The sequence below is a fragment of the Glycine soja genome, chromosome 9 (genome assembly GCF_004193775.1).
Source record: "Glycine soja cultivar W05 chromosome 9, ASM419377v2, whole genome shotgun sequence".
Lineage (NCBI taxonomy): Eukaryota > Viridiplantae > Streptophyta > Magnoliopsida > Fabales > Fabaceae > Glycine > Glycine soja.
The window spans coordinates 10,742,082-10,814,170 of NC_041010.1; the positions used below are offsets into that span (position 1 = coordinate 10,742,082).

A 72,089-nucleotide genomic window follows, 5' to 3' on the forward strand; every position below is an offset into this window, starting at 1 on the left:
TTTTGGGAGAAGGTCCTTCAGGAATTTGGTATATAAAGGCATCTGCTGTAGGGCCTCTCCAAAGGGAATTGTGATCTCTAGCTTCTTGAAGATGTCAAGAAAACGAGCAAAGTATCATTCTTTCTCTTTCTTTGATGGCACCAAGAGATATGAGACTTTTTTCACCGGGACTGATGGTATCTCCTTTTTAGCCTCCCGAGATAACCGACTCTTGGTCTTAGTGATTAAGACACCACTCTCCTTACTTTCATTTTTTTCTTTTTCAATTTTTCATTTTTTTCTTATACACCTTTTTTACAATGGAATGATACGTTTTTGTTGAATTTTAGTAAGAATGTTTCAAGATAACAACAAAAATGCTCACGATTTTTTAAAGGATGTTTAATCGATTTTGAGTTTAAATTAATCCACAATTTTGAATAAGCAGAGATGTTTTTCATAGAAAGAAGGGTGTTACACATTTTCTAAGATAAAATGTTTCACAACAACAATCATTTATATATTAGTACAAAACAAAACAAGTTTTACCTAACTATATTACCAAAGGGCATAACATATAACACTATACTACTTGTTAGTACCCTTATCTATTTAAATTTTATACATAAAATAGTTGTTTCTTATATAATTAACTATTATGTTTAGTTCATAAAAACTTGTTTGATCAAATCCTTCAGTTCATCCATGGTACATCCGGTGGGAATGTCAAAGTTTTTGGGATTTTTTCCTGTGAACGAGTAACCAACAAACTCATTTTGGCGTGACATGTTCCATCTCGCATTGTAATATAGCAGGGCATCATGAGTAGGGGTCATAGTAGTTTCAAGTAAGTTAAAAATACCATCTGGGGTTCTAGCAATGCTACATAATAACTCAATCGGACCAACAAACGAAAATTCATGATTACACATTAACATTGTGTTAACATCAGCATCATCTTTCAGTTGCATACATTGAAACCGAAATTGATTACCTGCATACGTGAAAGGCTGCCGGTAGTAAATTTCATCCAAAAATTGCTTGTCGGTTAGCTTAAGGGTATTGTGTATTCTGGTTTTTAACGTTTGAAAATCACACCCGTTAGGTACTCGAATGGGAACTGGAGTGGAAGCTTGGAAGGAAACACCACTGTCGTTGTGAACAATGGATCCATTTGGAAAAATAAAACCTAATGTGGAGTTCACAACTGTCTGACTGCTTGTCTCTCCCAAGAATGCCATAGTTTTTTGTAAGACTTGGGTTGATACTGAAACTTGTGCTTTCTAACAAGGTTAGGTTGTGCCATATATATAGATGAGTTTTAATATCAGTGTTGCATTTTTTAAAGATTGAAAATACACTTGCACATGCTTTCTGTATGTGTTGTCAGCTACACGAATGACATGACATGCTTTAGCTTGCATCAGATCTGCATGTGTAGTCATGTTGTGCAGGGTCCTTTCACGTGCTTTATGTTATTGCAGACAACAATTTATCATACACGGTTTTCCACAATGTGTAGTCAAGTCAGACAACGATATATCATATATACTTTTTTAGAATTAAGCAATAATTTTGTTGTGGACGTAACAAATAAATTACATGTTCAAAACGATCAGGCATTTATAAATTACATGTTCAATCATAATTTATGTCAACATAGTCTCTCTTGAACATCACGAAGCTCTTGTAATGCTGCATTCTGCTAATATATGGATTTGGCCACGACTTCGCCTCCGGATGACAATTGCTAGACCATAACAATGATAGAGGCGGTAAGGGACAACGTTCTTTTAAATAAACCTGTTGTGTATGCGAAAACAATGTTAACTCAATCCTACAAAACTCATTGCATAATCATAAAAAAAACACTTCATATCTACAATGTACCTCAACAAAATGATTGTCATACACATGACCGAACAAATTATACGATGCAATGAAGAATTTGTCAGCGGTTGACTTCTAAGGGGAAAGAATGTCATGCTTTGTTGTTTAGACAAGGATACAACGATTACGTTATACCTTGATGCAATGACATGTCCCATGTCCATTATATCCATCCACTTATCCGTTGTCACCTGAATAAAACAAATATACACGTCAAACTTAATTTCAAACTAAAGTCTTAAAAATCAAATTCATAAATTACATACCTTGGTTAACCCATCTACAAGTAGTGACATCCTTAATTCCTCAAATCTCTCCGTGCCACCAAAGAGCTTGATATAGTCTTCTGAGAAATTGGCAAGTTCTTTAAGCAGATGGTTGCGGACCACCGACCAAGAGTCTTGACCCATACCTAATAAACCGGTAACCGACCGATATCCACAGTTACCATCACCTTTGACATCAACAATCTTATCAATGAAGTCGTGCATAAATGGCTGAAACTGGTCCAACATGGGCATCATCGTTCTTCGATTCGGTTGCTCAGAGGATGATGCAGTACGTCTCACCGGCGAATTGCTATTTTGTTGTGATTCAAAGGCATCTACATACTCCCAGTAAGATGGATCGCGCTTTGTTGACCTTGGGTTCCTACTCGTAGTTTTCTTCGGTGCCCCCTTTGTGTTAACCATTGCTGGAGGAGGACACATCGAATTTTGATCAGGGTGTGCAATTTCCCAAAGTTTACTTCTTAGAGTAAACTTGCCACAAACGTCAAGTTCTTCGAATTTTTGGTATATTGTTTCCATTACGTCCTTGATGCCCACCTCGGGCTCAGATAACCCTTGGTCTGAAAAACTGAGTCTCCTCCAGAACATATGAATTGAATCAAGTGGGATGCAACCACCAACATATTTGGATAGCTCACAAGCACAAGGAAGACCAAGCGTGGTTCTCACCACGCAACCACAACTTGAGGGATTCTTGCTAGCATAGTGAACACACTGTAATTCAGCAGCAATCTGATTTAAAGCATACCTTGAAACCATTCCAAGCAGCCTCCTGTATAAGGTTTTTTGGAACACATGTCCAATGACATGTGTACTTGTTTCAAATGATGCTTTAATCTGTGTGTGCTGCAATGTAATCATGTTATTCACGGCATCCCACACACTGCATAAGTCTCCAATGCTATTTTGTAACAGTCTTTTTAAAGACGAGTGAGCAGATTCAACCCTACATTTCAAATACACAAATAAAAATAAACATATACAATAATACAATTCCATAAATTTTTCAACGTTAATAGAAATAGTTGAATAGTTTCATACCTGTTTGTTGTTGTGTTTCCTAAGTGCATCACCTTATTAGTCCAGGCGGAAACAAATTTTTCCTTGTGTGGTATTATCCATGTTTCCTTGACATAGTCAACAAATATTGGCCAAGGTGCGCAAGCTACTTTGAACTTCTTCAGGCATTCATCAAACTGTTGTTCTGAAGGACAATCAGTCAGAGATCCCCAGCAATCCATGACATAATCCCAAGCATTTTTTTGCGCAATTAGTGATTTACATTTAGCCTTCACATTCTTGTTTATGTGAAAGATGCACAACAAATTTGTGCATTCAGGGAATACATCTTTCACTGCATTCATCAATGCTTGGTCTCTGTCAGTGACAATAACTCCAGGGAGGGCATCACGCTTTAAAAAAAGGCCTTGGAAGCGTTGAAAAGACCATACCAAATTATTAACGCGTTCATCCTCCACATATGCAAAACCGGCAGAGAATGTCATCCCAGTCGGTGTCACCCCAACAAAATCGAGCAATGGGAGTCTATACCGGGTTGTTTTGTAGGTGCTGTCTATCAAAAACACCAAATTGCATGCGTTGACTAACTTCACTGAATCAGGGTGACACCAAAAGATATCATGAACCACGTCTTCATCCTTTATTCTGTGTCAATAAATATATTGATCACGTTCAAGAAGCTTCATCAGATGTTGCATTTCAAGATCGCTTCCTCTTATGGAAGAACAGAATGCACTTCTTGCATTGTATATCTGTTTAATAGTCGTACAGCTATTGGCATTGTGTTCCTTCAGAGATAGCAGAATGTTTCTTGGCTTCACCATAGACTTCATCATATCAGCAATAAGTGTTTTTTCAGCTTTAGTCAATCGCTCTGCATATGGATGTCCAACTAATGACTTGACCAATTCATGATTATGCACTCCACAAATCAACTTCACCATCCAGCCTTCTCCTCCAACCACTGGCTTGCAATAAAGCTTGAAGGGACACCCACATTTCCTAGTCTCAGTGTCTCTTCTGATAAATTCTTTTTCCTACACTTATACTCGCCACTCCTTTCACAACCAATTAACACAAACGTACTCCTTCCTCTACTACCTGTGTTTGTGTCCGACCTTAAAATCACTACCACAAATCTATTTTCATGAGCCACGGATCGAGCCCACCGCAAAACATCCTCTCGGCACTCAAACATCTACAAAATCCACATAATTTAAGTTTTCTACCAGTATTCATTTTATTAAATATGTGACAAACATTAACATTATAACCTGAGAAGTCTTGAACGCATCCGAACAATCAACATGTGGTTCATTCGCGCCACATGATTCTGCATTTTCATAATCCATATCCGCTCGTTCAGACATTATTTCATACATCCACTCATCTTCATCCATCTAACCAAATCAAACAAAAAATGGCCATACAAAAAAATTAGTAATTTAAAAGAAAAAAGGAAAATAAATGGAAAAATAGATGCAAAAATGCAAAAATAGATGCAAAAACAGCAAATACCAAAAATAATACACTTACGGATCAAGTTGATCCGGAACTTATGGATCAACTTGATCCAGAAGGATGTTACGGATAAACTTGATCCGTAAGATACAGATCAAGTTTATCCGTAACATCCTTCCGGATCAAGTTGATCCGTAAAAAGCTTACGGATCAACTTGATCCGGAAGTCATCCGTATGTCCGCGACGAACAAACACCATCTGCGTACCTCGTTTGCCGCCACCGACCACCGCAAAGCTTGACGCCGGAAACTTCACCTTCACCGCTGCGCTCAACGTTGCTACCCCCACGAACCAGAGGCAATGCTGCACGAAAAAGAGAAAACGAGAAGCAAAACTTTTTGAAAATGGAGGTAAAAAGCTTTTCTGGAAAAAAATGGCATTTTTAAGGAAGAAAGGTGATAGGGACAATTTTGGCATTTCAAAGGTTTGCTGGGTGCACCAGCAAAAATGCTGGGTGCACCTAGTAACACTCTGATTATATATAGGTTGGATAACAAATTTTGTTTTTTTTTCAACCCAATCCAACTAAACTCAACCCAAATCACATAATTAAATTTATTTATCAATTTTTAGCTTCCGTAGTTTATTAAATTAAATCACCCATGAGTATATTTAGTCTTTATATACTTACAAAACTTTAGACAAAAACAAATTATTATTCTAATTTTTTTTAAAATATAAAATCATTTAAAAATATTGAAACCTAATTAACCCAATCCGTTTATGATCAGGTTGGATTGGGTTAGGTATGTAAAAAAAAATAACACAAATTCGACCCAACTCAACCCATCAAATTTTAATCGCGTTGGATAATGAGTTTAGCCAAACCTGACCCAACCCAACCCATAAATATTGTTAATCTGTATGAATCTTTCTTAGATTATCACAATTTTAAATTAATTCAATTCACTTTCTTAACTTAATAGATTGTGCATTTGATTTTAACTAAATTTATTTATATATTTATTTATTTTTATTTTATACAAAGTTTACTATTTATTTATATATTTATTTATTTTTATTTTATACAAAATTTACTATGTTGGATTGTGTTATGATTGATAATACACATTTAATTACACAATTCTTCTTTAAATATTTAATGCATGCAGATATTTTATTATGTTAAAAAATTGAATTGCATTGATGTAAGATTGTAATAATATAAGGAAGATTCATACTGGTTATATTGGTCAGATTATTATAAGATTGTAAAACAAATGTAATAATATCGACATGCATTAAATAGTTAAAGAAGAATTTATTGTTATAATAATAATAATAATAATAATAATAATAATAATAATAATAATAATAATAATAAATAGAAATATTTCATATTCTAAATACTCAAATAAAATGTTATAATTTTAATTATGTTTGAGAAGACATTTTAGTTATTTTTAACTGTTTTTACTAGTTAAAAAACTTGTTTGACTTTATGGTAAATAAGTTTTTTAGTAGTTTATAACATTTTTTAAAATACTACTTGAAGACATTTATTAAAACGCTAGTTTCTAACTTTTGGTTTTTTATATTTTTTCTTTTTATTTTTAATATATTTATCAAATTTCTTGATTACTCATTTTAAATAAATCATAGTTTTATTGCTTCTATCATTTTACATTTTTCAGTCACTTCAACAGCTAGTTTTATCAAACACTTACAATATAATAAGTTAACTTTTCAGCTTTTAGCTATTAATTTTTAGCTTTAAGTGATCAACTAATTTTTCAGCTTTCAATTAATTTTTTAGTTAATTTTGTTGAATATAATCAAAACTTTATATCTTAAATATTGATATAATGATTTTTTATTGCAAGATTGTATCTGATAATATGATGATATTTATAAGTAGCATGAATCATAGAATGTGTTTCACAAAATTTACTTTCTTACAACTTTTAATACTAATGATATTTTCCCCTCCTATGTTTGCAAATAATGACGATTTGCAACAAGGCTCAACATATGATATCAACTTGAAACAACGTTGTCAACAAGTAAAATATTTCTTAATTTTATCCAACACCAATTTCTCTATGAAATTAACATATTTGTTACCCTCGTGATAAGTATATTTTGCTTAATAATATATCTTCTACACCAGATGAAAATATTGTAAGAATTATACTAAATAATATTCCAAAAATTTTAATTTTTTTAATGAGAAATTAGTTACTTTATTTTATTAGGTTACATTTTTTATTATTTTCCTACCTCTAACATAATCAATAACTTATTTAATTTTAATTCTTTTAATGAGAATCTAGTTACTTTATTTTGTTAGATTATATCATTATTATTTTCCTACTTCTAATATAATTAGTAATTAATGTTCTTTTAAATTTTTAATATATGAGAATCTTCTACATCAGATGAAAATGCTGTAACAATTTTACTAAACAATATTCTAAGAATTTTAATTTTTTAACGAGAATTTAGTTACTTTATTTTATTAGATTACATTTTTTTTAAAATTTTTCTACTTCTAACAAATAAAATATATCATACTAGAAAGAGGTTGAATAGTGTGTTAGATAAATATATAATTTTTTTCACAAGAAGATATGCAAAAACAAAGATACTGAGTATGTCATCCACTGAGTGAAAAACAATTTTGATGCAAACAACAAACTATCATTCAATGCTAGATAAAACAAAGTTTCAACAAAGGTTTTCAAAAAAACACTTGTGTTAAAATAAACTTAAGAGAATACTAAATAGCTTAAGAGAAAAGAAGAAACACTTAATGTTTATGTTGGTTCACTCAATCAGTGTTATGTCCAATTCTCTTTCACAAACCTGTAAAAGGTTCCACTAATGAAAACTTAATTACAAACAAGTATTTTGTCATGTCATTCTTGACTACAACAATATTCTCTATACCAATTTTGGTACACCCTTAGATTCTCTTGAATCTACGACACTCAATTATTGTTTAACACCAGGTCGCTTTTGGCTTTTAGAGACAAAGATGTTTGAATGAATACACAAATTCAAATCACTCAATAGGGTGGATAAACACTTAAGGTCAAATATAGTGAATAAATTTGCTAGGAAAAGGTTAAACTAATTAAACATAATTTTGTATCATCCAGTGACTTGACAAATTCTCACTTCAAGTGCTCTTGCTTGTTTTTTTCTTCGTATTTTTTGCTATTTCAATAGAAGAGCTTAATCACCTTTTAAAGACTTTTAAGAAGAGGTCCATTATGAGATTTGCGCTTGCCTTGATATGATCGTTGTCTCATAGCTAGAGGCAATGCAACGTGTTGCATTCTTGTGGAGAGAGAAGGAATAAAGTTAAAAAAGCAGCATGTGCTCCTTCCTCTTCAGCGAACACGACTTCTAAGGAATATTCTTGTGAATTATTTTATTCCCTTCTATTATTTCATTATATACTTGGAAATTCAAAATATGAATTCAATACAATGTTGGATGCCACTTATACTTAATATAAAACAATTTGTGTAAATGAATGAGTCCATTGGACGCGAGTAAAAAGAACACAATGTATAAATACTAGTTTTTAGAAAGAGTGGACGCTAGTCTGTAATAGCGCGTTGGATGCTCAATATTACTCTTTAATAAAACAAGATTCACTTGTGAATGAGTGGGTAAAATAAGAGCTATATGATATGAAATAATTACTATGTGTACTCATATGTAGTTAGTTATGCTCACTTAAAAATAACTCATAGACCATCAATAATTTATATCTTTATAATCATCAAAATCACGGTCAAAATTGGATCGTCTAATTGTGAGAATGGATCGTTCAGACTTAATACTAACATATTTATGTACTTTTAATTCTATTAATGAGAATCTAATTACTTTATTTTGCTAGATTATATTTTTATTATTTTCCAACTTCTAATATAATTAGTGTTTTATGTTTTTCTAATTTTTTTTTAATGAGAATCTAGTTACTTTTTCTTTGGTCAGATTATAATTTTTTATATTTCTAATATAATCAGTATGAATCATTATTAGATTATTACAATTTTATATTAATGCAACTCATTTTATTAACTTAATAAAGTATCTACATGCATTAAATATCTAAAGAAGAATTGTTTAATTAAACGTGCATTATCAATCATAACACGAATTAAAATAAATAAATTTAGAAAAAGTCAAATAATCTATTAAGTTAAGACACTATTAGAAAATACACTTTCAACATCGGTTATTTATAACATTCTACATCGATTCTAAAACCGATGTTGAAAGTGCCGATGTTGAATGTATGAATGTTAACATCGGTTTTGTAAAACCGATGTTAACATATATATGACAACATCGGTTCTCTAAATACCCGATGTTAAACACAATGAACAACAGCAAAAAAAGTGTACGCATGATGAACGTTGACATCGATTTTGCAGTAAAACCGATGTTAATATGTTTAGAAAAACCGATGTTAATACATTAACATCGGTTTCCTACGATAATCGATGTTAATATATTCCATTAACATCGGTTTTGCTAGAAAACCGATGTCAACGTTGATGATGCATACACTTATTTGGTGTAGTTCTTTGTGTATAACATCGGTTATGTGTACATAACCGATGTTAATTTTCAAATGTTCACATCGGTTATTTATAACTAACTGATGTTAATGTACAAGAGTTGACATCGGTTATCTACAAATGACCGATGTTAAAATACAAACGCTGACATCGGTTATACACAAATAACCGATGTTAATATACAATCGTTAACATCAGTTTTCTATTACAACCGATGTTAAGGTTCATATCAACCGATGTTATCAGTTTTTGTAAATAACCGATGTTGTTTATGATATTAACATCGGTTTTTGTAAATAACCGATGTTGTTTATGATATTAACATCGGTTTTTGTTAATAACCGATGTTGTTTTGAAGTATTTTTTTTATATATACTTTCTGTTTTTACAGTAAACCCAAAATTGTACCTGTCAAATGCAATTTCAGGCCCAATTCACAGCAAATAAACATTTTATTCTGCTTTCAAGCAGTTTTAATGATAATAAACATCAAATAATTGATTTATCATAAAGAACAATCATCAAATAAATTCAATGTTTATGTTACATAGAAAATGTCAAAAATGTTAAACCAAAGTAAACTAAAGCTAAAGATAATGTCCCTAAATCCTAGGCCTGATCTCTAACTCGGAGATAAAACTGTGCCCACTGGATCCATAATGCTTTTAATCTCTCTGGCACCAATGGTCTAAGATCATTAAAATACTGCATGATGAAATAAATCATAATAAGTTAATAATGTAATACAAATTATAAATAAATCGATTTTGTTTGAAATAAACTTACCGCTTCCCAATTATTCCTAAAAGTTCCTAAAATGATGGTGGACATCCAGTGCATCCCATAGTAGCCGCACTCAGTACTTCCTTTTTGTCTATTACACTAAATACATAATGAAATTTGGATATTAATTAAACAACTAGTGTACAGACACATAAAGAAATATATATAAGTGGAAGTTTTATGTAAATGACGTACCTTGACTACAATCCACCTAGCAGAAGCCATTGATTTAGGCTGTGAAGCAACATCAAGACCTTTGATAGCACTGTTCCATATGAGTAACAATTAAAAACTGGTGTTGTACGTTGAGGTATTACAATGCAAATGTATTGAAAAGAACACTAACCTATTAATAATCCCCTTAAGGTAGTTGTCTGGCCAATTATGCAATGAACAAAACCAGACAACTGGGTGTTCCTTGGGCAGGATGACCACCATTTGCCAGTGTCCGCTGCAGTGGAACCTAAAATGGGTTAGTACATTAGTAAACATTAATTAAATTTAGTTATTTTGTGATTACCCATTTAGGTAGGCTCCAAGATAGACATCGCGTTGTGAACTCTGCATCCAACTCTTTATGTAACTTTAAGACTCAAACTGTGATTGCCCAGACCTCTGAATGGACTGTGGCTCGAGGAATCCATAGATATTAGAATTCCTCACTCTCATACATGTTTCAGTGAGATGCCTGTTTATGTTAAGTCAAAGTTAAATATTTATGAATTGAAAGCCATAACTTAGGTAATTAAAAGCCTTTTATATAAAGACTTACAGAATCCACAACTGTAACACTGATATGCTGAGACATTGACCACCGTGTGCGATTTCGAAGAGGTCTTCGTGCTTTATGTTGAGGGGGAAATCTGGATTAAAGACCCCGAACACGGTGGCATCCCATCTAACCTGATAAGGCCTCAAGAAAAGCTCTGGGATGGTCAATGTCATCAGATAAAGCGGATCATCGACCTCCGGATCAGGCTTCGGAGGTGGTTTTGCCGGAGACACAACTACCTGTTCATGAAACAAAGTTAAATAGCCTAATTTGAGGCACGCTTAATGAATTAATTTAAAAAGAAGAAACATATAGTAAGGACAATAAGTACCTGTTAGAGTCACCCGTCTTAGGATCGTTTCCTGAGGGATCAACCCAACTCCCATTTGTGCTCACTCGAGGACCGGAGGGACCAACCAGAGGCTCAAGAGGCACTGCAAGTCCCTGAGATTGCATCTGCGACTGAAGCTGGGACTGCATGTGGCTGAAGGATGCCATGACCTGCCTCGTCACTTTCTCTGTGATGGACTCCTTTAGCCGGTCCCTGATCTGTTGGGTCAACTGCTGTAATTCATTAGGAGGCAGGGAGGAAGCGCTGCGGGACGTCCGTGGGGCCGATCCAAAGTATTGTTTGATGGTGACACTGGCTCCAGCAGCATGGACACGTCCAGGGTGCTCTGGACGTCCAATAGCAGCAGCGAGAACATCCTGACGTCCATGGGGGACGAACGATTCCTGTGTGGCCTGCTCCTCAAACGAATCCTGCACAGAAAACACACAGTGGTACATGGCATTCTCAAAATATTGAAACATAATTGTAATGGTTAGTTGAAAATGACTTACAATCTTCTCAGCGATTTCCTTTGCGGCCTTAGTCGTCATCTCCCCTGTCTTCTTCGTGCGGGCCATCTTCCACTTCACGTGGCGTCTGACCGGGGATGGAGGGTCGATGACGCCATCAACGCTTCCTGACTATGCAGCTTCCTCCAGCTTCTTCTTTGTCTTCTCATCCAGGAGCTTCTGCTCCAAATAATCATAACCCCCACGAGACAAAACATGGGGGGCAGTATTCTGCTTCTGGATGACCTGTGCCTTCTTGCGCACATCCTGAAAAAATTAAACAATAATGTTTGAAATGGGTAGAATGAAGTATAACAACATCATGTTTAATATGAAAAACAACTTAAATGGCAAGGAACATACCTCCCAAGAAGGGTCTCTGCGAGTCTGGCAAAACTGGGCCCACTTTTCCTTGCTGATGCCGTATTTCTCACAGATAGTGTCCTCGACACCGTCCTGATCGGCTGCAAGGGCCCATTTCCTCGTGAGGTCTGATTTAAACTGCCTCCATCTCTCCCCCACGGTCTGTAGTAACTTCCTTTTCATCCTACTGTCAAAAGCCTCTGGGATATCAAATTCCGCCTGACAAAATCAAATAAAGTTTATTTGTTACAATAATGTATTTTTTGGCTATTAATTAAACAAAATCAAATAAGAAAAGAGAAATACCTGAATATCCTCCCAAATCAGGTCCTTCTGAGCAGTAGGGACCTCCTTCCAGTTCTCGTAGGTGACGTCCACCTTATCACGCGCCACAATCCCCAAATATGTTCTTAATTTCTTCCTGTGGGGACTGTCGGCCTTCCCGGTAGCAGGATCAACATGCACCACTGGTCTCTCAGTACCAGGTGGTCTAGTGGACAACGATCGTAGACGTGAGGCTTTGCATGTCTGCTTCACGGCAGACGGCGAAGCCGATGCATCCGAAGGAGGAGGAGGAGGAGGAGGAGGAGGAGGAGGAGGAGAAGGAGAAGGAGGAGGAGGAGGAGGAGTGGAGGCAGGTGGAGAACCCATGATCTTTTATACAATAACATACAAAATAGGATTAATGAAAAGAGGATCAGTCATAAGTTTTTTTGGGAAGGCAAAAGTATAATATTATTAAACAAAACCCCACCACAGAAGGAGACAAGACAAATTAACCAAAGGACTCCGAAAGATTGGTAGTTGTGCTTTTTAATTGTGATTTGGGGTAACCATGTTATAAAAAGTCTATTACATGTAATCAACAGTCAATGTATGCTTGATGGAATATAAATACTATATCTTCAGAAATACACATGTACATGGCATCCTTAGGACTTCATCCAACTGATGTTTGTCGCCAGTTTCATCATCCACCACCATTTTCTTCTCTGCCTTCTCACGTCTGTTGTTGTTAAACCCATATTTATGCCTTCTTCCCTTCATGTCTTGTTTTATCACAACTTTACCCAAATTTCCTATCTTCAGCATAGTTGAATCTCCTGTCTTATTCTCCAATGACACACTTTGATGGCCTATATCTCTTTTCTTCATATGTTCTAGTGGTTCAGCTTCAGAATGCATAGAGAAATCAGAATTTTCCAGTGATCACCAAAGGCTTCTGCATCAGCCTTGACACTCTCCTCCCTCTTTGGTTTATGCTTCTGTGCTGCATTCCGTGCTTCCTCCTTATAAATCTCAGATTTATTGGAGGTCTCACTAGAAGGATCAACACCAATCCGTGCCTGTTCCTCCTCTACCAGCTCAATATCTTTCGTTTCACCTTTGCTTTTGTAAACTACACTGTAATTTACAAAACAAAAGTTGAAAGGAAAGGTATTGAGCTGGTAGACGAGGAAGAAGCACAGATTGGTGCTGATCGTGCTAGTGCAACCTCTAATAAATCTGAGATTTATAAGGAGGAAGCACAGAATGCAGCACAGAAGCATAAACCAAAGAGGGTGGAGAGTGTCAATGCTGATGCATAAGCCTTTGGTGATCACTGGAAAATTCAGATTGCTTTATGCATTCTGAAGCTGAAGCACTAGAACATACGAAGAAAAGAGATACAGGCCATCAAAGTGTGTCATTGGAGAATAAGACAGGAGATTCAAGTGTGTTGAAGATAGGAGATTCGGTTAAAGTTGTGATAAAACAAGACATGAAGGGAAGAAATCATAAATATGGGTTTAACAACAATAAACGTGAGAAGATAAAGAACAAAAGGGTGGTGGATGATGAAACTGGCAACAAACATCAGCTGTATGAAGTCATAAGGATACCATCTAAAAGAAAATACCGATGCCTCAATTATAGAAAAATGTAGCTGTCACTTACTTGCTTTGGTGACCTCTGTCTCTGCAGAAAATTACATTACACGATGTTAATGAATTCTCCTTCATCATGATCATTTCGATTAGCATGAACGTCGTCAGCTTCTTCTTCTCTGACAACGTTAGGAGTGATTTGAGCGGTCAAAGGACTAACATAGGTGTCCATGTATGAATCATCATCTTCTACATTAACACCAATTGTTTTGCCCTATAGAACCACCCACCACCTTTCATCACAAGGGTCTTGCACGTAAAATACTTGTCTAGCTTGTTCTGCCATGATGAAAGGGTCATTGTGGTAACCAAGTTTCTTTAGGTCTTCCATCGTAAATCCTATATCATCGGTGCACACACCGGTGTTGCTGTCAACCCATTTACATTTGAAAACATATACCATAAATTTCACATAGTTAAGCTCCCAAATTTCATCAATGAACCCAAAGTAAGGGATGGAAGCTACACAGGGATTGGCGTCATTGACACTTGCAAAGTGTTGAGATTCAGCCCTTAGGGTGACCCCGCTGTTCTGCATTGTACTTTTGTCATCTATTGCTTTTGTGTAAAATGAATACCTGTTTATGTTGTATCCTTGCCAGGTTATAACATTTCTTTTAGGCCCATCTGCTAGCATTCTTAATGTTTCTGAAGCATTCTCATCTGCAAAGATTGTATCTTTAAACAAATCACAGAAAGTCTTGTTATGCTTTTTCAACACCAAATTCTTTGACATTTTCGGATTATTCTGTTTGACTAAAGCTTCATGCTTAACTATGTATGGAAAAACTTCATTACTGTTGTTCAAGACATACAAGTGAGCTTGTAACAAATCTTCTACACTTGGAGTGATGACATGCAGTCCTCTTGAACCCTTACCACCCACTCTGTCATCATGCCGAGATTCAGGAAGCCCAACAGGTTTAGCCTACTATAGACTGTTTTTCTCCCATGTTTAAGTTGTATGTAACTTGTGTTTTCTTCACAGATGGGGCATGCATGATGACCCTTAACACTGTAACCACTGAGATTCCCATATGCTGGAAAGTCATTAATGGTACAAAAAAGCATTGCACGCATTTCAAACATCTCCTTGCGAAACGCATCAAACACTACAACCCCCTCGTCCCACAACTTTCTCAGATCTTCAACCAACGGACTTAGATAAACATCAATGTCATTTCCTGGCTGTCTTGGGGCCGATATCATCATAGACAACATCATGTATTTTCGCTTCATGCACAACCAAGGAGGCAAATTGTAAATTACTAGCAGAACTGGCCATGAACTGTGTTGAGTGCTTAAGGTGCCATATGGATTCATTCCATCACTGGCTAGTCCAAGTCGAAGATTTCTTGGGTCTTTCCCGAAATCTGGATACAAACCATCAATCTTCTTCCACTGCGAGCAATCAGCCAGATGACAGACCATTCCATCAGAAATCCTTCCATTTGCATGCCATGTATGGTCTTTTGCGTCATCCTCATTAGAAAAAAGACGCTTAAACCTTAGAATGATTGGAAGATACCACAAAACCTTCGCTGGGGGGCCCTTGTTGGAGTTTTCATCAGAACTGCGTTCCTCTTCATCCTTCACTTTGTACCGTGAAGTCCCACAGATAGGGCATTTTGACATTTCTTTGAATTCATGCCTGTACAGGACGCAATCATTGGGGCAAGCATGAATCTTCTGACATTCCATACCCATCGGACACAATATCTTTTTCGCCTTATAGTAACTTTTAGGCAATGTGTTGTCCTCTGGAAGCAGATTGTGCACTACCTCAAGCAGTGAGGTGAAACTTTTGTCACTCCACCCATACCTGGCCTTCACATTAACCAGACTTAACACAGCAGACAACAAGGTTAAGGAATTCTTGCACCCTTCGTACAAAGGCTTCTTTGAATCACTCTGCAATCCTTCATACACAGGGGCTTGTGCTTGCTGGAAAGACTCTTGTCCAAGGTCACGAATCATGTCTTCCAACCAATCTCCCATTTCTACATCAAACGGTTCAGATTGGGACCCACTCTGCATGTCTGTGACTTCACCATGCGATATCCACGTTGTGTAATTCTTCTTAATCCCATCACACAATAGATGGTCCCGTATGTCATCCAGTACTTGTCATCTTCCATTCAAACAGTTGGTGCAAGGACAATAATATTTTCCTTCTTCATTCGGTCGACCTCTTTCTGAAGCAAATTGCAAGAACTGTTCGACGCCATCCTCATATTATGGGCTCATACGACTTTCATTCATCCAACTTCGATCCATCTAAGCAATTCCATGCATGAAATTCTCACTTTTTTATTTATAGGTGTGGCCCTATCCCATTTAGGAAAATTGTCTTTTATGTTAGCTTCAAACGTCAGGGTTACAATTATTTACAAAAATTTGACTAAATTTCGGCAGCATTTCGCATTGGTCTCCAAGTACAGGACATGACATCGGTCAAATGAATTTCCCGATAATCAAGTATGCACTCAGAGAACAATTTGAAATGCATTGAACCAAAATTAATCAAATTAATGAAAATAATAATAACCTTCACGAATGAATCTAACATAAAAATACCAGTCTCCCCAAACTGTCCAAACGGACAATTCAAGACTAAATACAATGACTAATGCAAACTGTCCGCAAGAGTCATTGCATTCAGTCTCAAACAGGAATCTAAGGTTCACTCAGCATGAACAACAGTTGTTTATATAGCAAATTACGCTGATCACATACAAGAACATACAAAAGGTAAAATTCAATTACAGGCAAATATAGACATCAGCAGTTGTTTATGTATCTAATTTAAAATGCTGGGTTTGAAGGGTGCTTATGCTTTATTATTGTCGTTGGGTATATGTCTGTGTGTGGGTGTGTCTGTGTTTCCTTCAGGTTTGACACTGCACAAACTCTTGTGTCAAGGTTCCTTCAGGTTTCTTCTTTTTTCGAGGATGAGGGTGAGAGCCCCGTCGAGTCTGATGAAACAAAAGTCCAAAGTTGGAGCTGTGTGTGTGTGTGTGTCTGTTTGTGGTTGTGTGTGTGTGTGTGTGTGTGTGTGGTTACGTATGTGTATGTGTCTGTGGCTGTGTGTGTGTGTGTGTGGTTATGTATGCTGATCGTGTCTGTGGGTGTGTGTGTGTGTGTGTAGCTGTGTGTGGGTCTGTGGGTGGGTGTGTGTGTGTGTGTGTGTGTGTGTGTGTGTGTGGGTTTGTAGGTGTGTGTGGGTGTGTGTGTGTGTGTGTGTGTGTCTGTTTGTGGTTGTGTGTGTGGCTGCGTGTGTGTGTCTTATTTCTGTAATTAGGATTTCTTAATTATCTGCTAATTAGGATTTCTTAATTATCATTTCTTGTTTTTATTAGATTAGGATTTCTTAATTTTTCTGCTATTTTTTTCTTGTCTTATTTTTGTAATTATCCATAGGGATTTGTGAAACCCCTACACTATGTATTGTACCTTTTACATGATTGCAAATTATCCATTTAGGAAAAGAAGTGGATAATTTTGATGTAGAAGAAAACAAATTACTTCAACTTCCCTTCACCATTTGGATAAGCCTTTCTCTGCAGTTTTAGTTTTCCTCCTCGATTGATCTTTATTATTATTTAGCCCCAATGCCTGGATAGGACTAGTAAGCAAGGCAAGGCAAATAATGTGAGTAACAGAGGGAGGTAGAATATAATTGGAAAGGGGGGGAGACAAACAACAAAACCATCATAAAGATGGTTGAATATTCTAAGGTGCAGATAGCTGAACAATACAGAGTAGGATCAGAAACATATTATGCACCCTGTCTTGGGAGTTTTTTTTGTCTCCAATCAAGATGGTCAAGCTGTTTTAGGGCCAAAACTGATTTCAATCGAGTGATCAATTGTTGAATTAAAATAGGAGAGTTCCCTGTAAAAATAATATCATCAAAGTAGACCAAAATACTGTGCAGTAACAATGATTGCTATAATTATTAATAGTGTTTCTAATATTGTCACTTGCAGTTTATTTTGAACTTGTCAACAAGGGTCCACTTGCAGCCCAGATTCATTTTCTCAAGATCATTTGGTCCAGATTCTTGATACCATACGAAAACTACAGTTCAGACTTTAGAGAAATTTGAAAGTGTATTTTAATTTATGATAAGCCAATACAGAGAGGTATAGGAAGACAAAATGATTGGATCACAACCATACTGTTACAATATCAAAGCCTAAAAGTAGGTGCTGTGAAAGAAGGTGGGTGGGAATGACATTTTAAGTGGAGGAGACAAATTGCCTTTCTGCAGGCTGATTCAAGACAAATTGCCAAAATGCAATTCTGAAGGCTGATTCAAGACTAAATGCAGTGTTTATTTAATGGTCATGGCTCAGATGTTTGGAAAAAAAAATTCTCTTTACATTTCAATCAATGGTCCTCAAATCTCAAAGATGTTTTTCTTAGGACAGCAACTTAGGAATAGAATATGCTCCAGGTCTTATTTCACTAGTTTGGGTTATTTTAGCTTCTGTATCATTGCTTGTCCCGAACTACTTGTAATATGGCTCTAAATTTGTATTATCTAGTACCTCTGGTACTCACCTATAATATAATATATTATTTTTGCTGAGCAAAAAAAAAAATCAAACTAGTAATATGGCTCTAAATTCCCTACGTTGTATCAAATCTCTAACCAACAACAGCAACCTATCAAATTTGTATCGGACCACTATCCTATTCTGTTCAAAGCCACAAACGTTGATTGGGGACCCAAACCATTTAGGGTCTTAGATTGTTGGCTGACAGAGAAGTCATTTCAAGACCTAGTTAAAGGGACTTGGAGGAATACAATTATAAGGGGGTGTAGGGGATACTCTCTGAAAGAAAAGATTAAGACACTGAAGGTGACAATGAAGCAATGGAATAAGCAGCAATTTGGAAATACTGCCAACAGGGTACAGCAGCTGGAGTCTGGACTCAACTCATTGGAGATTATTAGCAATGACAGGCAGCTAACTTCATCTGAATTGGAAGCCCACAAAAAGTTGCAGGAGGACTTGTGGATAGCAGCACAAGCTCATGAATCACTGTTGTGGCAAAAGGAAAGATCCAAATGGCTAAGAGAAGGTCACTGTAACTCATGATACTTTCATTTGATCATGAATTCTAATCGAAGGAGTACTGCAGTAAAAGGTGTGTCTATCAATGGCTTATGGGTGGATGACCCAATCAGAGTAAAAGAAGAAGTCCGTAAATTATTCTTGGCCAGATTTTCTGAACCTAATCCCATCAGACCCGAGTTGACAGGAATCAAACTAAAGGGCATCAGTCTGCAGCAAAATGAATTGTTGGTGAGAGCTTTTCAAGAGGAAGAAATAAAAGCAGCTGTTTGGGAATGTGGGAATGATAAAAGCCCCGGACCGGACGGATTAAATTTCAAGTTTATCAAACATTTTTGGGAGACATTAAAACCTGACTTCCTAAGGTTTTTTGATGAATTTAAGAGGAAGACAAGTGGAGATAGCTGATCCATTGTGCCCGTTCTGTAACAATTTGGATGAAGATGCAACGTACCTTTTCTTCAACTGCAGCAAGGTACTTCCCTTGTGGTGGGAGACAGTCTCATGGGTCAAATCAGTGGGTGCTTTCCCAAAAGAACCGAAAGACCACTTCATGCATCATAGCAGATCGAATGCTACACGAACAAGGCTTTTTGTATCTCTAGAGGGTAGATTTTTATTGGGGCTTTAGCAGATGTATTAGCCATAATATGGTTCCTAATTAAACTGTATTAGTTTTTTCTAAGGAACCATATCTATGGGATCCTATCTATGCACAAAGTTCCTCAGGTACTTCATCACTATTTACATAATGAAATATTTATATATTTTTGCCGATAAAAAAAAAACCATGCAGATCATAGCAACACACTAACAGCAGTACCAGATATCATACAGATAATAGCATCAGACAATAATTCCAACCAAGAGGAAATCATGACTACAAATAGCAGAGGCAATAACAGACCAAAACGCAACACACACAAGCCCAAGTACCTTAGTGACTTCGTATAAGGACCAGGGGAGCTGTAAGCCCGATAGCAGATTCTAGAATTCCTTCTACTTCACGCTTAAAGCTTTTTCCACGTTTTACTTGATATCTGTGTGGTTATGCAATTTCAAAATTCTGTTATAACAACTTAGCAAAATATCTTGTATGAAATGGATATAAAAAGGGGTAATGATGAAATAAAAAGATATGAGAATTATTCCCTGCAATTTAGCTTTTCTTTTATTCCAGTTAGCTATCAACTGATCTGACCTTAGCTTTTCTTTTATTCCATTTAGCTATCAACAGACTAATAGGAAAGAACAAAATACTAAACATTTATTTAATTAAATCTAATAAAAAATTTACTTCAATCACATTATTTAACAAAATACTTGCAAGGTAGGGGTGTCTTCTAAGAGCTGGAGTGTTTGGCAGCCTATTATAAGGAAGTTTGAAGCCAAGCTTGCAAAATGGAAGCAAAGAAGTCTATCTATGGGGTGCAGAATCACTCTCATTAATTTAGTTTTATCAACAAAGTGTACCATAATTCTATTTAATGGATATCCATGTAGGGAGTGTTTGTAGCCTATAGGGTGTCTATACAGGGTATGTCTATATAGGATATGAAGCATAAGGTGGACCTTGTGTGTATTCAAGAAATAAAAAAGGAGTCTTTTGATAAGCTCATCTGCCAATCTATGTGGGGAGATTCCTATGTGTCTTGGGATTTTGTTCCTTCAATTCAAGCATCAGGTGGATTGTGGTGCTTGTGGAATAACTCAGATTTTCAGGTGGAGAGGAGGGTTAAGGGTAGAAATTTTCTAATGCTGGAAGGGAAGTGGGTAAAAGAGAATCAGTGGATTCGAATTTTTAATGTCTATGGCCTTAAAAATAAGTTGAGGAACTTGAGATACACTATAAAACAATGGTGTAAAGACCAGGGGGACATTAAAGCTTCCAAGATTCAGAACCTCAAGCAGAAATTATGTGATTTGGAGAATCTAGCTTCTCATAGAATTCTATCTTATAGTGAAGTTATAACCAAGAGAGCTTTGCAACAAGAGCTGTGGGATATTTCAAATGCTTATGAATCCTTGTTGAGGCATAAATCTAGGTCTAAGTGGATCAAGGAGGGTGACAGAAATACAGCTTACTTCCACAAAGTGATCAATTTCAGAAGAAGCTCAAATGTTGTTCATGGTATTCTCATTGATGGTGCTTGGGTCCAGCAGCCTGACCTTGTTAAGAATGCAGTGGTTAACTTCTTTCTTGAGAGGTTCACTGAGCAGAATCCCTATAGACCTACTTTGGATGGGGTCTCTTTTCCCTCTATTGAGCAATATCAAAGACAGGGGCTGAGATTGATTCACGGATTACGGACACTAAGATTAATCAAAAAGAATATGGGGAGGGGATGTTTCTTCATTATCCAGAACTAGCTAGGAGGACCCCTAAGCAAGACTGTCCCTCACAAAGCCCTGCCACTAATAATAGCTTCAATAATAGTTATTTTGAGAATGAGGAGGATCTTCATAGGGAGACTGCTAGAGATTTGGGTGTGTCCTATGCTGATAAAAACACCTGTAAGGACAAGATGAAATATGATGTTATTAACAGTAGCATTTTCCCTCAATCAGCAGCAGTGATGGGAACGAAGCAGAATGACCCATGAATATCTTGTCACTCAATTCTAGAGGGCTGGGCAGTGGAGTCAAGAGGTCAGCAATTAGAAAGCTAACCATGGCCAATAATGTTGTTGTTCTCTGCATACAGGAAACTAAAAGGGAGTTCATTGAGGTCTAAAACCAATGATTGGGGACCTAAACCTTTCAAGATAATGGATTGGTGGTTGAAGGACAAAAGCTTTCAGAATATGGTGGTTCACAACTGGAGTAACTATCATCCTAGTGGTTGGGGTGGTTTTGTTCTCAAGCAGAAATTAAAGTTCATCAAAAATCACATAAGGCAGTGGAGTTTACAAAATGGTGGTATTTTTTTTTTTTGCACAGCAAAAGATAGTTTATATTATAATTAAGGGTCAGTACTAGATATACTGAAGTGTACAACATGTAGCATAGGCAGTGAGAAACACTGCCCAAATAAGACTGAATACAATGACAGGATATGTCAGCCCCCCCTAAGAAAATTCCTCCCTCAAATTAGACGACCAATGATTAAAGTGGGTATTAAAATCCTTCTCCATACACCTTAGCCAAGACCAAGTATGGAATAATGTATCGTCCATGACTTTTTCGGGAATGAAGAGCTGGTTATTGAAGACCATGCTGTTTCTGTGCTTCCAAATGGTCATAGATAGTGCTATCCATAGTGCTTCCCATCTTTTGTCTGTGCTTCTTTGCGCATTCCAGTGTGAGAACTGCAAGAAATGATTTTTTGGTTCTATGGGGAGCACACAAAATGTTGGTATTACAGCTACTAAAATCCAGAATTTAAAGAACAACCTGAATGCTTTGGAGGCTGGAGTAAATGGTTCAAACATATCTCAAGCTGAAATGGAGCTTAAGAAATCTTTGCAGGAACAGCTGTGGACAACAGCTATAGCTTATGAATCCATGATGAGGCAAAAATCTAGAGTGAAGTGGATAAGAGAAGGGGATACAAATTCAGCTTATTTTCACAGATTGATTAATCATAGAAGGAGGGTAAATGATTTTCAAGGTTTATTCATGGAGTCCTTGTGGTTAAATTTGGTTACCAATCTTATGATGGCCTTTGGTTAAATTTCTGGTTATATGTATTGGGGTCCTTGTGGTGGGTTTTGTTGGGTTTTGTTTGCTTTTTGGAAGGTGGCACTTTTGTGTCTTGTATCTGTTATTTTCAGTACCTCTGGTACTGTTCTGTTTAATAATAATATACATATTTTTGCCTTCCAAAAAAAAAGTAGCATGGTAATAGGCAACTTAATTGAAAATCTCATAATTATATTTTACTTACACTAAAAGCTAAGGAGGGCTGAATGGTCTGATGAGAAAAGCTAAGGAGGAGAATATGTACAAGGCATATCAAGTGGGATCCAATAAAGTGGAAATCAGTCTTTTACAGTTTGCAGATGATACTATCTTTTTGGGGGAAGCGGACATGGAGAATGTCAAAACAATTAAGGCTGTCCTAAGGTCCTTTGAACTTGCATCTGGCCTTAAAATTAATTTTGCCAAGAGCTCTTTTGGAGCTTTTGGTCAAACTGACCTTTGGAAGCAGCAGGCAGCCACCTACTTGAATTGCCAGTTGTTGGTTCTTCCTTTCAATTACCCGGGAATACCCATTGGAGCAAACCCAAGGAGATGTACTATGTGGGATCCTATCATCCATAAATGCGAGAGAAAGCTAGCTAAGTGGAAACAGATAAATATATCCTTTGGGGGGAGAGTGACACTCATTCAATCCGTGCTAACTTCGATTCCTATTTATTTGTTATCCTTTTTCAGGGTGCCTAAATCAGTGGAAGACAAGCTGGTGCGTTTACAACGAAGATTCCTTTAGGGGGGAGGACCCGATCAAAATAAAATTGCATGGGTCAGCTGGAAATCAGTGTGCTTGCCAAAAGAGAAGGGCGGTTTGGGTTTGAAGGACATCAAAAGTTTCAATACGGCATTACTTGGGAAATGGGAGTGGAATTTAATGCACCACAAAGGAGAGTTGTGGGCAAAGGTGTTGGATTCAAAATATAGAGGTTGGCGAGGCTTGGCTGAAGTGGATAGGGTGGGTCATAAATCTATTTGGTGGAGGGATTTATAGAAGGTTCTTTTTAGCACAAATAGTGGACAACTTATTCAAAAAGGATTCAAGTGGAAGGTGGGGAGTGGTGACCACATCAAATTTTGGGAGGATAAATGGACCGGGGAGGAGGATTCATTAGTAGAGAAGTACCCTAGACTTTATTCAATCTCATTGCAGCAGCATCAACTCATTAGATCCATGGGAATGTATCAAGACATGGGGTGGGAGTGGAACTTTGCTTGGAGAAGAGCCTTGTTTGACAATGAGATCACCTCAGCGGCTAACTTTCTCAGAGATATTGCAGAAATTAAAATCCAGCAGCAGGTTTCAGATACTTGGGAGTGGTCTGCAAATCCAGAGGGACAATATTCAACTCGTAGTGCCTATGATTTGATAGGAGAAGAAGCAACAGATAGCAGTCAGGAGGAATGTTTTGAGAAGCTTTGGAGGATAAAGGTTCCAGCTAGGTTTTTGGTGTTTGCGTGGAGATTATTAAGAGATAGGCTGCCGACAAGAAAAAACTTGCAGAGAAGACAAATTCAACTCACAGATTCACTTTGTCCTCTCTGCAGAACCCAACAAGAGGATGCATCCCATCTTTTCTTTCATTGCAGCAAAGTTCAACCCATATGGTGGGAAACCATGTCATGGCTGCAAGTTAAGGGTGCTTTTCCATTAAGCCCACAGCAGCACTTCCTTCATCATTTGGGTGTTCAACCTGCTGGTGTAAGAAATAATAGATGGCATTGTTGGTGGCTAGCTTTAACCTGGTCTATTTGGAAACTTAGGAATAGTATAGTCTTCTCTAATGCGAATTTTGATGCTAATAAGCTGTTTGAAGAAGCCATATTCCTTCTATGGTCTTGGTTTAGGGGTTTTGAGAAGGATTTCACAGTGCATTTCAATCACTGGTCAAGTAATCTACCACAAAGTTTTATGTATCAGCAGGGGATTGCATAGTTATGAGATTTATACATGTAAATTCATATGCATTTTGTATCCATAGCTTGGTTCCCCCTCATAATATCAATGTCTGATTGTGGAACCATTTATATGGATCTTCTTTGTATTATAAGTACCTCTGGTACTTCTTTCAATATATATTATTTATCTTTGCCGATAAAAAAAAAAAAAACTTACACTAAAAATTTAAGAACTGCTAATATTTAATATTCCAAGATGATAACTGATTCACAGCTAGATGGAAACCAAATAAGAGAACCAGAAAGATTACTATCAGAAAACCAACAAATTAAGCATGGAAGAATAACCAACTCACTCTCTTCTCTCTTTTGAACCAAAATCAGCTCAAAGACATCTCCTAATCTTACATTTTTTCTTCTAAATGCTTGAAAAGTATAAATAAAAAAAAAACCATTTGTTTCAATTAATAAATCCCTTAATACCAATATATAGAGAGGAAGATGGTACAATCTGTTAAAAAATATATCTATCTCCAACACTTCCTCATGCATTCTAGTAATTTATCATTCTCTTTATGCTCATCTAAGTTTCCTTTATTTCAATAGGACTACAATTTTCTAGATTCTTTCCTTTTTTCCTTTTATTAAAATTATTTTTTCAACCCTTTCATCCAGTTATTTAAACTAACCACCAATATCTCTCTCCTATATAGTACCCAAGAAAATGCACAATGGGTAAACATGCAATCTAGTTGATGATGGAGTCAAGAGTCATTAACAATATAATTGCATGTAGCTTAAATGGCCATGCTGTAAACAAAGCATCAAAATTCAATGAAAAAATAGTTACTTATTGGACGACCAAATTTGACCACTTCTTCACCTCTAGTTCTCTGTTGACCTAGATAACCTATACATGAAAATGAGAAATTAGGATAAAGAAATCACAAGTGAATCATCATGGTATAACTCAAACTTCTATTACATCCAACATGAGTTGTGATCTTGTGAATGATAAAAGTAAAAGATCATGATTTGTAGACAATAAAAAACTGCTAAGATTAACAGTTTATCATGGCTGAAAATGCCTAACTCTTGGTGAACGTGACCCTAAGCAGCCAAATAAATATGCCCTAATAAATGCCTAGGATAAATCCAGTTTTATATTAAATTCAAATGTTCAAAAACATAAACAAATAGAACAAAGGCTTCACAAAAGGAATGTACCTACAAAGATAACAACACCATCAACAGACACCTAGCTTTTCTTTTATTCCAGTTACCTATCAACAGACTAATAGGAAAGAACAAAATACTAAACATTTATTTAATTAAATCTAATAAAAAATTTACTTCAATCACATTATTTAACAAAATACTTGCAAGGTAGGGGTGTCTTCTAAGAACTGGAGGGAGCTTTATCTATACTTAAGCATTACTTGCTCAAGAAACAAAATATATGTTAAAACAACAACAGTCAAGCCCCCTCTGTTGGACAGTAAAATGTTAAAGCAATTGCAGGCAATTTCAAGACCCCTGTGGATCCATCTACAGAAATCATGGTTCATTCTCTGTTATAGTGCAAACAGAACAACACGTTACTAAAAATCATGTAACATTACTTATTACTACCCAGAAAAAATAAAATAGGTCAAATGAAGTATACAAGTTAGTGTTACCTTGATCAAGAGAACCCAGCAACACACTCACGTCAGCGGAGCCTGTAGAATCGCAAATAAAAACCTTTTGTTTATTATCCGATGCCACTCTCAATTTGGGTCAAACCACTCACAAGGAAACTTAGCATACACGAATTTGACCTACGTACCTCACAGAGAAAGCTTTGACCTTTGAGCAGCGATGAGTGTTTCAACACCCTAGTAGCAACATTGTATGTAGGGTTTTCTTCGACCCAGGACAATGTGGGTTCTGTGGGGTTCCAGCGACGACAATATGGGTTTTTCGGCACTGTAGGGGGTTCTGTGGGTTCCAGCGAGGACAATGTGGGTTTTCCGGCAGTGTAGCGGGTTCTGTGGCTTCGACCGACGACAATGTGGGTGTTGAGGGAGCAGTTTCCGGCAGATTTCAGGCAGGAGGAGAAAGAGGAGCGATTTCAGGCAGGAGGATGACAAAGAGAAGAGGGAGGGCAAGGTTTTCGAGCGCGCGCGGCTTGTGAAATGTCAATTTTTTTTAACTTATAAACATAACAACATAGGTTTTTTATGGATAATCGATGTTAACTGAATATAGTTAACATTGGTTTTGTAAAAATCGATGTTAACATCAAATACATTACATCGGTTTTTTAACAAACCGATGTTAAAATCAACTCCTTAACATCGGCTTCCTCAAAACCGATGTTAACTCTATGAACTTAACATCGGTTTTGCCCAAACCGATGTTACCATATTCATCTTAACATCATGTTAACATCGGTTTTAAGTAACTCCATTTAATTACAAAAATGCCATCGCGCTTTCGTTAACATCGGTTTTAGCTATAACCGATGTTAATTGGGCGATGTAGAAAGCTTTTTTTTTAGTAGTGAGAAAGTGAATTTTATTAATTTAATATTGTAATAGTCTAAGAAAGATTAACGTTGATTATATTAGAAAAAAAATATAATATGACCGAAAAAAGTAACTAGGTTCTAAATTTTTTTTAAAAGAACATAAATTACTAATTATATTAGAAGTTGAAAAATAATAAAGATATAATCTAAAAAAATAAAGTAACTAGATTCTATTAAAAGAATTAAAAGTACATAAATTATTGATTATGTTATAAGTAGGAAAATAAAAAAATGTAATCTAATAAAATAAATAACCAAATTCTCATTAAAAAATTAAAATTAAAAAATCTAATATATCTTTTGTTCTTTTGGTATGGTTGGAACTATTTTACATGCATTGTTCCATGCTTATTAATTGACTTTTGTTTTAGTTGAAATACCGCAACCAAGATTTAACATCTATACATAGATTGAGATATATTGAAAAGACTTAGAAAAGATTAATGACAAAGAATGAGATTCAATTTATTGGAGTTATGATTACGATCATGATTATATTGGTATATATCCAAGCTCATGTCAATCCTCTATCTCCACAAATTGAGTTAGACAATGTTATTCAAATTATCAAATGTATTGCCCATTGTGCCTTAGAATGTGCTCTTACTCTAAGATGTAAAATTGTATATCCAATATGTCTTGCTACTTGTTAGACAAAATGTCCATCGATATTATTAACAATTGTATTATTAGTTGTGACTTGACCAACTGCATTAACCCCAATATTATTATTCATACTTTTACTTTCTCTGTCTTTTTTCTCAATGATATGTTCTAATTATTTATAACTAAATTAACTATTCTTTTACATATTTTTTGTAATTTATTTTATATGTCAGATGCTCATGGGCTTGGGACAGCCTATGTGGTATATTCTTGCTTCCAAGCATGCTAGAACAAGAATAATATGCTACAAGAATGATCCAGGAAAATGTTCTTAGCAAAAATAATATTCATGCATGATTGTAATAAATGAATTTTAATTAAAAAGTAATGTTTATTATTTATTTTTCGTAAATACTTTGTCCATTAATGATAAAAGAAATATTTCTCTAAATTATTTCCTTCTTTAACTTATGTTCTTTTCTTGTGACAGTGAAGATGCTTGCAAATGAAATTAATGATGAAAAATCTAATATATAAGAAACAACTATTTTAAGTATAAAATTTAAATAGATAAGGGTGCACTAGCAAGTAGTATAGTGCTATATGTTGTGCCCTTTGGCAATATAGTTAGGTAAAACTTGTTTAGTTTTGTACTGATATATAAATGAATTTTGTTGTGATCCATTTTGTCTTAGGAAATGAGTAACGCCCTTCTTTCTATGAAGAACTTCTTTGGTTATTTTCTAAATTTTGAATTAATTCTAAACTTGAAAGCGATTAAACATCATTTCAAAATTGTGAGTATATTTTTGCCTTTATCTTGAAAAATCCTTGAAAATCAATGAAAACTCATCATTCCATAGTAAACGAAGCTTGGTAAATGGAATATCATTCTAAAAAAAAATGCTACCTAATTTATCAAACACTAAAACTTCAATACACACACATATATATATCCTAAAAAAAAAAATCCTTCATTAAACAATTTTGTTTCATAAATACAAATACATTTTTACATCTTTGAACAACGATACATGATAAATTCGAGTCAAATACAAGCAAATATAAAAATCCTAGTCTACCCTTTTTTCTGACAAGAATAAGACTAAGAGCAATGACTCAATAAAATATAATCCCTCATATCCCTACTTGTACTCATGAGGTATCCTCAAAAGATCCTTCTTTCCTCAAACAAGTCCATTTACACCCCTAGCCCTTGTCATAGCCAAACCATTCCATGTTTGACACTTGCACATAATCATTGATTTTCACATGAAAAATAAGGGCGTATGGGTGAGTCTCTCTCCCCTTGCTTAAACCATCAAGCAAACGACTTGTTGGTCACAAACAACAACAAACAACCACTTCAAGCGGTACGCTCACGAGTCTTACTCATAACCCTAATTTTTCCAACTAATCCTTAACACTTTGTATTCTTGGGATCATTTGTGAATGTATGAATACATGATTTTGATGATGCCAAAGAAGAATCAAACAAGGTTGCTTCAAAGCATAAACATTACTTCAAGATTAATACAAGGTTGTTTCAACAAATAAAGCCTTGCTTCAAGATTAACTAAAGATCAAGCCTTACCTCAAAACAAAGTGTTTCCAAGACATCCAAGGCTATGATAATCGATTACTAGGTAGTGTAATCGATTACCAGAAGACAATTTTGAAAAATAGCTGTTAAAAAGGGTTTTGAATTTGAATTTTGAACCTGTAATTGATTACCAGATGTTTGTAATCGATTACCACCAACAGAACTCTTGAAATTCAAATTCAAAAGTCATGACCCTTCAAAATATAACTGTGTAATCGATTACCAGAAACCTGTAATCGATTACCAGTGAAAAAAATTCAGAAAAATCTTTTTTGAAAAGACACATCTCTTCAAAACATTTTGAAAAGGCATGAATGACCTATATATATGTGTGTCTGATTTCAAAAAGCAAGAGAAAGATATTCCAAAAGAACTTCATTGTCAAATGCTCTCTCAATAACTCTTGGACAAACACTTGCAAATCTATTGAGAGTTCATCCAGGAACTTCAAATTGTATTATCCACTCTAAAGGAGAGAAATCTTTATGTTCTTTTCAAAAAGTCAACTGTAATCAAGAGACTGGTTGTCTCTTGAATTGTGAGTTTCCTAAACACACGAGAAAAGGATTCCTTGGGTGTTCAAAAGTTGTAAAAATGATTTTTACAAAGTTAGTGAAAATCTCAAGTGGGTTGCTTGAGGACTAGACGTAGGCACGAGAAGTGACCGAACCAGTATAAATTGAGTTTGCATTTCTCTCTTCCCTTATCTCATTTATGTTATTGCAATCAGTTTTGTCTTGCATGTTTAAAGAACATTATTAAATTGATTGCTGCTTTTTCTTCTGCATTCTGAGCCTATCTTTTAGAAGAGGGTTAAAAGTTTGTTAGTGAGAAATTTTGAAACTTAATTCACCCCCCTCTTAAGTTATTGAGACAACTTGTCCAACATCATTGCCATTGGAACTCCCAAACGGCCTGTCAGTCACAAATAACAACAAGCACCCACTTCACGTGGTATGCTCATGGGTCTTACTCGTAACCCTACTTTTTCCAACTAACTTTTAACACTTTGTATTCTCAAGATCACTACTACTAGAACTCCCAGACTCATTGGACATACACAATTTAAACCTGGATGATTGTTGGGAGTACACCCTTAGCCACAATACAATGGCGAGCTCTTACCAATACAATTATGTCTCACATTTATCGGGGTTGCTAAGTCAACATTGTGGAAGCGTAACCACAAACTTAGTGTCATACCCCCTTTTACATGGTTAGAGATTATGTATTAGATAAAAAATATTATTTTTATGTATCATGCAAAAAATTCTTTATATTAACAATATAGTCTACTTTAATTCTTAAAGAAAGAATTTTATTATTTTACATAATAAAAAATGAAATAATAATTAAATTATTAACATGGTTAATTTAACATAAATTTAAAAGTATTGTTTATACTTAAAACTTTGGAACACAATTACAAAAATAAATATTTTTCTAAAACAACTTAAATAAAAAGTATATTAAGATTACTTAATAAATGAACTAAAAAATTTATTAGCAAGTGTCGACTGAAGAAAATATATTTATAACATTAATTTTGTGTTTGGATCTAAAATTTTTATTCCTATTATTCAATTTAGGACATGAGGTTGTTTTTTTTTCATCTGAGAATAACTTTACATTATTAATGTATAAAATATTTTTTATGATTTTTTATATTTTTTAAAATTTAAAATCTGTATTTTACACTTGTATTCTTATATAGTTTTTCTAATAGGTTACATGTGTCTATCTCTTTAAAGAAAATTTGTCTTCCCGTCTACTTATTAATACACACGGGTAGCATTAATACTGCAACTAAATATTTAAGTAAAATTTCAATGTTTATTTAACTCTTTTTAGTAAAAGTAGTTTTATAGACAAAGTATTTTAACTGTAATTAATATTTTTTTAATATAAGTGTATATTGCATACCATTACACAATATGGAACAAATAAGAAGGGACAAGAACAAATAATTATCAAACAAAATATTTTATAATAAAACATTATCTTATAATAGTATTGAAATTATAAATATAATTGTTAAACAAATAAGAACAGATACATATATAATAGAACAATCAGGTTTGTTTTTTGTATTTCAATAGTTTATCACAATAACTATAAAATAAATAAAAATTTGTCACAAAATGCATTGTTGGGAACAGACAATAAACTTTAATTATGCCTAAGCTTTAATTTATATATATATATATATATATATATATATTAAATTATGATTGTGGATTTCTTTGATAATTTTAATATATATCAATTTATTAATATGTAGATAAATTATTTTAATTAAAACGCGTGAAAATTAATAAGCATAGTTATTTTTAAACATTTGGCACACAACTACTTACTTCTAACTAATTATTTCTTTCACCTCCAATTATAAGATTTTTAAAAAAAAATTATTTATCTTGGTTTATAAAATCATTTTCTAATTTCTAATTACATTAATTATTTTTTCTCTTGAATGTCTTTAATTAATTATTCTCTCTCTAAAAATTAATAAGAAACAATTAAGTGGATAAAAATAAAAAATAATAATTTTGAAATAATAATACAAATAATTAATATATTTAATATAATTATCCATTTTTCTTAAAAGACTTAAATTAATTAAAAAGATTTTATGATTATAGATGGAGTAACTACCTACTAATGATTTGGTGGAAAAGTAGGAAAACAAAGTTAGATTAGCTAGATTATCACTGACAGTCAAAGAATGTGGAAAAAACGGTCAAATGCGAAGAAAACCCAATCTGAGACTGCAGAGATCGAAAGAGAGATTGGGATTCGTTAAAATGTCCTTCGAATGTCTTTAAGATTTCCATGAATGGAAAGAGCGAATCGCGGACAAATTTCATATCCTGGTCATGATTTCGTTGCGGATTTCCGAAAATAAAGAAACATAGATAAAGAAAATGAAAATGCATGCATATATGATATATCTATCCTCTCTCATAATCCCATGACGAATTCGTAACGGTTAAAGAAGAGTGAAAAAAAGGACATGCAAAATCTAAGTTTCACCAGTGATCACAATAATAATCATTCTTTCTGTGCAGAACTTGTCTCACTGTTAATCCGCATGCCATGCATGCCTTATCCGTTCAACTTTGTGTTGGACATTTTAGTGTAATTGATCTCTTTATTATGTTAAAATAAGAGTGCACGCTTGTTTTAATGTAATAACGAGATGTTCGGTTTAGGCAAAGGTTGGAAGTTACATGGAAGTTACTAAAACTTCCATCAACGGTTGGAAGTTACATGGAAGTTACTAAAACTTCCATCAACGGCAATTTTTAAAAATAAATAACTTCCATAAACCGCCAAAAACCACCTGTTCTTTGATTATAAATAATCATCCTGGTTCAGAAAGCATAACATGTGAAAAACTCACAAGACCAAAACAAAACTCTTGAATTATAATCTTCTGATTTTATCCGATTGAACAATTTTGGTTGAACCCCGAAATTTGATTCAATCTGAAAGTGTTTATACACGACTTCAGATTTATCCAGGATTATCTCGATTTTCAAAATTTAACCAACAAAAGATAGTTCGAAGATGACAAGCAAGTTTGCGAAGTTGGACAAGTTTGAAGGGCAGGATTTCAAAAGATGGCAGAAGAAGATGCACTTTCTCTTGACAACATTGAATGTGGTGTATGTGCTGAGTACACCGATGCCGGTGTATATGGAAGGCGAAACTCTGGATCAAACAAGGAAGCGTTCGAAATGGGAGAACGACGATTACATTTGTCGTGGACACATTCTGAACGGTATGTCTGACTCTCTCTTTGATATTTATCAAAATGTTGAGTCTGCTAAGGAATTATAGGACTCTCTTGAATCCAAGTATATGGCAGAAGATGCCTCAAGTAACAAATTCTTAGTTAGTAATTTCCTTAATTACAAAATGATTGATTCGAGGCCTGTTATGGAGCAATATAATGAACTGCTGCGGATTTTGGGTCAGTTTACTCAACATGATTTGAAAATGGATGAATCCATTGCAGTTTCATCTATAATTGATAAACTGCCTTCTTCTTGGAAAGACTTCAAGCATACCTTGAAACATATGAAGGAAGAGTTGACTCTGGTTCAACTCGGTAGTCATTTCATGATTGAGGAGTCGTTGAGGGCTCAGGAAATTGACAAAGTCAATGATAAAACCGTAGCAGGTTCCTCTTCCGTTAATATGGTAGAGGAAAGTGGAACAGTTAAGCAAAATTACAATGCTAAAGGTAACAAACGAAAATTTCAAGGAAATAAGAACAAAGGTCCAAACAAACAGACAAAATTGTCATGTTGGAAGTGTGGGAAACTTGGTCATTTAAAGAGGGATTGCCGGGTGTTCAAAGGAAAGAACAAGGCTGGTCCAAGTGGGTCTAATGATCCTGAAAAGCAACAAGGTCAGATTGTAGTGAATAATTTTAATTCGAATACGAATTCAAATTATGTATCACTAATATCTGATGCATTCTATGTGCAGGATGATGACGTTGCTTGGTGGTTTGATTCGGGAGTAACAAGCCATGTGTGCAAAGATCGTCGTTGGTTCAAGGAATTTAGACCAATCGATGATGGCTCTATTGTGAAGATGGGCAATGTTGCAACTGAACCAATTCTAGGATTAGGTTGTGTGAATTTAGTTTTTACTTCCGGAAAAAGTTTGTATTTGGATAATGTCTTATTTGTACCTGGTATTCGTAAGAACTTATTGTCTGGTATGGTTTTAAATAATTGTGGTTTCAAGCAAGTACTTGAAAGTGACAAGTACATCTTGTCAAGACATGGCTCGTTTGTTGGATTTGGTTATCATTGTAATGGAATGTTTAAATTAAACGTTGATGTTCCTTTTGTTCATGAATCTGTTTGTATGGCCTCGTGTAGTTCTATAACTAATATGACAAAATCAGAAATTTGGCATGCTAGATTAGGACATGTTCATTACAAAAGATTAAAAGATATGTCAAAAACAAGTATGATTCCTCCTTTTGATATGAACATTGAAAAATGCAAAACTTGCATGTTGACCAAGATCACTAGGAAACCTTTTAAGGATGTTAAAAGTGAGACTAAAGTCTTAGACCTTATTCATAGTGATTTGTGTGATTTGCATGCTACTCCATCATTAGGTCATAAAAAATATCTTGTTACTTTTATTGATGATGCATCAAGGTATTGTTATGTATATTTATTAAATACAAAAGATGAAGCTCTTGATAAATTTAAAATTTACAAGAAAAAGGTAGAACTTCATCAAAATGGGCTAATCAAAACTCTTCGTACGGATAGGGGAGGTGAGTATTATGATCCGGTTTATTTTCAATCTACTGGAATAATACATCAAACTACAGCTCCCTATACACCACAACAGAATGGTGTAGCCGAAAGGAAGAGTAGAACCTTGAAAGAAATGGTGAATTCCATGTTATCCTATTCGGGTTTAAGTGAAGGATTTTGGGGTGAGGCTATGTTGACAGCCTGTTACTTGTTGAACCGAATTCCTAACAAAAGGAATAAGGTTACCCCATATGAACTTTGGCACAAAAAGACACCAAATTTGAGTTATCTCAAAATTTGGGGATGTAGGGCTGTAGTCAGGCTTACAGAACCTAAAAGGAAAACCATAGGTGAAAGAGGTATAGATTGCATATTTATTGGATATGCTGAACATTCTAAAGCATATAGATTCTATGTGCTAGAATCTAATGATTCTGTTGCTGTGAACTCGGTTATAGAGTCACGGGATGCTATCTTTGATGAACAAAGGTTTACATCTATACCTAGGCCAAAGGACATGAATTCCATGTCGAAAGTCTCAGTTAATATTGAGGATATACCTTCAACTAGTACTGAAACTAGAAAGAGTACGAGAGTAAGAAAGGCTAAGTCATTTGGTGATGACTTTCAACTCTATTTGGTTGAAGGGTCAAGGAATGATATTGAATTTCAATATCAATATTGCCTTAATGTTGAGGAAGACCCAAAGACTTTTAGTGAAGCAATGGCTTCAAGGGATGCTGTATTCTGGAAAGAAGCAATCCAAAGTGAGATGGATTCCATCATGCAAAATAATACCTGGAAATTGGTTGACTTACCTCCTGGATGTAAGCCATTAGGATGTAAGATGATCTTTAGGAGAAAGATGAAAGTGGATGGTACTGTTGACAAGTACAAAGCCAGATTGGTTATCCAAGGCTTTAGGCAAAAGGAGGGTATTGATTTTTCGATACATATGCTCCTGTTGCTAGGATATCCACTATTAGACTGTTGTTAGCACTTGCTGCTATCCACAATCTGGTGATTCACCAAATGGATGTGAAAACTGCATTCTTAAATGGTGAATTGGATGAAGAGATATACATGAAACAACCTGAAGGGTTTGTTATGCCAGGAAATGAAAATAAGGTGTGTAAACTGATGAAATCTCTTTATGGCTTGAAACAAGCGCCTAAGCAATGACATCAAAAATTTGATGAGGTTGTGTTGTCTAGTGGTTTTGTTATAAACCATGCAGATAAATGTCTATACAACAAGTTTGATACTCATGGCAAAGGAGTTATCATTTGTCTGTATGTAGACGACATGTTGATCTTTGGTACCGACCAAGATCAAGTTGATGAAACTAAGGCATTTTTGTCTTCTAAGTTTGATATGAAAGATATGGGGGAGGCGGATGTGATCTTAGGAATAAAGATCAAACGTGGAAACAATGGCATTTCCATCTCTCAATCACATTATATTGAGAAGATATTGGAGAAATTTAATTTTAAAGATTGTTCTCCGGTAAGTACTCCCATTGATCCTAACCTGAAGCTATTACCTAATAAAGGTGTAGCAGTGTCTCAACTTGAATACTCAAGGGCGATAGGATCACTCATGTATGCAATGATTAGTACTAGGCCTGATATAGCTTATGCTGTTGCTAAACTCAGTAGGTTTACAAGTAATCCTAGTTCTCATCATTGGCAAGCTATGAATAGAGTATTCAAGTACTTAAAGGGAACCATTGACTATGGTTTGACATATACTGGATTTCCTTCGGTTATTGAAGGTTACTCTGATGCAAGTTGGATAACCAATATGGAGGATTATTCATCCACAAGTGGTTGGGTATTCCTCCTTGAAGGAGGTGCTATCTCTTGGGCATCCAAGAAACATACCTGCATTACAAATTCAACAATGGAATCTGAATTTGTAGCTTTAGCAGCAGCTGGTAAAGAAGTTGAGTGGCTAAGAAATCTGATCTATGAGATTCCATTGTGGCCCAAACCTATACCTCCCATGTCTATCAGGTGTGATAGTCAGGCAACTTTGGCTAAGGCATATAGTCAAGTGTATAATGGGAAGTCTAGACACTTGGGTGTTAGACACAACATGGTTCGGGAGTTAATCATGCATGGTGTGATATCAGTGGAGTTTGTGAGAACTCAGCATAATTTGGCCGATCATTTAACCAAAGGGTTAAGTAGAGATCTCGTGAAAAGGTCGGCTGTGGGATTAGGATTAAAGTCCATCTGAAATCTCTTATGTTAAGATACCCAATTCCCATCTAATATAACATTAGGTGCTGAATTCAATGTGGAAAGCTTACCATGTAGAGATTGGAACACATCATCGAAAGTATCCCAAAAGGAATGTGTTCGGTTCTGTAAGTTAAGGAGGTTGAAGTATAACTTCTCAATGGTTCTTTTGAAAAATTGCATTTGCAGGTGCAATAAAGAAAAGGACTACCTATATAAGCATGAAGTTTAGCCGCTTCAAGAAGCTGGGACTTGGCTTTGATATGCTTATGAAGGATAGGGACACAGGCTAGTAAAACTAGTGTCGAGCAAGAGTAATGTTATAAACTATTGTGCAGATTATCTTCATGTATTCATTATGAATAGAAAGGGTTCAATCCTTAGTGACACCCTGATATTCGAATATTTGAAACGTGTAATTTGCTAAGATGAAATTCAATCGTCACGATATTTCATCTATGCAGTAGTTTGTGGTATGTTATGACTTTGGTGATTTGATCGGTAATTACACTAAAATGGGGGAGGTTTGTTGGACATTTTAGTGTAATTGATCTCTTTATTATGTTAAAATAAGAGTGCACGCTTGTTTTAATGTAATAACGAGATGTTCGGTTTAGGCAAAGGTTGGAAGTTACATGGAAGTTACTAAAACTTCCATCAACGGTTGGAAGTTACATGGAAGTTACTAAAACTTCCATCAACGGCAATTTTTAAAAATAAATAACTTCCATCAACCGCCAAAAACCACCTGTTCTTTGATTATAAATAATCATCCTGGTTCAGAAAGCATAACATGTGAAAAACTCACAAGACCAAAACAAAACTCTTGAATTATAATCTTCTGATTTTATCCGATTGAACAATTTTGGTTGAACCCCGAAATTTGATTCAATCTGAAAGTGTTTATACACGACTTCAGATTTATCCAGGATTATCTCGATTTTCAAAATTAACCAACACTTTGGAATGCATTTTGCTGAGTATGCCTTTTTTGCTTTCTTAATTTCTCCCAATATGTGCATACTATTTTTTTTTTAAAGAGATATGTGCATACTATTATGTCACCTAATTTGCATCTATTATTATTAGCTTTGCCTTTTTACTACTAAAAAAAAAAACTAGTTTTAATGAAAGTTCAATGACTTTTAATTTAATTTCCTTATTTTTTCTTTCTGTTTAGCTCATTGAAAATTATTTTACTATATATGCAGCCTTAGGTTACCACGGTTGTTCTGAAAGTTCACATGCATTGGGAAGCTTGCGCCCAAGAAATCAAGAGACGCATCGAGAAATTGAAAGGTTTGTACGTGTGTAATGTGTTTTTGTTTGTTAATAAACGTTTATTTTTTCCATGGAATTCAAGGTCCCATCCCGTGAGGAATTTGTGGATTTTATTCTGTGATTGATTCAGTTTCATAATAAGTTACAGTTATTTTTCATAATCGGTTTTCTAGTTTGATTCTCTTGGTCTTAGGTTATTCAACTCAATAGTAAAATATTAAAGTGGTCCAACTAGCTATAAGACACATTTTGTGAGTTGAATTTCATTTAAACGACGGCAGGGGTAGAATCAGCGGAACCAGATCTAAAGAAAGTCGGGAGGTGAGCGTGAAGGGGTGTTCGAGCCAGCGAAGTTGGCGGAGCACGTGTACTAGAGAACAAGGAAGCTTGCAGCCATAGTGAAGGAAGAGCCATAGAAGAAAGAAGAAGAAGAACTAAAAGAAGAGAAGAAAGAAGAGGAAGAAGGTGAGAAGAAAGCTCAATTTTATTTTTGGTTTTATAGCTCTCTTGCGATGCTAGTGTTTTGTCTTGAACATTGATTCAGTAGTGTTTTATTATTTGTAATCTTATCCAGGAGATGAGTCCTGATACTCCCAATTTTTTCTCCTGTCACCTTACACCTGACTAAACTATTACACCCATAATGGAGAGTTTCGTATTCATGATAAATTACTCTCATTTTTTCCCTAGGCTAACAAACACAAGTCAATTAGTAAAGCATTTCTCCCTTAAAGACTAACCCCTAATTCGTCTTTAATCATGCTTATCCTTAGAGTAAATTACTCTCACCTTGCCTATATTTTACCCTTCTTACATAAATCACTATCCTCCCTTCCCTTTGATATTTTAAATATATTTTTTTTCAAATTTCACAAATATTGTTTAGGAGGTTAATTTGAATTTTCAACATATAGGAGAGATTGATGTAATAAGAGAAGAATGGGAGAGATGATCGTAGTCAGATAATATAATCGTAGAGTACTCTTGTCCTAATATGTATAGTAATTTCAATTTCCCTACCAATATGAATCAATTTTCATGTTTTGCCGTTTTACAATATGAGTAATATCACAATGGCGGAGTTTTTAATGATTGTTAAAGAAAAGTATGTTGCTTAGTTATTCAGTGTGGAGGCAACAGGTTGCTTAGGCAGGCAAGGCATTCTTGTCTACCTCAGTACTTGGACATGCAATGTGGGGGACTTTGACACACTTTGTCACTTCCACTCATGGTAGCAATAAGTAAATTTGAATATGTGTAGCATGATTCAAGTTTGGTAATTGAAAACAGATAATGGATGATCCTCAAGAGATGAGAATTCACCCGAAGCCTCAATTTACCAACAAAATTCGTCCATACCCTACCCATAACAGATTTGTCCCATGTATAGCTTGTCACCTTAATTCTCTCTTCTATATGTCTTATGGACTAGCAATCTTTCACATCCTCACATGCTTCTCTCCCTTGTTTCAACCAAACACCTATAGCTTATCTTATATGCATTCCCAAACTTAGGCCCAGGCTCTTTGGCTACTTGGGTTGTTGAATATAAGCTTGCAAGCGTTCCACCAGTTACTTTTTTCGTTCATTTAATATCCCATGCTACCTTCAGCTCAATATATCCTGTGTAATTAGTGTTACGCATGTTTTATTTTTTACCCATCTAATTGTCTAGTTACATTCATAGAATTTGCCAAATTTTCATGCGGTATGTACATTTATCTGCATGCCTTATGCCTTGGGATGCACATGCTTTATGTAATCAAGTGATTCTAGATGTGCGAGTTTGTTAACTCTCTGTCCTAACAAACACAAGTCAATTAGTAAAATATTTCTCCCTTAAAAACTAACCCCTATTTGTCTTTAATTAATGTTGTCAATTATATATTATAGGCGAGACATGCTCAAATTCTTGAAAATGGACGAGTTGAAACTAAGTGTTTGGCCAAGCATCAAGGAAGGGCTCATAAGTTGGCTATTGAGCCTGGTCCACATATTTTTTATACCTGTGGTGAAGATGGATTAGTGCAGCGTGAGTCATTCATTTCTTTCCTACTTGTTTGTTATTTTATTTGTTGTTTATCTCTCACTAAGTGTTTTGTTTTGACAGTTTGATGCTTTTCGATTGATCAATCCACAAACAATGATGCTTGGTCAAGGACCAAGGCAGACAACATCCAATTTGGGACATCTGAGTAAACCATCCATTCAAATGTGTTATCCAAATCCCTTTCTTTCTGATGTCTATACTGTTGCCATGTTTTATATTTGGAAGCGCTTATTCTGCATTTTTTTTTAAATTGCCCCCATCATTCTTTATTGGTCCTCTTTAGGCATTGATCCATGGGTTGAACTGGCTTTACTATTCCATAGCCATGAATTACAGGAAGATTGAACTTGAGGAGAAGACATTGCTTAATCTTCACAAGAAGAAATGGACTGATGGTTTGACACTTTAAATCTATCTGATGGAGGAATCAGGATTGATTCCAAACATCTATAGTCCATAAGACTTTTTGTGGAAATTGTCAAGTTCTCATATCCGAAGGACTTGAACGTCTAGATCTAATCTGGCTTTTCTGAAAAGGAACTTTATTTTGCAAGGACAATTAGTTTTGTCTTTACAAAATTTTTGTATTTTCTTGAAGTTGTCTAGGCTCAAGCTATTTATTGGTCCGGGGACACTTGGACTGACTGAGTCCTTATAGGTTTTATGGTAGGTTTTTGTTTGGTTAGCATTTATAACTATGACTATAGTCGTGGTGGTTTCTGCTTAAAGGGCCTTTTTTATTTTGTTGATATCTGTGGCATTTTATTCAAGGACTTTTTCTGCTTCTTTCCTTGAATAGAATCCTTTGTAAATTAGGCTTTGAATACCCTCCTTTATCAGGCAAAGGTCTTTAAAATTGGTCTAAATACCTTTATGAGGTCGTGATAACAGGAGAAAAATTATATAACCTTTCCCAGAAGAAGGCTTTTGTAAGGAGGGGGATTCCTTGGTTATTTGTTATGCATAAATTGTATAAGACACATGTCCTTTTTTACTAAACAGACAAATTGCTCATTTGGGTGTTTTGGAGTATTCTAAATATTGTCAATAAGACAATGAATTGGTCGTTGATGACTTTTCTATCGGGGTAGTGAAACTCATTTATAAATACAGACAATTCTTGATGGCCAAATTTCATTTTTTGTTTTATATTTTGACAAGAGACCTTAGAAGGCTTCATCTTGTTGTATCAGTGCAAAACGAGAAAGAAAGAATATCAGCAACAACATTCTTAACCCCTTTTATGTGTTCAAAATTTATTTTTATTCCGTTATAATAAACATACTCTTGGAATAAAAGCCATCTTTTGTGAGGCTTTTTGGTATACTCAACTTCTAGCCGTAATAAATGCCTTAGAATGATTTAAATTCTTCTTGGTTAATAAAAGTGAAATTACCATAAGAATTGGTTGTGAAGTGATAGTGGCTTATGATAGCCAACAAATAAATACTGATAAAAGCCTTAATAAATGCCTTAGAATGCCTTAGAATGATTTAAACTCTTCTTGGTTAATAAAAGCAAAATTATCATAAGAACGGGTTGCAAAGCAATAGTGGCTTATGATAGCCAACAAATAAATACTGATAAAAAGCATCATAAAAGATGGCTTTTATTCTAAGAGTATGTTTATCATAACGGAATAAAAATAAATTTTGAACACATAAAAGGGGTTAAGAATGTTGCTACTGATATTCTTTCTCGTTTTGCATGGATACAACAAGATGAAGCCTTCTAAGGTCTCTTATCAAAATATAAAACAAAAAATGAAATTTGACAATCAAGAATTGTCTGTACTTACAAATGATTTTCGCTACCCTGGTAGAGAAGTCATCAACGAAAATTCAATTGCCTTATTGACAATATTTGGAATATTCCAAAACACAAAAATGAGCAATTTGTCTGTTCAGTAAAAAAAGACATAATTTGTGCCTTATATAATTTCTGCATAGCAGATAACCAAGGAGTCTCTCTCCTTACAAAAGCCTCTCCTTCTGGGAAAGGTTATACAACTTTTGTCCTATTATCAAGACCTCATAAAGGTGTTTACACCAATTTTAAAGACCTTTGTCTGACAAAGAAGGGTATTCAAAGCCCAATTTACAAAGGATTCTATTCAAGGGAAGAAGTAGAACAAGCCCTTGAATTAAATACCATAGATATCAACAAAATCAAGGAGGCCCTTGAGCCAGAAACCACAACTATAGTCATAGTCATAAATGCTAACCAAACAAAAACCTATCATAAAACATATAAGGACTCAGTCAGCCCAAATGTCCCTGGACCAATAAATAGCTTGAGCCTAGACAACTTCAAGAAAATACAAAAATTATTGTTTAGGGTACACAACAACCAAACTCAGATTCTAGGTCTTTACGTAGGTGCGCATGTTTATTTCAACCAAAAATTTGGATGCACCAACAAAACCCCATTTTGTGAAGACAAAACAAATTGTCCTTGCAAAATAAAGTTCCTTTTTAGAAAAGCCAGGTTAGACCTGGACCAGTTCAAGTCCTTCAGACATAAGGACTTGGCAATTTCCACAAAAAGTCTTATGGACTATGGATGTTTGGAATCAATCTTGATTCCTCCATCAGACAGATTTGAAGGGTTTAACCCTTCAATTAATGAAACCATAAACCTAATACAGGCAAAAATGATGGATTACATTTCCATCAAAATAATAACAAGCAGGGATCTTTTACGACTCTGAGTCTAGCCACAAATGTGCATTGTAAAATGGGTCATGTGACAAAGTAAATGAATAATAATTTTACTATTCTTGACTGAAGGGACCTTTTGTCATTTTCTTTTTGTTTTCTCTATATAAAGAGCCTCAATGAGGTACCGAGTCGCTTGTATTATAAACAAGGAAAAAGTAAATACAATAATAATAATATAATATAGATCAACAAAGGTGGCAGAACCTCCTAGTTAGATTTATATTATATTATGTCAGATAACTAAGATGCACAGTTAAGAGTAAGCAATAAGCGGAAGAAAAGAAAAGATCGAATTAGATGGATAGAGGACACTCCTCAAGTGCACACTCTAAGTTACCTCAGTTAAGAAAAATATAGAATATGATGATCCCGTACCCCTTTTTTTTAGTAAAACATAGAAGATCCTTATCGGTTTTGTGGATATTATGTCGAGTACTGAAGATCCTTACCAGCCCACACTCTTTGGGTCTTATGATGATCTTATTTTCCTCCCAACACCAGTCTAACCATAAAGGACTTCCATTGCTTTTCAAAAACAGATATCAAGGGCACACCTTTGCAGGTTTACAAATCCCAGGTTTTCGAAAAACAAACAAAAAAAATTCAAAAGTAAAGTAAACATCTAGGTTCTAAATCATATTTGCATTGTCTAAATGAAGATAACTAAGGCCCCTTCAGGGTGCCTTCGAAGAATTTAGCCAGACATAGTGGATATCATACTTACAGATTGACGGAAAAATCAAGGGGGGAGAAGGGGAGATCCGAAAAGAAGCTGGATATTATTGCTCAAAACACTATTACAAACTTTTTCTTTCTATTTCTCTCACTAGTTTTTCTAGTATCTGGCTAGCCTGTTTACAACTGAGCCCTGAGGCTCTTTATATAAAGAAAACAAAGAAAATGACAAAAGGTTCCTTTAGTCAAGAATAGTAAAATTACTATTCATTTACTTTGTCACAGGACCCATCTTACAATGCACATTTGTGGATAGTGGATCTTGGTTCAACTTGGACCCATTTCCGTTTTCATACAAGATGCAAAATTTTAGATAAAACTTGTTCTCTTATTGCAGATAATGGATCTTGTTACAATTGTTGTAGCACAAGATTAGTTTCCAAGTTGAACCTCACTATCATTCCCCACCCAAAACCTTATAAACTTCAATGACTCAATGAACAAGGGGAAATGATAATTAACCAACAAGTGAAGGTACCTTTCTCCATTGGGACATATAAGGATGAAGTTAATTGTGATATAGTTCCCATGGAAGCAGGACATATTCTTTTAGGAAGGTCATGACAATTTGATACGAAAATAATTTATAATGGCCTAACTAATAAGGAGCTATGTATTTCCCTAAGTCTTTGATAAAATTTCTTGCATAGTTAAGCAGGCCTAGAAAGGCTCTCAGGATTTTTATGTCTTCCATTTTATCTGAGAAACCAAGAATCTTTTGGGAGATATGAGGCTGAAGTTGAAAATGGACGAGTTGAAACTAAGTGTTTGGCCAAGCATCAAGGAAGGGCTCATAAGTTGGCTATTGAGCCTGGTCCACATGTTTTTTATACCTGTGGTGAAGATGGATTAGTGCAGCGTGAGTCATTCATTTCTTTCCTACTTGTTTGTTATTTTATTTGTTGTTTATCTCTCACTAAGTGTTTTGTTTTGACAGTTTGATGCTTTTCGATTGATCAATCCACAAACAATGATGCTTGGTCAAGGACCAAGGCAGACAACATCCAATTTGGGACATATGAGTAAACCATCCATTCAAGTGTGTTATCCAAATCCCTTTCTTTCTGATGTCTATACTGTTTCCATGTTTTATATTTGGAAGCGCTTATTCTGCATTTTTTTTAAATTGCCCCCCATCATTCTTTATTGGTCCTCTTTAGGCATTGATCCATGGGTTGAATTGGCTTTACTATTCCATAGCCATGAATTACAGGAAGAATGAACTTGAGGAGAAGACGTTGTTTAATCTTCACAAGAAGAAATGGACTGATGGTTTGACACTTTGGCAGTTTGATACACATTCCAAAACTAATGAACAGACTGTACAGGTAATTTAATTATTCATAGTGTAAGGTAGATTTGTACTCGTCTTATTACTCATACTGGTAAAATCCAGGCATATATTTTGTTCTATTTATGCTAGTTTTCAGATTTGGAAAATGGCCTAATATCTTTAGTAGATTACATATTGATAGAGTGTCAAGCTGCTAAACGACAAAAATTAGAAGGCGGCAGCTTGCACAAGGTCTGTAAATTTGATTATTCTACTTCTTCCTGTGATTATCTGATAACTGAAGAAGTGATTGTTATGTTTGTCTCTGTCAGAGTGCTTGGATATAAGGCGGAAATTGAACATTAGTGCTTTAAAATTTTGTGCAGCTCTTAATAAGTTGCTAATAATGCATTTGCTCTTAAAATTGTGTTCCACTTTTTTGTATCAGAAATGGTTTAAGGTAGTTATGAGAATTTAGTTGATGTTGTTCAAGGTTAACAATTTAATGGATCATAGATTATTAGAATAAAATTCCCCCTATGTTTGGCTGGTATCATGGAAGTACTTGAAACCATGAACTGAAAATTTAAAAATGTTTATTTACTGTTGTTGGCATTTCATATATTTTTAGACAGGGTAATTGGATTGCTTACTGTATCTTCTCTATGATAGGTTGGTGATGTGAAGCAACAACTTAATTTTGTCCATAAGGCTCCTAAGAAGGTAAGGATTGTAATGCAGCTACTTGAGTAGATTTTACATGCCATTTGCCAAATATATTCTTCATGTCACTTGTATGATGCTCGTACTCTGTTGATCAAAATTCGAGACATTCCAAACTGAAGATTACTATTCCTAGAGAGCCTCACTTAGAAACAACTCACAGAGCACGAAGGATTAGGTTTGAAACTGCCCCAACATTCTAGAGTGTTCAGAGGTTTTCCTTCTATAACTTTGAATTAAATGATCATTTTTTATGGGACATTGATGCATATTTTACTAATTATGTTAAGATTTTGTTTTTTCTTCTTTTGCATTGTAATTAAATTATGTGAATGTCTGGTCCATCTGTGTTTCAGTCCTGCTTCAATTACTTTTTGGGTGTAGAGTTACCAAGGTTTTATTTCACAATTGATATATTTTTCCTTTTGTTGTTTGTCTTTCCAGTGGAGGTTTGCATTTGTGTTACATGGTCATCCTGAATACCTACAAGATTCAGATTTTGTTTCTGAACGGTTTCAGGTCCGACAACCAATCTTCTTTCGTGTTGATTTTTCATTTTGGTTGTGTATGTACAAGTCCAAGGCTACCAATGGAACGAATCTATTTAGGCATATTGTTTGACTTCTACACGATTAAGTTATTACAAATCTGCACTGTTTGATTGTTTAGAGAAGGGATATATATGGTGCTTGGGAGCAATATCTTGGACTAGAACATGCCGATAGTGCTCCAAAAAGGTCCTATGTAGTCAACTAGGTAAATATTGAGGACTGGCTTCTTTCTTTCCTTTGGGGGATTGCCCAATAGCTGTTTAGGTGGTATAAACTGGGCTTCTATGAACTATTTCCTATTGGCATATATGGATAGGGTTGAATGGTTTTGGGTTTCTAGAATCTAAGTTGCATTGTGGGAAATATTTTGTTAACCCAAATCATCTTGAATGTATTCTAATGGATTACATATATGAAATTAAACGCATTAAGGTCTAATTGATATAAGAAAACTATCCGGAAAGGAAGAGAAACTAAGCATAGAAGAAACTTGTTCTAAAATGGCTTATTTTGTCAAATACTTATTTAAGAAAATAGGAGGTTTTGAAATAATGTACACCTGATATGGTATAAAATACAACAGTCCAGAGCAAGCTAATTAGGTTTTGAGGTGAAATTAGGGATCACATTAAATAAAAAATTGAGTGAATGAAATTGTGAAATGTTTCTGAAGTAATTTTTTCTAGCAGTGCCTATTAAAGTTGAGTAATATTCTGTCAAATAGCAACCATACCAACAATACTCTATGGGCTATAGTAGTGGGTATTGAGAACTAAATTGTCAACAAAAGAAAGATAGAGTAGGCTTATTTATTTTGAGAAGACAATTTTTTCTTTCATTTCCTGTTTTCACAATAAATACAAAAGTGTTCCCTTGTTTTCACCTTGTTTCTTATTTTCAATGGTTTGTACAGGAAACAGCGAAAACATAAAAAATCCTATTTTCATAAATATTTGGAGACAGGAAGCAAAATGAAAATAAGTTTTTTTAATTATCTATGAAAACAAGAAATGAAAATAGAAAATGTTTGGACTGGACAATTGATAACTTAATCCAAATGCAATAACAATTGTGAATATAAATCACTGAGATTATTTGATGTTACAGGTTTCAGAAGTCTACAATGATTATTTTTCAATTTTGCAGAACCATCACACATTTGAGAAGTCTGTAAAAAACTACAACTAGGAAAAAAGTCTGTATCATCTCAATCAATTAGTATATAATACCTCATGGTAGTGACACTTGCAGTGTTATGAAGGTGATCACAGAAGTGTAGAGTAGAGATACTGCCAATCTTCTCAAGAGATGTCTCAATTTTATAGATTTAAGGCTTACGGTATAAGTACATAGCCTTGATCTGTCTTTTCTGGTGGTTAAAACTCATTCTCAGTCACTCGTCTTGTAGATTGAGTTTTAATTCCTTTGTAAATGATAAATAAAATTTTGGGTTGGATTTTGTATATAAAATTCTATTACGAGCTTTTGTATTTGTATCTATTGGAGACTTTAAGATCAGGAAGTATATATTTTTGTTGGTTCTTAAATGTAATTTTTCTTTTTCTGACCTTTAACTTAGGTTAGACATATTGGTTCATGTAAAAGAAAATATTTAATAAACATTAAAAAAAAACATTAATTTTTAGAAAATTATCTTAAAAAAATATATTAATTATATGATAATTTTTTAAAAAATCGTCTTTAAATCCTGACTTTTTTAGTATTATTTAAACAAAAGGTTTAAGATTTTAAGACAATTATTAAAAATAATTGATATAGAAACATACATCTTAAGTCAGTTTAAAATTGTGATAAAAAATATCAAATAATTGTCTTTAAAAGTATTTTTTTAGGAGTGTTTGCATTTAAAATGGACTATTATTGTAGCTCTTTTATGTTAATCTATCCCGATTGTCAATCCCTAGTTACATTAATTATTATAAACACTAATCCTCAACTTGAATATTATTTGTGTGAAGAACATACTTGTGATCTTCAAACCCTACAATACAGTCAACACATTTCGTTCATTTATTTTTGTCCCTTTTCTTTCTCCCTGTTAAATTTTACTTGAGCTATCCCTCCTTTAAGCTTCCTGCTTCCTCATGACATATCTCTCAATGATTTGCAGATATATCATCTTTTTTTTTAAAAAAATATCTAAAATAAAATTTGTTAACTACTTATTTCCATACATTTATATAATAGCAACAAATATTGCGTGTCAACATTAAGCATGGGCGATTATAAAGAAAAAAGACATTAAGCATGGACCAAAACTATCATTATCAGTGTCATAAATCTTGAATTTAAGAAATAATTGCTACAAGTCAGAATGTTTCGATAGTTATTAGTACTAATTAAAGAAGGAAAAAATATTTCAATATAAAGAAAATACTAATATAATATGTATTTAAGTAAATGGATTATGTCAAAAGCAAAGGTAAATGATACTTTACTCAAATATTATTGAGAGTATATTGTCAAGATTATAATATTGAGTGGTGGGTATATTGTGTAGAGCAAGAACAATATTTAATTTTAAAAAAAAAAGTTACTGATTACTTTTTGACATGATTAAAGGTCTAACAAGTGATGTTTCTTGCATTGTACACAACCGCAACGAAATTACTGAATTCTTGTTAAGTCAAAGTAACATTTTGTTATGCGAATGCTATGCATTGACAATCTGAAAAGTTATAACCAACATTGAATTCTAAGGATTATGTAAGGCTGCACTATTTCTTGCATTGTACATACATCCGTATTCACAATGCTATAAATTAAGGCTATAGGAACAGAAGTTACTAATTTAATATATATATATATATATATATATATATATATATATATATATATATATATATATATATATATATATATATATATATATTTAAAATAGACTAAGAATTTTATACGTTTGTCTCCTTGATCATTAAAGAATTACGGTTTTCATTTTCTAGCTATCTATATATACATGCGTGTATGGATGTAATTTTTGGCTCTGCAGGTTACAAAGATGCAGACCTTTTTGTTTTTAATTCCAAAGTTATGGAGTTTATTGCATTAATATTGAATAAATTCAATTGCTGATTTATAAAAATCCATTTCTGTAATTTCAATATTTCAATTTTCAAGAGTAATTTAACCTGTCTAGAGCTACAGTAAAAAATATAAATGTTTTAGTTTTATACATATTTTAATTCTGAAAATTCAGCGATTTATCATGCTATGACCATGACTGATGACTCCGTGAGATCATTCTGCAGCCTTCCCTCAGAAAAAATAACGAACCACAGAAAAGTGAACAATCGAAGATACCCAATTCGGCCAAACATCTGTTTTTTAAAATCCGCATTGTCCAGATGCATTACAATAAATTCATGATGATTCCGTTATTTAAAGGTTCAGAAAAAATAATATTATATTTTTTTATTAGTAAGAATTGTATAAAAAAATATTTCAAAAGAATATTATTTAAATTTTTTTAATACAACATTAATTATATTTTTTTAACTTATATTTTTTATCATTTATGTATTAATAATAAATTACAAAATTTAAAAATAAATTAATAATAATGTAAGATTAATTTTATAAAATTATTTATTCTTTCATTTATTTATTATATTTTTGTTTGGGGTCTGTGTACTATGACAATTATTTTGATAGGAAGGAGTAATTGTTTTATTTTTAATTATATATATGTGTGTTTTGAATTTAAAAACCTTTTTTTCTTATTTTAATTTTTTTTTTCGAAAAGTACTTTTCCAATAATTACTCACACCTTGATGAGCTGAAGTGATCATATTATTATCCACAAAAGTTCTCAGGTTTACCAATTAACATATCTAGTACGGACATATGACGTGTCTTCACTTCCTTTCTATGTGTTCCTCAAAACATCTGCATGCATATAGTTTTTTGTTTTTTAAAAGCAGCATGTGTATGGTTGTTACTTTGTTAGTTACCATCCCACTTCATGGCATTTTCCGGCGTATCACACCAAAACGCCGGTGATCCTAAAAGCAACTTTCGACCATAACTCTGCCCACTTTTTTTTTTTTAATAAAGAAAATTCGATTTCGACATCCCAAAATGTAAACGACCATATTTTATCAATACTATTGATTCTTTCAGTCAGGTTACCATCTACTTAAACGAAATCAAGAATGTTGTGCGAGTGTTATAAAATTTCATTTTTTAATAGTGTATTTAATTCTTATGGATAAAACAAATACAAATACTAGGGTGTTTGTAGGTTTTTTTGGGAGAAAACTAAACAAGAACTTTGTAAGAAAACTAGTTGATCAAATCAAAAGACTAGTGAATTATTATATATAATGATCTATTAATCATCTTAGCATTTCTAACATGTAGACATTGCTACAAATTTTTAGAATGATCTCCCAATTAAGTACGTAAACTTGTGTAACACCACGGAGTTATCATTTTGTTATGCTTATATTTATATTTATGTATCAACTTCAAGACTAAGATCCCAAATATATAACACCCCGCAAAGATGATTAATTCCAATAACGAAGAGTGAGTTCAGATTAGAGCCACAGAGCCCCAGCTTCTTTGAGGAGAGGAACTAGGGTGCCGTTAATGTGGCTGGCCATGAGGGTTTGCACCCCACCAAGAAACTTGCCGCCGATGAAGACGGCGGGGATGGGCTGGTGGGACCTGGCAAGCTGGTAGAGGACGGATCGGATGTCGGGGCCATCTGCCTGCTCGTTGAGCTCCACCACGGTAGGGCTAACGCCCAGACTGAAGAGGAGGTGCTTGACCACGGTGGACATGCAGCAGTCGCTCATGCTGAACACCACCACAGCGTTGCACGACACCAGGTGGTCCACCGTCTCGTAGGGTCTCATCTTGTTAAGCCCAAGCGATAATGATGATGACAGTGATGGTGGTGACGGTTGTATTGTTTCCACTTGAGTGGCAGATTTCATGACTTGCATCTTGGTATGTTGCTACAAACTTTAGAGATATGAGAACTATTGGACAGAAATTAATAGAAGAAGGGTTGTTGGTGTTTATATAGAGAGTGAGATAGGTGAGGTTGGGGTGTGATATTTTATGTATGGGAATGTTGGGACACAAAATAATCTTATTTATCTTCGTAAAATAAGTGTTATTTTTTCACACAAAAAAGTTAATAAATAAATAAAAGATAATGATGATTTTACAAAATTAATTTTAGTATTAATTTTACATTTAAAGTTAGAGTATAATTTATTAAGAATATTAATGAAAAAATAATTCATATTATATTGAAAAGTTAAATATTAACATTTATTTTAATATAAAGTTTTTTTCTGAAACAGGACATTTGTTTTTATTTTGAAACGGAAGGAGTAGATGTTATTGCATGGGATTTTGTGTAACGTTGTAGCATGAGTCAAAGTGCACGACGGGAGTGAGTCCACAGGCACAAAATGAGTGAGTTTCTTGCGAAAGTACGGATCAACAGCACAAGCCAATTGAGGGGGAAAAAAATGAAAAAAAGGGTCATAAATTGTGAGTGGGGATTGGATATTTGTCTTGCCCTTTGCCTCGATGAGAGAGAGAAAGTGAGAGATAATGTATATGGCGTCACTATCGATCTCCAAAATAAGAAGAGGTGAAGAAAAAAAAAAAAGGAGTGAAAGAGAAAGAGAAAGGGAGAATGGAATGATAGGGTAGAAGAAACCGTAGAAACTAGAAGAGAGGACGAGAGGATCACGCGTTGTTTGAAGGAGAAAGAGAAAGCAAATAAGAATTCAGAGTAATAGACAGACACACACTACATACATGCTATGCTACTCATGCATGATATGGGTAACTGATAAGCAAGACAAAAGCTGGTAACACATGCATACCAAATATATATGGTACTAGTAAAGTTGCAATTTCAGCCTCAAGCGATCGATTCTTCCTCGGGTTGTTATAATATCCTTGACTGAGAAATATAATCTTCTAAATGTGCCATAATCTTATGAGAAAGTGAATAAACTTGCTTTGTTTTGTGTCAATGATTTAATGACTTCAACTATTTTTTATTTCACTATTTATCAAATAATCATTAAAGGTGTTTAATATTTTGAATATGATAACACATCATTAAACGGTATTGTTAAAAGTATTATATATATTTATTTATTTATTGGTCATATATTTCTATTGGTAACAGAATAATATTATATATTCTTTTAACTAGATACACTACTATAAAATATGCTTTTATATTCCACATCAGATGTTGAAAATCGTCTTGGAAGAATAAGCAGTGAAAATTTTGTAATTATCACGTGTAAACCACCATGGTGGACCGAAAGCCATCTTCAAATGAATAATACAACAACGGGTCATATTATGACCGTCGTAGAAATCACAAATTGACAACATTTTCTTTTAACATTGTCGTGGAATTCATCGATATTAACCCTCGTGCGCACATGTGCCTCAGCTCCTACCCTAACACAAACATTAACAAGGTACATTTTATCCCCTAACTCAGCGAACATCCTTCATCACTAACCGGCTATCTATCTTCCTAAGATCTCCCCGCACGTGGAAAAACGTCCTGCCCCGCTGTGTAACCCTGAGATTTTTGAGGTTTGTTTTTAGGCTCTCTTTGTCACATGTAAGTTTACTGCTTTATGGGGTTCAATGGGTTATGAAATGGTGGGGCTAAATATACCGTTCAAATGGGTTGTTCAATGTACACCCAATTTGTATTTTAAAGTATTTCATGTTATTTCAACAGCTGGTATGCAACATGTGTTGGAGCTCATTTTGTTATGTCGGCATGTTCTTCTGTAGGTCAATTAGTTTAATTTGAGTTCCATTCATGGTTTTCAGTGTGAGAAAGTCATTTGACGTTCCTGTTGATAATTGCAGAAGAAATCTACTAAAAAGAAGCATCCCAAAAACTTGGTGCTTGCGTCTAAACTATTTTACATTATTGAATGTGCTCCAACTACTCAAGGAGAAACTACTTAGTAAGGTTTAGCTTTTTCTAGGACTTGATTTAAATCTTTTCACACCAAGTTCAAAAAATGCAGGCTGTTTGTGTTTATAAATTACCGTGTACAGAGCTTTATTTCGAAAACCTTTAACTAGGGTAATTCTTGCCTTGAATTGTCTGAGATCAAGTCACAAGTTTTGGAAATTTTTGTTCTATGTTTTGCATCTCTATGATGTTCTTATTTATTCTTTGCCACCAATCTTAATTCTGTTGTTTGATGCTCAGTTCTAGTTGATATTTCATTTTTTTGTTGACTAAGTTATATCTTATTGGGAAAATGTAATTAGATAGAATTATAGAAATACTAACTTGAAACATTCATTTGTGATCTTTAGCCTAGTTAATTATCGATTTACTAGATTATTGAATTTGGTGGAGTGCTGTGCATTTCCAGTTTTCTATCAAGGTTTTTAGTATATCCTTTTTGGTAGAGTTGTAAACTGTATGTTGTTATGTGAATTAATTAATATATGCTTTAGGGGTTAATTTCAAACTAAATCCATTACATTCACTTGATATTTTACCAATCCTATTTCCTTCAGTGCCAAATTATGTAAAGTTTTTTGCATTGAATTAGTAACATTTTATCACCCACCATATGCTGATTAGATCACAAAAACCCATAGTTTTACTTACTATCAGTGGGGTTAGTGGTGTGTATCATCCAAGTAGTTCTTGGTTCAGTTTTACGGTTGCGAAGTGATAACCCATTTAGTTACAGGTCATGATATGCTAAGAATCAGGATATTGAGTACTGCTGCTGTGCACTTGTTTACATATATTTTGTGAGTTAGATGTATGCAACAAATCATGTTGGATGAGACCTACTACTCACTTACAGCTTGGAGTAGAAGTTTAAGATGACACTGCCACAGTTTTATCACCTTCAATATAAAGTATTGGCTGATTGAATATGAATATATGATTACTTTTATGTATTTTCAAATCTAGAGTTTGAAGTCAGAATTTAGCTAAGAGTACACAACCACGCATTAAGCATAATACTTCAAAGTCCCTCGTTTCTACTGTCAAGGCTCTCAAATACATGTGTTAGATAGCCATTAGTTAGTTACAATCAGTTGTTAGTGAATCAGCATCAGCAAAGCTTAGGGTATTGTATAAACAAAATAGAAGAGTAAAGAGGAAATCATCTTTTTACTTGAGAGCTAACGGGGAATTCAGGCATTTGTAGGATGCAGATGCTTCAAGCTTTGGGTATTAGTTCATATTGTAGGGAGAATTTCCTCATTCTTTCTGGTCAGATGTTAGATTGCTATCAGTGTCTCAACCACATTGTACTGTTATCACTACTAGAAAATAAATTTTCTACATCGGTTAATAGCGCTTTTCTACATCGGTTATCACGTGTCGTTGTAGCCGGCGTTGTTGAAACACCGTCGTCCTACAACGACGGTTGACCGACTGTTGTAGAATGATGACATTCTACATCAGTTATTAGGACAAAAGATGTAGAAGTCTGCCCATTCTAAGACGGGTTTAGAGACCAACCCGTTTTAGAATGCCAAATTTCTACATCGGTTGTCCTAATAACCGATATAAAATGTCAGCATTCTACAACGGGCGTGACCTGAATCGTCATAGAATCCTACCCTATGCTAAAGCATTCAACATCAGTTGTCGTAATAACCGATGTAGAATCCTACCTCATGCTAAAGCATTCAACTTGTAGTTCCATTGCCAAAACCAAACACACTAGCTCCAGCAACAAAGTTGCCACCTGGTGTTGATAAAGTATGTGAACCATGACCTTCATAGTCACGTACACTAACCTCAGAGGCATTTAGTTTACATTTTATAATTTTATGCAACTACTTTAATTTGGCTACATATATGTTTATCTTTTGCCTCTAACCAAACTAGCACCACACATATCATGGTAGAGGTTAGGAAGCAAATTAAAACCCAGCTAAACTTCAGTTATGGATTTCATGATTAATTTCCAAGGGAATTAATTAAGCTACCCTTATATATATATATATATATATATATATATATATATATATATATATATATATATATATATACGATGTCGATCTCGATTAAAGAAAACCCAAATTGCCAAATTAGCTGATGGAAACAAAAAGCTTAGAAGAATATGAAAAAAAAAGATAAAAATGTAAGAAGAAAGGGAAAGATAAAATTGAGAGAGAGTGTGTGTTATACCGCCAGAAGGGTGTTGCAGAAGTTACAATGAACATAACAAACATGTTCAATTGCCATCATTTCCATTGACATTATTTTCTTTCTTTTCTTTTTTTTTTTAATATCTAAATGTGACTGTGTCCTTTGAGCGTGTAATTGGTGGATTTATAGGCAGATCAAGGGGAGAAGAGAATCACTTGGCTGAAAGAAAAGTGAAAATGATCATCAACGATTTACAGAAGATGGAAGAGAAATAAATAAATGTAAAGAGACAATTTTTGTTATATGAAATATATAATCTATCTTTTTTGTTGGATAGAAAATTAAAGATATCAACCAATAAAGATTGACACAAGCGATGGAATAATAGTTTATATCTCCTAAACAAATGATTTATTTTAAATATAAAATAAATTATGTTGGAAAAAAATATTTTATTTTATTAAAGACTAGTCTATTCCAATACTATAATAAAAAATTAAAAGAAAAAGAAAGAGGAAGTGTACAAAATCTAAAGATTAAGATGAAACTAATCTGGTAGGGATTCAGAATTAATTTAATCTTTTTATAAGGTGACAAATTATGGCTTAAGTTTTTTTTTTAAAAGAGATGTTTATATTTAGTACTAAATATAAAAAAAAAGCCTAAAAAACTACTAAATCAAAATGTTGCATACGAAGTCTTAAAACTTACCCAAAAGTACCTAGAGGAGCAGGCAAAGGTCAACCAAAGGATTGTCTTGAAAACATTTTTTTCCCATGTAAGAAAGGTAACTCAACTAACCTCTGGACAATAGGTGTATCCCCTTGCTAGTATATATTGAAGGGAAAAAATCTGTTTTACAATTATCATATCAAAGTCAAGCACAAAAAGAACTCATATAAATCACGGAAACCTAACTTAACTGTGACACAAAACAATTTAATGAGGAGGCAATCTTCAAGACCCAGAGATCAACATATTGCAAATTTGTATAGTGTAAAACAAAAATATATATTTACTTTTCCAAGAAACAGATATGACTAAACAATATATTCTTTGGCACATGATAAGGAAAACATAGATGAAATTGCAAAGGGAACTGTACTCAACCATAGAAATAATATTTTAGGCAACAATTCAGTTGAGTATAATTTACAATAAAATGCTTAGCAATCAAATGACAAATTCTACCAATTCTATATAAGCATCTGAAACTTCGAATTTTCTATTATGATGAATATTTATTTAGTCCCACTCCAGTAGTCCAGTGTATTAAATATTAACTAAACCCATTACGCCTATCATATCTTAAGGATGAAGAGAAGTATTTAAGAAATAAGAGCTCAAAGGCATCTTGAAATAACGTCGAGAAACAAATATGGTCCAAATAATTTTCATACCACATTAAATATAGTAAATATATTAATATATTAATTTTCACAAGAGACTTTTTTAATCTGAAGCATCAAAATAATTATATAGAAAAGATTCTTCCAAATAATACAATTTTTGACATTATGCGTATTTATGCTATCTTACCACATTTAACATAGTACCATAAATTAAAAGAATCAACTAAGAAGATAAATAAATGATAAAGTTTGTCATATTTAGTTTCAAAGAATCAATTATTGATTCCCTTGGTAAAAAAAGGATTGTAACTACAATATTGCATGACCAAAAAAGCCATTGAGATTTTATAAATAGTCCTGCTCCTGGTAAAAGTAGTAGCAGGAGAGTGTATAACATCCAGGAGTTACCTTGGTCTTTAGAAGGGGATGGAGCGGCAGCATAAGGTTTCCCACAGTGGTGACGATGGTGATAATGAGGAAGTTGTGGTCTTGGAGTCGCAATAGGAGCTAAATAAGAGAACATTAATTCTTAGTCTCTGAGCAAACATGAAATATAACGAGTTATTGAAAATTTTGATAATATACCTTGATAAGATGGAGATTGCACAGGAGCAAACTATGGCCCAGAAGAAGGTTTAACTAACCATATTTTAGCTCGTTCAGCTGAAGCAAATGGCACACTGGTAGAAACTGAGTTCACTGCAGGAAAAGAACCTACTGTCATACTCATACATAATGGCATAGTTCTAATATGCAGAGAAGACCTCAAAACGAACTACTGAAATTATTTAAAAATAAATGAATCAGTCATAATCCTTTTCATGTAGCCAACTCCACCTATATAATTATTTAAGAACTTAAAATTTTACAATGCTAAAAAGGAAACAATGCTAAAATTTTTGCATGTCCTATATAATTATTTAAGAACTTAAAATTTTTCATGCGTTAATTTTGAAAACATGCTGAAAGGAAACAAAATCAGGATTAAAGATAATTTGCAAGAGGGTAATGTATGAATAAATATACACTAATTCAGGTTAAATAACTTAAATTGTACCAAACTTCATCTAACAGAGCAATAATACCAATGGGTTTCTGCAAAAGAATGAACCAAATGAAGCTACATAATTATTTGTACATAACAATGATAAAAGCAACAAAATTTAATTTCCAAATGAAGCTACATAATATTCATTAAGCTACATAATATTTAGAGTAATACATGCCAGACCCATGCACCGGAATTTAATGGGTACTAAGACCCATGGTATATATATTTGTCTTTTAGAGTAACACAAGAAGCCTCAAATTGAATATGATTATTTACTAAGAAATTTTGTCTTTTATTAGAGAGCCACATGGTATATATTTGTCGTAACAAAACACAATCATGTGATCGCATTGGTGGCTGTCCTGTTTATGGATTGTCACAACGTATAGTATTCAAGAATAGCCAGCCTACTTCAAGAACAAAGAGATTGCAGAAATAATTGAAGCCTCACAAAAGCCTATCTAGTGCATCAATCAAAGAGGCTAATTAGTTGAAGAGGGAGATCACCCTGGATTCTGAAATCAATTTCCTTAGCATAACATTTGATTATATAATTTGAATCTACACATAGCATTCTTTAGTTGATAAAAAGATAAGAAAATATCATAAGATAGCCCAAAGAAAAATTACAAGTCTATTTCTTAGATCTAATTGGGAAGTGAAAATAATTAGAGATTGGCAGAAGATGTAAACTACAAACTATAAAGAACCAAGTTTACCTTGAATTGTCATTCCAAACAGTCCTTGCATTTCCAAATGCCTCTAAAAGTGGATTCGACTGAATCAAGCAAAAAGTGAAATTATTATCCCCTATTGATGCCTAAATTAAAATTAGAAGTGAACTAATTGCCAAACATGTGATCCATTGAACTCAAGAATAGCCAGCCTACTTCAAGAACTTGTTGTTCAACTGTTCTATCATCACCAACAGCACGCCCACCAACAAAGATAAGGTATTAAAATGCTCCATGTATACGTCTAACAAAGAAAAACAAGTCATGCAAAAAGCATAAAATAGTACAGAATACAATGTGAAGGATAAGCATAATAGTCCCCAGAAAAATACCAGCAGAGTGTGACAACAAAAAAGCTCTCGTAAATGAAAGCACTAATTATTTAACTTCATACATTAACAGAAAGTGACAACAAAGCACATATGTCAGCTTATGGCATGTCAATCGTTCAAATACCAGCAGAGTGTGAAGTGACTAAAACTCTAAAAGCAGCACTACCATAACCAAACAAAATTTTCCAGTAATAATATGTGTTTAATTGTCAAGCAGTGTCAATATAAGATACTTTACACTATTGATCAATCAAAAGCCATCAAAGGGATGAAATTTAAGATAGATTTTTTAAAGAGATTAATTTCTATGAACTATCAGTTTTAAAAAATTTAGTTTAAAAAATCTGTACACTCTCAATGCATTTCAATTAAACTCTAATAAGCAATAACAAATCTTACATAGATAATCTAGTACAGAAAGTTAGATTTCATTTCACCAATGTGTCCACATAGATACCAACAAATTCATTCAATAAACACTCACATAAATATCGTTCAGCGCATATCTTCTCCGGAGATTGTACAACACCTCCAGCTCATTCAAGTAAGCCAACCTTATCATATCTTTGACTCCGCCATGCTCTTCTTCATTTGCGTCCTGGGGAAACAAGTTCTTCGAAAGAGCAACAACCTGCAAAACAAATCACCTCACAGATTCATACATCGTCAATTTTGGAATGGGCTTTTCTCTGCCAAAAAGCTTGAAAACATTTGACTTGAAGGAATCAGTGGCTCTAGACGCCAAGTCGAGCCGACTCGAGCGCATTCCTCAAATGCCGTTGCTTTGAGCTTGGGTCGGTGATGACCATCGCCGTCTTGAAGCACATTAGGCTGTGGACTCGGTTGATGAACACGGTGTGAGGCAAGCCCTCCTCTCTGGCGCAAATCTCCTTCAACTGCTTCATTCCCTTGGTGTGGTTCCCGCAGCGGAGCATGGTGAGTGCATGCTCACATTCGAGCTTGATTGTGGAGTAATCGGAACCCTCAGAGTGTGGCCAATTCGATCTTCCTAGGGTTCTGATCGGAAACATTGCACGCGGTGTAGGCGTTCAGCGAGGTGGCAACACCATTGTCGGTGGCGACCGTAAGGGATTGTTTCGAGCGCGGCGCAGGGTTTTACTTTTTATGCTCCATCGACGATTGAGTTCATGCAAATCCAAATCGCGTGCATAAAAGCACCACTATTAGAAAATACACTTTCAACATCGGTTATTTAGAACATTCTACATCGGTTCTAAAATCGATGTTGAAAGTGCCGATGTTGAATGTACAAAACTGATGTTAACATATATATGACAACATCGATTCTCTAAATACCCGATGTTAAACACAATGAACAACAGCAAAAAAAGTGTACACATGATGAACGTTGACATCGGTTTTGCAGTAAAACCGATGTTAATATGTTATATTAACATCGGTTTTCTAGAAAAACCGATGTTAATTTAATATATTAACATCGGTTTCCTACGATAACCGATATTAATATATTCCTTTAACATCGGTTTTGGTAGAAAACCGATGTCAACATTGATGATGCATACACTTATTGGGTGTAGTTCTTTGTGTATAACATTGGTTATGTTCAGATAACCGATGTTAATATTCAAATGTTCACATCGGTTATTTATAACTAACCGATGTTAATGTACAAGAGTTGACATCGGTTATCTACAGATGACCGATGTTAAAATACAAACGCTGACATCGGTTATACACAAATAACCGATGTTAATATACAAACGTTAAGATCGGTTTTCTATTACAACCGATGTTAAGGTTCATGTCAACATCGGTTTTTGTGAATAACCAATGTTGTTTATGATATTAACATCAGTTTTTGGTAATAACCGATGTTGTTTTCAAGTATTTTTTTATATATACTTTCTGTTTTTACAGTAAACCCAAAATTGTACCTGTCAAATGCAATTTCAGGCCCAATTCACAGCAAATAAACATTTTATTTTGCTTTCAAGCAGTTTTAATGATAATAAACATCAAATAATTGATTTATCATAAAGAACAATCATCAAATGAATTCAATGTTCATATTACATAGAAAATGTCAGAAATATTAAACCAAAGTAAACTAAGGAAAAAACCACTGTCCCTAAATCCTAGGCCTGATCTCTAACTCGGAGATAAAACTGTGCCCACTGGATCCGCAATGCCTTTAATCTCTCTGGCTCCAATGGTCTAGGATCGTTAAAATACTGCATGATGAAATAAATCATAATAAGTTAATAATGTAATAGAAATTATAAATAAATCGATTTTGTTTGAAATCAACTTACCGCTTCCCAATTATTCCTAAAAGTTCCTAAAATGATGGTGGACATCCAATGCATGACATAGTAGCCGCACTCAGTACTTCCTTTTTGTCTATTACACTAAATACATAATGAAATTTGGATATTAATTAAACAACTAGTGTACAGACACATAAATAAATATATATAAGTGGAAGTTTGATGTAAATGACGTACCTTGACGATAATCCACCTAGCAGAAGCCTTTGATTTAGGCTGTGGAGCATCATCAAGACCTTTTAAAGCACTGTTCCAGATGAGTAACAATTAAAAACTGGTGTTGTACGTTGAGGTATTACAATGCAAATGTATTGAAAAGAACACTAACCTATTAATAATCCCCTTAAGGTAGTTGTCTGGCCTGTTATGCAATGAACCAAACCAGACAACTAGGTGTTCCTTGGGCAGGATGACCACCATCTGCCAATGTCCTCTGTAGTGGAACCTAAAATGGGTTAGTACATTAGTAAACATTAATTAAATTTAGTTATTTTGTGACTTACCCATTTAGGTAGGCTCCAAGATATACATCGCGTTGTGAACTCTGCATCCAACTCTTTATGTAACTTTCAGACTCAAACTGCGATTGCGCAGACCTCTGAATGGACTGTGGCTCGAGGAATCCATAAATATCAGAATTCCCCACTCGCATACATGTTTCAGTGAGATGCCTGTTTATGTTAAGTCAAAGTTAAATATTTATGAATTGAAAGCAATAACTTAGGTAATTATAAGTAATATATAATAACTTACAGAATCCACAACTGTAACACTGATATGCTGAGACATTGACCACTGTGTGAGATTTCGGAGAGGTCTTTGTGCTTTATGTAGAGGGGGAAATCTGGATTAAAGACCCCGAACACGGTGGCATCCCATCTAACCTGATAAGGCCTCAAGAAAATCTCTGGGATGGTCAATGTCATCAGATAAAGCGGATCATCGACCTCCGGATCGGGCTTCGGAGGTAGTTTTGTCGGAGACACAGCTACCTGTTCATGAAACAAAGTTAAATAGCCTAATTTGAGGCACGCTTAATGAATTAATTTAAAAAGAAGAAACATATAGTAAGGACAATAAGTACCTGCTGTGATAAAGACTTGACCAGATGTGTCGGCCAAGCAAGGAATCTGTGAAGTGCCTGCCCCACTAAGGAAACCTCATCAGTGGGTACAGGAACTGGAGCATCTGTATCTGTAACTTCCTCCACACTCACCTTTACTTGGCCAGGCAACAAAGGAGTGTTATGAACAACAGTGGATCCCTCATAAACTCTCCCCATGGCAACCAGGCGGGCAGGATCTGCTTCTATGTACAAGCCGCACCTGTCAGAGTCACCCGTCTCAGGATCATTTCCTGAGGGATCAACACAACTCCCCTTTGTGCTCACTCGAGGACCGGAGGGACCAACCAGAGGCTCAGGAGGCACTGCAAGTCCCTGAGATTGCATCTGCGACTGAAGTTGGGACTGCATGTGGTTGAAGGATGCCATGACCTGCCTTGTCACTTTCTCTGTGATGGACTCCTCTAGTTGGTCCCTGATCTACTGGGTCAGCTGTTGCAATTCGTTAGGAGGTAGGGAGGAAGCGCTGCGGGACGTCTATGGAGTCGATCCAAAGTATTGCTTGATGGTGACACCGGCTCCAGCAGCACAGACACGTCCAGGGTGCTCTGGACGTCCAATAGCAGCGGCGAGAACATCCTGACGTCCATGGGGGACGAACGATCCCTGTGTGGCCTGCTCCTCAAACGAATCCTGCACAGAAAACACACAGTGGTACATGGCATTTTCAAAATATTGAAATATAATTGTAATGGTTAGTTGAAAATGACTTACAATCTTCTCAGCGATTTCCTTTGCAGCCTAAGTCGTCATCTCCCTTGTCTTCTTCGTGCGGGCCATCTTCCACTTCACGTGGTGTCTGACCGGGGATGGAGGGTCGATGACGCCATCAACGCTTCCTGACTGTGCAGCTGCCTCCAGCTTCTTCTTCGTCTTCTCAGCCAGGAGCTTCTGCTCCAAATAATCATAACCCCCACGAGACAAAACGTGGGGGGCAGTATTCTGCTTCTGGATGGCCTGTGCCTTCATGCGCACATCCTGACAAAATTAAACAATAATGTTTGAAATGGGTAGAATGAAGTATAAAAACATCATGTTTAATATGAAAAACAACTTAAATGGCAAGGAACATACCTCCCAAGAAGGGTCTCTGCGAGTCTGGCAAAACTAGGCCCACTTTTCCTTGATGAAGTTGTATTTCTCACAGACAGTGTCCTCGACATCGTCCTGATCGGCTGCAAGGGCCCATTTCCTCGTGAGGTCTAATTTAAACTGCCTCTATCTCTCCCTCACGGTCTGTAGTAACTTCCTTTTTGTCCTACTATCAGAAGCCTCTGGGATATCAAATTCCGCCTGACAACATCAAATAAAGTTTATTTGTTACAATAATGTATTTTTTGGCTATTAATTAAACAAAATCAAATAAGAAAAGAAAAATACCTGAAAATCCTCCCAAATCAGGTCCTTCTGAGCAGTAGGGACCTCCTTCCAATTCTCGTAGGTGACGTCCACCTTATCACGCGCCACAATCCTCAAATATGTTCTTAATTTCTTCCTGTGGGGACCGTCGGCCTTCTCGGTAGCAGGATCAACATGCACCACTGGTCTCTTAGCACCAGGTGGTCTAGTGGACAACGATCATAGACGTGAGGCTTTGCGTGTCTGCTTCACAGCAGACGGCGAAGCCGATGCGTCCGAAGGAGGAGGAGGAGGAGAAGGAGGAGAAGGAGGAGGAGTGGAGGCAGGTGGAGAACCCATGATCTTTTATACAATAACATACAACAACATACAAAATGGTATTAATCAAAAGAGGATCAGTCGTAAGTTTTTTTTGGAAGGCAAAAGTATAATATTATTAAACAAAACCCCACCACAGAAGGAGACAACACAAATTAACCAAAGGACTCCGAAAGATTGGTAGTTGTGCTTTTTAATTGTGATTTGGGGCAACCATGTTATAAAAAGTCTATTACATGTAATCAACAATCAATGTATGCTTGATGGAATATAAATACTATATCTTCAGAAATACACATGTACATGGCATCCTTAGGACTTCATCCAGCTGATGTTTTTCGCCAGTTTCATCATCCACTACCCTTTTCTTCTCTGCCTTCTCACGTTTGTTGTTGTTAAACCCATATTTATGCCTTCTTCCCTTCATGTCTTGTTTTATCACAACTTTACCCGAATTTCCTATCTTCAGCACAGTTGAATCTCCTGTCTTATTCTCCAATGACACACTTTGATGGCCTGTATCTCTTTTCTTTGTATGTTCTAGTGGTTCATCTTCAAAATGCATAGAGCAATCGGAATTTTCCAGTGATCACCAAAGGCTTCTACATCAGCATTGACACTCTCTACCTTCTTTGGTTTATGCTTCTGTGTTGCATTCCGTGCTGCCTCCTTATAATTCTCAGATTTATTGGAGGTCTCACTAGAAGGATCAGCACCAATCCGTGCTTGTTCCTCCTCCACCAGCTGAATATCTTTCATTTCACCTTTGCTTTTGTAAACTACACTGTAATTTACAAAACAAAAGTTGAAAGGAAAGATATTGGGCTAATAGACGAGGAAGAAGCACAGATTGGTGCTGATCGTGCTAGTGCAACCTCTAAAAATTCTGAGATTTATAAGGAGGAAGCACGAAATGCAGCACAGAAGCATAAACCAAAGAGGGTGGAGAGTGTCAATGCTGATGCAGAAGCCTTTGGTGATCACTGGAAAATTCAGATTACTTTATGCATTCTGAAGCTGAAGCACTAGAACATACGAAGAAAAGAGATACAGGCCATCAAAGTGTGTCATTGGAGAATAAGACAGGAGATTCAACTGTGCTGAAGATAGGAGATTCGGTTAAAGTTGTGATAAAACAAGACATGAAGGGAAGAAAGCATAAATATGGGTTTAACAACAATAAACGTGAGAAGACAGAGAAGAAAAGGGTGGTGGATGATGAAACTGGCGACAAACATCAGCTGTATGAAGTCCTAAGGATACCATCTAAAAGAAAATACCGATGCCTCAATCATAGAAAAATGTAGTTGTCACTTACTTGCTTTGGTGACCTCTGTCTCTGCAGAAAATTACATTACACGATGTTAATCAATTCTCCTTCATCATGATCATTTCGATTAGCATGAACTTCGTCAGCTTCTTCTTCTCTGACAACGTTAGGAGTGATTTGAGCGGTCAATGGACTAACATAGGTGTCCATGTATGAATCCTCATCTTCTACATTAACACCAATTGTTTTGCCCTGCAGAACCACGCACCACCTTTCATCACAAGGGTCTTGCACGTAAAATACTTGTCTAGCTTGTTCTGCCATGATGAAAAGGTCATTGTGGTAACCAAGTTTCTTTAGGTCTACCAACGTAAATCCTATATCATCGGTGCGCACGCCGGTGTTGCTGTCAACCCATTTACATTTGAAACATCATGTATTTTCGCTTCATGCACAACCAAGGAGGATGGAGAGTGTCTAGCTTGTCTAGCCTATCTTGGGCCCGATATCATCATAGACAACATCATGTATTTTCGCTTCATGCACAACCAAGGAGGCAAATTGTAAATTACTAGCAGAACTGGCCATGAACTGTGTTGAGTGCTTAAGGTGCCATATGGATTCATTCCATCACTGGCTAGTCCAAGTCGAAGATTTCTTGGGTCTTTCCCGAAATCCGGATACAAACCATCAATCTTCTTCCACTGCGAGCAATCAGTCGGATGACGGACCATTCCATCAGAAATCCTTCCATTTGCATGCCATGTAAGGTCTTTTGCGTCATCCTCATTAGAAAAAAGACGCTTAAACCTTGGAATGATTGGAAGATACCACAAAACCTTCCCTGGGGGGCCCTTGTTGGAGTTTTCATCAGAACTGCTTTCCTCTTCATCCTTCACTTTGTACCGTGAAGTCCCACAGATAGGGCATTTCGACATTTCTTGGAATTCATGCCTGTATAGTATGCAATCATTGGGGCAAGCATGAATCTTCTGATACTCCATACCCATCGGACACAATATCTTTTTCGCCTTATAGTAACTTTTAGGCAACGTGTTGTCCTCTGGAAGCAGATTGTGCACTACCTCAAGCAGTGAGGTGAAACTTTTGTCACTCCACCCATACCTGGCCTTCACATTAACCAGACTTAACACAGCAGACAACAGGGTTAAGGAATTCTTGCACCCTGCATACAAAGTCTTCTTTGAATCACTCTGCAATCCTTCATACACAAGGGCGTGTGCTTGCTGGAAAGACTCTTGTCCAAGGTCACGAATCATGTCCTCTAACCGATCTCCCATTTCTACATCAAACGGTTCAGATTGGGACCCACTCTGCATGTCTGTGACTTCACCATGCCATATCCATGTCGTGTAATTCTTCTTAATCCCATCACACAATAGATGATCCCGTATGTCATCCAGTACTTGTCGTCTTCCATTCAAACAGTTGATGCAAGGACAATAATATTTTCCTTCTTCATTCGGTCGACCTCTTTCTGAAGCAAATTGAAAGAACTGTTCGACGCCATCCTTATATTCTGGGCTCATACGACTTTCATTCATCCAACTTCGATCCTTCTAAGCATTTCCATGCATGAAAATCTCACTTTTTTATTTATAGGTGTGGCCCTATCCTATTTAGGAAAACTGTCTTTTATGTTAGCTTCAAACGTCAGGGTTACCATTATTTACAAAAATTTGACTAAATTTCGGCAGCATTTCGCATTGGTCTCCAAGTACACGACATGACATCGGTCAAACGAATTTCCCGATAATCAAGTATGCACTTAGAGAAAAATTTGAAATGCATTGAACCGAAATTTAATCAAATTAATGAAAATAATAATAACCTTCACGAATGAATCTAACATAAAAATACCAGTCTCCCCAAACTGTCCAAACGGACAATTCAAGACTAAATACAATGACTAATGCAAACTGTCCGCAAGAGTCATTGCATTCAGTCTCAAACGGGAATCTAAGGTTCACTCAACATGAACAACAGTTGTTTATATAGCAAATTACGCTGATCACATAGAAGAACATACAAAAGGTAAAATTCAATTACAGGCAAATATAGACATCAGTAGTTGTTTATGTATCTAATTTAAAATGCTGGGTTTGAAGGGTGCTTATGCTTTATTATTGTCGTTGGGTATATGTTTGTGTGTGGGTGTGTCTGTGTTTCCTTCAGGTTTGACACTGCACAAACTCTTGTGTCAAGGTTCCTTCAGGTTTCTTCTTTTTTCAAGGACGAGGATGAGAGCCCCGTCGAGTCTGATGAAACAAAAGTCCAAAGTTGGAGTTGTGTGTGTGTCTGTTTGTGGTTGTGTGTGTGTGTGTGTGTGTGGTTATGTATGTGTATGTGTCTGTGGCTGTGTGTGTGTGTGTGTGGTTATGTATGTGTATGTGTCTGTGGGTGTGTGTGTGTGTGTGTGTGGGTCTGTAGGTCTGTGTGTGTGTGTGTGTGTGTGTGTGTGTGTGTGTGTGTGTGGCTGTGTGTGTGTGTGTGTGTGTGTGTGTGGGTCTGTGGCTGTGTGTGTGTGTGTGTGTGGCTGTGTGTGTGTGTGTGTGTGTGTCTGTGGTTGTGTGTGTGGCTGCGTGTGTGTGTCTTATTTCTGTAATTAGGATTTCTTAATTATCTGCTAATTAGGATTTCTTAATTATCATTTCTTGTTTTTATTAGATTAGGATTTCTTAATTTTTTTGCTATTTTTTTCTTGTCTTATTTCTGTAATTACCCATAGGGATTTGTGAAACCCCTACACTATGTATTGTACCTTTTACATGATTGCAAATTATCCATTCAGGAAAAGAAGTGGATAATTTTGATGTAGAAGAAAACAAATTACTTCGACTTCCCTTCACCATTTGGATAAGCCTTTCTCTACAGTTTTAGTTTTCCTCCTCGATTGATCTTTATTATTATTTAGCCCCAATGCCTGGATAGGACTAGTAAGCAAGGCAAGGCAAAGAATGTGAGTAACTGAGGGAGGCAGAATAGAATTGGAAAGGGGGGGAGACAAACAACAAAACCATCAGAAAGATGGTTGAATATTTTAAGGTGCTGATAGCTGAACAATACAGAGTAGGATCAGAAACATATTATGCACCCTGTCTTCGGAGTTTTTTTTTTGTCTCCAATCAAGATGGTCAAGCTGTTTTAGGGCCAAGACTGATTTCAATCGAGTGATCAATTGTTGAATTAAAATAGGAGATTTCCCTGTAAAAATTATATCATCAAAGTAGACCAAAATACTGTGCAGTAACAATGATTGCTATAATTATTAATAATGTTTCTAATATTGTCACTTGCAGTTTATTTTGAACTTGTCAACAAGGGTCCACTTGCAGCCCAGATTCATTTTCTCAAGATCATTTGGTCCAGATTCTTGATACCATACGAAAACTATAGTTCAGACTTTAGAGGAATTTGAAAGTGTATTTTAATTTATGATAAGCCTGTACAAAGAGGTATAGGAAGAGAAAATGAGTGGATCACAACCATACTGTTACAATATCAAAGCCTAAAAGCAGGTGCTGTGAAAGAAGGTGGGTGGGAGTGGCATTTTAAGTGGAGGAGACTTTTGTTTGATAACGAGATAGGTATGGCGGTAGCTTTCCTCCAACAGCTGGAAGGGTTCACAATCAGGCCGGTATTAAATGATCAATGGAAGTGGGCGGCAGAGCCTAGTGGCTGTTATTCGACTAAGAGTGCATATAAGGCAATTCATCATGTCATAGTGGGAGATGGACATGATGGAAAGTTCAAGGAACTTTGGAAGCTTAGGGTCCCATGGAAAGTGGCTATCTTTGCGTGGAGGCTGATTCAAGACAAATTGCCAACTAAAGTTAATTTGAAAAAGAAGCGTGTTGAGTTACAAGAGTACTTGTGTCCTTTCTGCAGATTAGTGGAAGAGACTGCAGGTCACTTATTCTTCCACTACAGTAAAATTAGTCCCCTATGGTGGGAGTCACAGTCTTGGGTAAATATGATGGGCGCTTTCCCTTATAATCCGGATCAGCACTTTATTCAGCATATTTGTGGAGCTTCTGCAGGGTTGCAGGGAAAAAGATGGCAATGGTGGTGGTTTGCTCTCACTTACTCGATTTGGAAGCATAGGAACAACATCATTTTCTCCAATGCTGTTTTTCACGGCCAGAAATTAATGGAAGATGCAGTGTTTATTTTATGGTCATGGCTCAGATGTTTGGAAAAAAATTTCTCTTTACATTTCAATCAATGGTCCTCAAATCTCAAAGATGTTTTTCTTAGGACAGCAACTTAGGAATAGAATCTACTCCAGGTCTTATTTGACTAGTTTGGGTTATTTTAGCTACTGTATCAATGTTTGTCCCGAACTACTTGTAATATGGCTCTAAATTTGTATTATCTAGTACCTCTGGTACTCATCTATAATATAATATAGTATTTTTGCTGAGCAAAAAAAAAATCAAACTAGTAATATGGCTCTAAATTCCCTACGTTGTATCAAATCTCTAACCAACAACAGCAACCTATCAGCCTCTTGGGAAGTCATAAGGAGGAAGGGTGGGAATGGAACTTTAAATGGAGGGGAAACTTATTTGATAATGAAGCTACAATGGCAGCTGAATTCCTAGAGGAAACAGTAGGGCTAGGAGTACAGCAACAAGGAGCAGACTGATGGGTTTGGAAGCAAGACTCGAGTGGAATCTATTCGACCAGAACTGCATATAAGTTTCTGCTGGGGGAAATAAGGGGGGAATCAGAGGATGGGAGTTTCTCGCTTCTGTGGAGACTAAAATACCACCTAAGGCAAAGGTATTTACATGGAGGCTCATCAAAGACCGTTTACCAACGAAGATGAATTTAAGAGGAAGACAAGTGGAGATAGCTGATCCATTGTGCCCGTTCTGTAACAATTTGTATGAAGATGCAGCGCACCTTTTCTTCAACTGCAGCAAGGTACTTCCCTTGTGGTGGGAGACAGTCTCATGGGTCAAATCAGTGGGTGCTTTCCCAAAAGAACCGAAAGACCACTTCATGCATCATAGCAGATCGAATGCTACACGAACAAGGCTTTTTGTATCACTAGAGGGTAGATTTTTATTGGGGCTTTAGCAGATGTATTAGCCATAATATGGTTCCTCATTAAACTGTATTAGTTTTTTTCTAAGGAACCATATCTATGGGATCCTATCTATGTACAAAGTACCTCTGGTACTTCATCACTATTTACATAATTAAATATTTATATATTTTTGTTGATAAAAAAAACCATGCAGATGATAGCAACACACTAACAGCAGTACCAGATATCACACAGATAACAGCATCAGACAATAATTCCACCCAAGAGGAAATCATGACTACAAATAGCAGAGGCAATAACAGACCAAAACGCAACACACATAGGCCCAAGTACCTCAGTGACTTCGTATAAGGACCAGGGGAGCTGCAAGCCCGATAGCAGATTCTAGAATTCCTTCTACTTCGCGCTTAAAGCTTTTTCCACGTTTTACTTGATACCTGTGTGGTTATGCAATTTCAAAATTCTGTTATAACAACTTAGCAAAATATCTTGTATGAAATGGCTATAAAAAGGGGTAATGATGAAATAAAATGATATGAGAATTATTCCCTGCAATTTAGCTTTTCTTTTATTCCAGTTAGCTATCAACTGGTCCGACCTTAGCTTTTCTTTTATTCTAGTTAGCTATCAACAGACTAATAGGAAAGAACAAAATACTAAACATTTATTTAATTAAATCTAATAAAAAATTTACTTCAATCACATTATTTAACAAAATACTTGCAAGGTAGGGGTGTCTTCTAAGAGCTGGAGTGTTTGGCAGCCTATTATAAGGAAGTTTGAAGCCAAGCTTGCAAAATGGAAGCAAAGAAGTCTATCTATGGGGGGCAGAATCACTCTCATTAATTCATTTTTATCAACAAAGTGTACCATAATTCTATTTAATGGATATCCATGTAGGGAGTGTTTGTAGCCTATAGGGTGTCTATACAGGGTATGACTATACAGGATATGAAGCATAAGGTGGACCTTATATGTATTCAAGAAACAAAAAAGGAGTCTTTTGATAAGCTCATTTGCCAATCTATGTGGGGAGATTCCTATGTGTCTTGGGATTTTGTTCCTTCAATTCAAGCATCAGGTGGATTGTTGTGCTTGTGGAATAACTCAGATTTTCAGGTGGAGAGGAGGGTTAAGGGTAGAAATTTTCTAATGCTGGAAGGGAAATGGGTAAAAGAGAATCAGTGGATTCGAATTGTTAATGTCTATGCACCTTGTGACTTAGCTGGGAAAAGGACCTTGTGGGATGATTTGAGGCACCTCAAGGCTTCTAATCCTACTGGTTTATGGTGCTTTCTAGGGGATTTCAATACTATCAGGAGCCAGGATGAGAGAATTAGCTTATCTCAGAGGACTGTTGTCACCTCAGATACCTCAGATTTCAATGATTGGATATCTGAGATGGAGCTCCATGATATTAGATGCTTTGGCAGCAATTTTACTTGGTTTAGGCCCAATGGCAGTGCCAAGAGTAGGCTGGACAGATTCTTGGTGTATGATCAGTGGTTATCCTTGTGGCTTGATACTTCCCAACATGTCCTTCAAAGAGATTATTCTGATCATTGTCCAATCATTTTGAAGACAAGGATGGTGGACTGGAGCCCTAAGCCTTTTCGGGTTGTGGACTGGTGGCTTAATCATAAAGGGTACCACTCTATGACCAAAGAGGCTTGGAATACAGATCTGCAGGGTGGTTGGGGGGGGGGAATTGCCCTTAAAAATAAGTTGAGGAACTTGAGATACACTATA

The 72,089-nt window shown here is 35.3% G+C and overlaps 1 protein-coding gene, 1 long non-coding RNA gene and 1 pseudogene across 2 annotated transcripts; 1 reads left to right on the forward strand and 2 right to left on the reverse strand.

Moving 5' to 3' along the window:
• Nucleotides 1–1,617: 1,617 nt before the first annotated feature.
• Nucleotides 1,618–4,637, reverse strand: LOC114368161 (annotated as a pseudogene).
• Nucleotides 4,638–44,249: 39,612 nt separating this feature from the next.
• LOC114425779 lies at nt 44,250–47,740 on the forward strand. The gene is made up of 4 exons (XR_003669289.1): nt 44,250–44,564; nt 44,643–45,033; nt 45,651–46,220; nt 47,399–47,740. It is a non-coding gene; the product is annotated as an uncharacterized LOC114425779 (long non-coding RNA).
• A 3,071-nt stretch (nt 47,741–50,811) lies between these two features.
• LOC114368163 (glutaredoxin-C9-like) lies at nt 50,812–51,222 on the reverse strand. Its single transcript, XM_028325501.1, has one exon. It carries the CDS (start codon nt 51,220–51,222, stop codon nt 50,812–50,814), a length of 411 nt encoding a protein of 136 aa, XP_028181302.1.
• Nucleotides 51,223–72,089: the final 20,867 nt, after the last annotated feature.

What these genes read in the sequence shown, in the direction of transcription:
- LOC114368163 (XM_028325501.1), bottom strand. Translation starts at nt 51,222, where the DNA reads ATGCAAGTCATGAAATCTGCCACTCAAGTGGAAACAATACAACCGTCA.